Source organism: Schistocerca cancellata, chromosome 3, assembly GCF_023864275.1.
Source record: "Schistocerca cancellata isolate TAMUIC-IGC-003103 chromosome 3, iqSchCanc2.1, whole genome shotgun sequence".
In the NCBI taxonomy this organism is placed as follows: Eukaryota; Metazoa; Arthropoda; class Insecta; order Orthoptera; family Acrididae; genus Schistocerca; species Schistocerca cancellata.
In genome coordinates, this window is record NC_064628.1 from 293,885,172 (window position 1) to 293,953,703 (window position 68,532).

Sequence of the window (68,532 nt, forward strand, 5' to 3'; positions counted from 1 at the left end):
TAATATTACATCTCAAATTTGTGTTTTATGAAAATGGCATTCTAAATATCTCTATAAACATTAATTACTGATTGGTTCACTTCATACTTGCATATTTTATAAGAAATACTGTAAGAAGTTCCGTGAATATGTTAACCACACACAAGGTAAACACTGCCAAATTCGCAGAGATGGGGAAAACATGGCAGACGATTCAGCCTCTTATATATGAGTTCTAGCCGTATTACGAATGACATACACACGTCAGCGTAACCGTTCGCCATTGGCACAAAATTTGTGCTGGTATCTAGCCCCATGCACGTGCTACATGGGCCCGAACCCAGGGCGGCAAAGTAGCACACAAATTTATGTGTGCAGAGAAAGAAACAAAAAAAAGTAGCAGTGGTTGCAGGAATTATTATTAGGTTCATTCCAGTTAGGTCAAAACCCTTTCGACAGCGCCAATCCGTTAGATTGCATCTTTTCAGCAGCTGCCATCGTTTTTGACGGGCCATTTGCTATTCGATTTATGACCTATGGACGGCCGAAACTGTCTCCCACTAGGGACCGATGACCTCAGCAGTTTGGTCCTTTAGGAATTCAAATATTTGAACATTTTGTCTCCCACTGATGAGAGGATTTTCTTTTGATTGTTCCAAAGCGTTTAAAAATGTTCCCAAAGAGATCATCGCACATGCACATAGCATAGTTTTCTGAAGCGAGCAAAGGTGTCAGCTAGCGCTACGAGTGGCCAAACTATGGACACGCAAAAAGCGTTAGAGTTTGCAAAGGAATCGGAACGAGCGCAACAGTTTCGATAGTTTGTGATACCTTAATTCGAATGAACCTGAGGGGGGAATCGTAGGAATACAGGTGGGATCTCGACATTATGCCATTGGCAGCACTGCCTACACACTGTTTTTGTGTGGCAAGGCACGAACGCGTCACATGTAGCGTTGATGTGGCTTGATTTCAGTTTGGTGCTTTTATTATTGTTTATGTGTATTTTGCCCCATTTCATTAATCTGGTGAAGTTTTGACATAATGTAATCGTGAATATGGATGGTAGGAAACGTCTCAGTGGCGCAGGCTACAGAAAATTAGTTGAACAAAGGAGGGAGAGGGAAAAGGGAGTATTAGGTCAAACGCCAAAGATACAAACATTTTTCGTTAACAAAGGACTAGATTCTGTACCTGCAAGTTCTTCCTCTCTTGTGAATTTGACACCTACAAATGATTCGCAGTGCAGCAGCAATTGTGGGAAAGGCTCGACGATAGTGACTCTGAATTGATAACAAACAAACGAAAAATTCCACAGCAAGTGAACCACAGTTGGGGCATGGGCAAGTTTCATCAGACTCTACTGTTGAGCCGTCCGGTGTGGCCGAGCGGTTCTAGGCGCTACAGTCTGGAACCGCGCGACCGCTACGGTCGCAGGTTCGAATCCTGCCTCGGGCATGGATGTGTGTGATGTCCTTGGGTTAGTTAAGTTTAAGTAGTTCTAAGTTCTAGGGGACTGATGACCTCAGATGTTAAGTCCCATAGTGCTCAGTGCCATTTGAATTTTCTGCTGTTGTTTCTTTTGAGAAATCAGTGATAAAACACGAATTAGAACAGAAACCGTGATTTTGTGAAGTCAGAGCGTGCATATTCTGATAAACGAAGATTTATTCCCAATGATTTGTTTGAAAGGAAATTGTTGAATGGAGACATTGTGCAATGTGATTACTTGAATTACTCACTCAGTCAGGGATCACTTTGCTGTGCACCATGTAAACTGTTTGGGGGTTCATCTCAGTTCGCTACAAGTGGCTTTATTGATTGGGAACATGCTAATCAAAGGGTAACTGAACATGAAAATTCCAGTGCACTCCGCGATTGTGTTGTAAGTTTCAGACAAAGGGGAAATACTCAATGAAGAGACGATAAACAATTTATTACTCAGCTACAAGAAGAAGCAAAGTATTGGAGAAATGTACTAAAGAGTGTGGTGGCTGTAGTGAAAAAACTTTGTTCAAGGGGATTGCCATTTCGTGGAGATGAAGAACAGTTTGGTTCCTTATGGAATGGCGATTTTATGACCTGTTTACAGCTGACAGTTAAAGTTGATCCATTCTTAGCAGCTCATATAGCTAAAGATGGAAACCAGGGTAAAGGAAGCACCTCATATTTATCATTTAGCGCTTATGAAGAAATTATCGTATTATGGGGAAGACTGTCACAGAAAAGATCATATAGGAGATATCTGATGCAAAGTATTTCTCCATTATTGTGGATTCTACACCTGTTGTTTCACACTGTGATCAGTTAAGCTTCATTATACGATATATAAATAAAAATGGACAACCACAAGAACGGTTTGTAGAATTTATGAGAAATGCTGGACATATTGGGAAAGAATTGGCAGATGCTGTATTTATGTTCCTCAACTTCCATGGACTAGATATAAGCAATTGTCTTGGCCAAAGGTGTGATAATGCTACACATATACCAGGGATCTACTACGACCTACAAGCCCAAATCAAGTCATTCAATCCCTTGGCATTTTTCATCCCCTGCTCCACTCATTCCCTGGATCTGGTAAGATCAAGGGCAGACACATTCTGTAAAAGGCCTACAACATTTTTTGACCTGCTAAAAACGATTTACATTTTTTTTCGGCATCTACACAATGCTGGTAAATTCTACAGACAGTTTTCGAAGATGGAAACCTGAATTTAAAGTCTCTCTGCATTACAAGATGGTCAGACCGAGAGAGTGCCTGCAAAAGCTTAAAAGCAAGTTGGGATGCAGTCAATAAAGCTCTTAAATGCATTTCTGAAGAGAAAAGCGATAAAGCTGTCATTAGATCAGAAGCAACAGGGATATTGCAAGAGCTTAACTCTAAGAATATTGCATTCATTGCTACAATATGGGGAAGTATTTTCTAACGTTTTGGTGGAGTGAGTACAACACTACAGTCAGAAGAAGGTGACATATCTACAGTAGTGAAGCTTTATATTTTACTCCTGACTTTCATAGATGAGATGCCTAAGTCTTTTGAAGTGTACAAAAAGTTGGCAGAGAGAAAACTGACCATGCAACATCTTCTGTGAGCCAATGAAACTCAAGAAAAACGTCTGAAGAAACGAAAGAAGTTCTTTGATGACTCAGACGCAGAGTTGGAAAATGAAACAGTGAGTTGCAAATCTGTAGGTGACATATTGAAGACCAATTATTTATTTGTACTGAACAGACTATCTGCAGAACTCAATAATCGTCTTAGTGTCTACAGAGAGTCTTCTGAAAAGTTCTCTTTCTTATCCAGTTTGATGGAAATGGACCCTGGTGAAGTCTATAATGAGGGTGGTTTGAAAAGTTCTCGGAATCACCATAAGAGGTCAGCACTAGCACAACGAGTTGTTCACGTGATATTCATTGGACTGTCGACTGTAAACATGTGTCACGCCAGTGCCCTTGGAAGAGAGCTGTGGCAGTGATGTGGCTCTGTTGTTGTTCCCATATAGCGATTTGCGAAGATTGAAAAAAATGAGATTCGAGTAGTGATTAACTACTTTGTAATGAAAGGTATGAAAGCAAAGGACATTAATACCAATTTTCAGAATGCACTGTGTGACTCTGCTCCTTCATATTCAACTGTTGCCAAGTGGACAAGTGAATTTAAATTTGGTTGGAAGAGCTTAGATGATGATCTGCTCAGTGGTCAGCCAAGATGTGTCACTACTCCAGAAATTATTGCTGAAGTGCGCAAAATGGTCATGAAGGATTGCCAGTTGAAATTGCGTAAATTGCTCATGCTTGCTGTATGTCATCTGAAAGGGTATATCACATTTTAACTGAAGAATCAGACATGAAACAATTATGTGCAAGATTGGTGCCGCGACTCTTGATACTGGATCGAAAACGTATGAGAATGGACATATCGGAACAATGTTTTAGAAGAAACTAACGAGATTTTTGCACCAGTTTGTGACCGCAGATGAAACTTGGGTGCACTAGGTATGAATTGCTGCCACACCCGCCTTAGTCACCTGATATGGCTCCGTCAGACTTCCATCGCTTCCCAAAACTGAAAATTTTTCTTGGTGGACGAAGATTCACTTCAAACGAAGAATTGATAGCTGGAATTGACAACTATTTTGCAGGTCTGGAGGAAACTCATTTTCGAGATGGGATCAAGGCACTGGAACATCGTTGAACCAAGTGCATTAATCTACAAGCAGACAATATTGAAAAATTAAAAAAGTTTCAGTGATGTAAGTACTTTTTTCTATTCCATTCTGAGAACTAATCGAAACACCCTCGTACTCAAGGGATACAGAGGATTCTTTTGGAACAGAATATGCCCATCTCAAAAGCTTCCCTTTGAGTTCTGGATATGAGAATGGTCCTTCATATCAATCTTAAAAAAAATGTGAAGAGAGAAGTATCTCTTTGATATTTATCCAAACATCAGAATCGCTCTGTAAATTTATTTTATCTCACCAACAAAGAACTGCTCTGCTGAACAGTCCTTCTCAGTTCTTGGAATGAGTAAGAACTACTTGTGTGCTTCTCAGACTCAAGATCGATTGAGTCACTTCAGCAATAGAAAATGATCTGATGTTGAAAATTGACTTTGAAAAATGTGATAAATGTGTTTGCTGATACAAGACAAGAAGAAGGCCATTTAACTGACAACATTCTTTGTTGATATAATAATCAATTACCATAATTCCATATATATATATATATATATATATATATATATATATATATATATATATATATATATATATATACAAGGTGCATTCAAGTTCTAAGGCCTCCGATTTCTTTTCAAATTAACTACTCACCCAAAATCGATGAAACTGGCGTTACTTCTCGACGTAATCGCCCTGCAGACCTACACATTTTTCACAACGCTGACGCCATGATTCCATGGCAGCGGCAAAGGCTTCTTTAGGAATCTGTTTTGACCACTGGAAAATCGCTGAGGCAATAGCAGCACGGCTAGTGAATGTGCGGCCACGGAGAGTGTCTTTCATTGTTGGAAAAAGCCAAAAGTCACTAGGAGCCAGGTCAGGTGAGTAGGGAGCATGAGGAATCACTTCAAAGTTGTTATCGTGAAGAAACGTTAGCTCGATGTGCGGGTGCGTTGTCTTGGTGAAATAGCCCACGCGCAGCCCTTCCCGGACGTTTTTGTTGCAGTGCAGGAAGGAATTTGTTCTTCAAAACATTTTCGTAGGATGCACCTGTTACTGTAGCGCCCTTTGGAACGCATGGGTAAGGATAACGCCCTCGCTGTCCCAGAACATGGACACCATCACTTTTTCAGTACTGGCGGTTACCCGAAATTTTTTTGGTGGCGGTGAATCTGTGTGCTTCCATTGAGCTGACTGGCGCTTTGTTTCTGGATTGAAAAATGGTATCCATGTCTCATCCATTGTCACAACTGACGAAAAGAAAGTGCCATTCATGCTGTCGTTGCGAGTCAACATTGCTTGGCAACATGCCACAAGGGCAGCCATGTGGTCGTCCGTCAGCATTCGTGGCACCCACCTGGATGACACTTTTCGCATTTTCAGGTCGTCATGCAGGATTGTGTGCACAGAACCCACAGAAATGCCAACTCTGGAGGCGATCTGTTCAACAGTCATTCGGCGATCCCCCAAAACAATTCTCTCCACTTTCTCGATCATGTCGTCAGACCAGCTTGTGCGAGCCCAAGATTGTTTCGGTTTGTTGTCACATGATGTTCTGCCTTCATTAAACTGTTGCACCCACGAACGCACTTTCGACACATCCATAACTCCATCACCACGTCTCCTTCAACTGTCGATGAATTTCAATTGGTTTCACACCACGCAAATTCAGAAAACGAATGATTGCATGCTGTTCAAGTAAGGAAAACGTCGCCATTTTAAGTATTTAAAACAGTTCTCATTCTCGCCGCTGGCGGTAAAATTCCATCTGCCGTATGGTGCTGCCATCTCTGGGACGTATTGACAATGAAAGCGGCCTCATTTTAAAACAATGCGCATGTTTCTATCTCTTTCCAGTCTGGAGGAAAAAAATCGGAGGCCTTAGAACTTGAATGCAACTCGTATATATGCGTGAAAGTGAAAACATGAAGCGGAAAACGTATCAGCAGCAACTACCCATACCAGTAATGCATGTCAGCTTTTTGTCACAGATTGCACCATGGAAATACAGTATCTAGTGGATACATTGTAATTCTATCAGAGACAGCAAAGGACTTGGAAGAACAGTTGAACGGAATGGATGGTGACTTGAAGGGAGGATATAAGATGAACATCAACAAAAGCAAAACGAGGATAATGGAATGTAGTCGAATTAAGTCGGGTGATGTTGAGGGTATTAGATTAGGAAATGAGACACTTAAAGTAGTAAAGGAGTTTTGCTATTTGGGGAGCAAAATAACTGATGATGGTCGAAGTAGAGAGGATATAAAATGTAGACTGGCAATGGCAAGGAAAGCCTTTCTGAAGAAGAGAAATTTGTTAACATCGAGTATAGATTTAAGTGTCAGGAAGTCGTTTCTGAAAGTATTTGTATGGAGTGTAGCCATGTATGGAAGTGAAACATGGACGGTAAATAGTTTGGACAAGAAGAGAATAGAAGCTTTCGAAATGTAGTGCTACAGAAGAATGCTGAAGATTAGATGGGTAGACTACATAACTAATGAGGAAGTATTGAATAGGATTGGGGAGAAGAGAAGTTTGTGGCACAACTTGACCAGAAGGGATCGGTTGGTAGGACATGTTCTGAGGCATCAAGGGATCACCAATTTAGTATTGGAGGGCAGCGTGGAGGGTAAAAATCGTAGGGGGAGACCAAGAGATGAATACACTAAGCAGATTCAGAAGGATGTAGGTTGCAGTAGGTACTGGGAGATGAAGAAGCTTGCACAGGATAGAGTAGCATGGAGAGCTGCATCAAACCAGTCTCAGGACTGAAGACCACAACAACAACAACAGTGGGTACAGGGGCAGTTATGTCCGTGTATCCGGTAACTCGTGTACCACGACGCAGATGCGACAATTCTTCTCTGTTTGCCGCTAACAACCCTAACATTAAAATATGTGGTCAGGTCACACTGTTCCTTTAACCTGGGACTACGCTGTATATTTGAGTGGCGCTTCACAGTAGCGGATACATCGCAGCCTATCATAGGAGCTGAATTTTTTATCCTTTTGTGGTCTTGTACTTGACCTCCAACGCAAGTAGCTGATCGATTCCACTACAATGCTGCATACTCCAGGGAAGGTGTGTTGTATCGCTCCGATGATGGTACAACCGGTTGTAGGAGATACACCGTATTCACAATTACTAAAAGAATTACCGAAATCCTGCAGCACTCGACTACTCTTCCGCCAGTTAAACACACAATGATACATCAAATTTTGACCACGCCATGCCTACCATTTCACGTCAAGCCTAGACGTTACGAGTGGTGAAGCAGGAATTACAAAGCATGCTGTCAATGGACATTTCCAGAGTTTCGAGTAGCAGTTGGGCAGTCCCAGTCCATGTGGTACCAAAGAAGAAGAACAGATGGCGTCCATGTGGCGATTGCTGTAGCTCAATACGAGGACCATCCCGAATCCGTACCCAGTGCCACATGTAGAAGACTTCTGTGCCAACATTCATGGTAAGACTATATTTTCCACTATTGATCTAGTCCAGGTGTATTATCAAATCCCCGTTACAGCAAAAGATATCCCAATACAGCAGTGGCAACACTTTTCTGTCTATTCGAGTTCACTAGGATGTGTTTTGCTCTGCGCAACACAGCACAGACTTTTCAACTTTTCATGGATGAGATCACTAGAGACTTAGACTTCCGTTGTGTTTGCATAGATGATAATTTGATGACGTCTGCAATGGAAGAAGAACATTTACATCACCTGGCTTAGTTACTTAAGCGTTTACACACACAAGGCTGAGTCATTAATCCTTCAAAATGTACTTTTGGAGCAAATTCTGGGTTAGACGGTAGACGCGCGTGGTATTCGACCTCTGCAAGATAAAGTGGAAGCCATAAACAAGTACCTTCGCCCCATTACAATCGGAGAGCTACGCCGGTTTTTAGGGGTCATAAATTTTTACCAAAGATTTGTGTAGAGTTACGCATCGATAACGGCGCCCCTGAATGAATTTCTTAAGGGGACATCAAAGCCAAACAAGTTGCATTGGACAAGCGAAGCAGATGACACTTTCCAAGCCATAAAAGCAACAATTGTAGGGTCTACACAATTAGCACATTGCGTGGCACAGGCTCCACTTGGTTAATGCCTCGTTTACAGCCATTGGCGCTGTACTGCAACAACAGGTCGAGTATTGCTGGCAGCAGGTGACATTCTTCAGTCAGAAGCTGTCAGCTTCACAGCATGTTGGGCAATCATTAATCGCGAATTGTATGCAGCTTACGCCGCAGTCAAGAAATTCAGGTATTTACTAGTGGGCCGACAGTTCACGATTTATACAGAACATAAGCCCCTAATGTACGCCTTAGCTGTAAAACCACAAGAAGCATTGCTGAGGCAACTATGCCATTTAGATTACATTAGCCAATTCACCACATGTATTGTTTCTACAAAAGTGAAGCTGATGCACTATCACGTGTAGAGGTTGTGAACGTGGCAGCAGAGACATGCTCACATGTTGAAGCTGTAAAGTCTGCCATTCATTTTCATGCTCTCGCACAGGCCCAACAACGTGACAATTAGTTACAAGATTTGTTGAAACAGCAGGGACGACTGAAGGTACAACGTGTCGCGATACCTGAAGCATATGTTGTACATTATTAGGCATGAAATGAATACGCACCACAGCCTATCATCCTACATCAAATGGTATAGTTGAACGCCTGCATCGCTAACTGAAAGCAGCTCTCCGATGTCACGTGACGCAGAAATGAATAGAGGCACTACCTATTGTACTCCTCGAACTACGGACGTCATTAAAAAGCGATCCAAAAGTTATGGCAGCAGAGCCTGTGTATGGGCAAACGTTACGTCTGCCAGGAGAATTCTTGCACAGCATGGCAGACGATATAATCGATGCAATAGACTTTGCCGCTAGATTAACGAAAGCATGTACGCCAGCTTAGACCAACGGTGCCCAGGTGTCGGGGTGAGAGACACACGCTTGTCTTCGCAGATCTTGAGAATTGCACACAAGTTTTCTTAAGCAATGATGCAGTACGCAAGCTGTTGCAGCCACCAAACGACGGGCTACATCTGGTGATTAGCAGAGGCGGCCACACATTCCACATTAGAATAAATGGCACGCCTACCCCTTTGGCACTAACCGACTCAAGTCCTTGTTTTTCGAAGCACTGGACACTGCAAAGGCTGCTGGAGGCGAACGAGAAGATACGAATATGGCACCAGAAAATGTCCCCACGCCCAAAAGGCACCACGAGACGTTACGGACGCAAGGAGCCTCGGAGAAGGAAACGACGCCGAAGAATGGTATCTCACGTCCCGCTGGAACCACCAATTCCAGTGGCACAATGCCAGATTTTAAGAAAGCAATGGTAATGCATGCGGATATCGTTAACAATAGGGGGCAGGGTGTTATCAGAGTAATTTACGGGAGGTTTCAGGTTGGAACAATTTATTAATACATTAAGCAAAATATGTGTATTACACACATAAAGCTCAATACAGGGAATAAAAAAAATCTTAGCGTCTGTATTTGCCCATAGCAACACAAAAGATATCCACACAACAGGGATTCCATGCCGCTCTTTACAGTTAACTGTTAAGCCTTCCATGCTTGTGACCTATGCAGTATAGACGTGTTTTATAAGGAAATCAATGTTCAATTTTACCAGGTTCCACAAACTTTTAAGTTTAACTTAATGGTAAAAAACTGCCTTGTAAATTGAACATGTAAAAATGGCTAAATTTAAATTGTGATGTTTTGATGACTTGTAACTTACGATTGTCTGTAAAACTGAATTTTGTCTTTTTCGCTCTTTCTCTCTCTCTCTCTCACTGTCTTCTTCCTTCTCAAATTTGACTTGCCTATACTGAAGATACTATTCAAGTAAGTAATGGGGACCGATGACCGAAGCAGTTTGGCTCCATAGTCCTTACCACAAATTTCTAAAAATTTCTAAGTATGTAATGAATCAAATGGACCAAATAAATGAAACGAAAAAATCTTTTCCTACGACTGTGCTTATTTAATTTTCCTCGGGAGGTTACGGAAATCACTGAATAAAAACCAATCAACAATGGAGATATTAGTAACGCAATATTTGCAATCAGATGATAGATCTGAATAACATGCTGTAATAAATGATACATATTTTCTAGTCAGGTCTTCCGGATTGCAACTACTTTGGATTTGTGGACAGTGTATATAACCTTTGCCTATGTGTAATCGACGGGATCTCTGACCACGAAAAAACAACATTTGGAAGTGAAGTGAAACGTCTTTGAAAAAAAAAGAAGTAAAGGGAAAAATTTTATTATAAGGTGTATAGTAAGCATAGCACTGTGTGCTGATATTAATATTTGCCGAATGCTTTTAGAAACACCCGTGGTTAGTTCTTAAGTTTTGCGAACAATTAAGCCGTAAAATGGCGGACGACCTGCAAGGAAATCTCCAGAATTATAAGTTACAACTGCAGCAGGTGTGTTGATCGCGTTGATGAGTGTATAATCATAGAGAATGTAGTGTAGTTGCTATTGCTTGAGCATAAATTTTGTTTGTAGGTGGAAGCTGCTCTGACTACAGATCCTGATAATGAAGAACTTAAGAAGTTGAAAGTCGATTTAGAGGAAGTTATAGAACTAACTAGAGATCTAATTAAAACTCAGCTGATCGAACTAAAAGCTGCCCAAGAATCAGCCGGTAAGTTCTGTACCGTATTTTGAAACAGAGTGGATTTTTAAAACTATCTTTGTGTATGGACACGATTAGTGTATTGATTGATTGTGGCACGAAAGTGTGCTGCATGACATTTCATGAAGTGGCAATTTACTATTTGCTTCTGTCGTCATTAGTGAGTTGTAGCCTTCCCTAGTATCGTTCCAGTCGTTAATATAGGTGGACTCCGATACACTTTTTTGACACTTTAAGCTGAGCAAATCGTACTAAAGTGATGCGTTTTGGTGAGAGCTGTTATGCCTCGCGTCAGACATCACAGTGGAATACTGCCGATTGCTCTGCCGTGTTGGTGTACGTTCATGATGTATAATATTTTGTCGTATCGGTACATTGGTAAAGAAAACATTGACCCTAGAAATTGCGTAGTTTCACATCCTGCGTACAGAAATGGGAGTTCACATAGTGTATTTTAGGGGTTAATAAGAAATGCGATCCAGCAGCAATCGGCAGAAATTCAAACTTCAGGTAGCAACTAGGGGATGATGTCAGTAACTGCATGAAAACATTAGCAAAAAAGAAGGAAACCAGACCAACTCTCGGCCCCTTCCAAGGACAGAGGGCATTTGGGCAGGTTCATTCTTATTCTAAACATCTTAAAAATGTATGACAGCAGTTGGAAAATAAGGATTTTTCCAAATGAATGTACATGTAACTATGCAATGTGCATTTGCATAAAAAAGGATGGACATGGCAACCTAAGTCGGGGGTATGCTGTAGATGATATGAAATAAAAAAATCAGGTAGTGGATCTATCTTTTCATTTTTCATATCGTAGTTTATGTACATAATGTGTTGAAACACCATTGAGACTCGTGCATTATCTAATACAGGTTATGATTTTGGCTAGCAGTTTTAGATTTTATTATGAAAATTGCATTTAAATAGGGTGCTCTTCGATGCAAGATTATGCTGCAGATCTGTTTCTTACAACATTCATTACATATTCACATCCATTGGCTATTATCAAATCACAACCAAAATGTTGGCTAAAGTGCACTTAACGGTGTATGCAGTTCTTGTGTGGCGTGCTGTTGTTGACAGTTTGTTGATGATATTCGCAGACAATCACGTGATCATTTATGGTGGCTAGTACGGATAATTGAATCTAATCTGGTTTTTTTGTGTGTGTGTGTGTGTGTGTGTGGGGGGGGGGGGGTGGTAAAAACTGTTTGCATTCTGAAGTGTGATAACAAAACTTCATGTGCTGCCAGACTGACCTGAGCAATGCCCAAACCCTACCGGCTCATGTCATTTAAGAACCATAGGAAATTACGAATGGGCTTTCTGATCGGCAGCCAACAGTCATCTCGTCATTCGTTGTAGGCCTATCCCAATCCCATCGTTCATCATACAAGTTGTTACCAACATCACCACAAACTCAATAGTGGTAGACCCCATTAGAGTACTTTCACCAAATTTCAGCATTGAGTCTAATGTAAACGTTGAACTACTTTACAAATGTTTGTAAGTGCAGTGAACTGTGCAGAAGGTCAACAAACAATTACAATCACAATGTAATTGATGAGACTGCTACAACTATCTTGATAAAAAAGTGAGTCAGAAATGCGAAACAACAGTATCTTCAATAAATTCACCATCTCCACTAGACCTTTATTGATATAGTGAACAACATGACCTAAGCTGCTGTGCGCAAGATCTAAATGGTGTGTTATAAACAAAACAAATTATGTCTCTAACTGAAAAGGGCAAACAAAAATAACTAGATTCCATCTGCATAAGATCTGAGGTCCCACTTGTAAGAATATATTGTTGGCTTTACTTTGTTCACAAGACGCACTATGGAGTTGTTGTAAATGCCGTTTTGCAGCTGCATATTAGAATTTATGTGCAGATAAATGTGGCCTCACCGTTTCAGTCCAAGGAAGTGACAAGTCCTGTCGTGGAAGTATTGCAGTTGTCAGGCGGCAGTTAAACTTTGGTCTTGACCATGATTCCTTACTAACTTTCACTAATCTGTACATGTTTAGGCATTATACTATTATCAAATGCTCTAAGAAAGGTGCAGCATACACTGGGAACAATCATATAGAATAAGCAGAACTTATGCATGTAGCCCAAAACACATTGCTGCGAAGTCGCTTGTCAGTCACTTTCATGAAGAGTTATTGCAAACTGCTTGGAATGCACTTATGACGACATAAGGAGAGCAGTTACCCCAGATGGCGCTTTAACGTACATAGCTGTTCTGATACGCAATGAATACTTATTATTGTTACCAAAATAATTTAACAGTTTATGAATCCAAGCACATTAACTTATACATTTAGTGTCCTATTTAAGTTTGTGGTTTTTTAGAAAACTACAGAAGAAATTGCTTGAAGCTAACATTTGTTGTATGATTTTTGTGTACAGTTTGCATAATAGACACCGGCCTTCGCGATGAACATATATTATTTCAATAGTTTTAAAAGTTATAAGAATGCATTCTACAATATTTCATTTAAATGGAAACACAGAACATTTTGTTGTACAAATTGTGTGTGAAATTACATACATAATAATATAAAATGCTTAGAGCATGAAAATATAGTGATTGGACAAAAATCGGAAAAATTGTGCGAAGTGCATGCTTGGAGAAAAACACAGATGCTAGGCAAGCCTGCACGATCCGCTATTGTATTTGATCACAAATGGCTCCTCTGCGATGTCCTCAGTATGTTTAAGGTGTCTGTTGTGGTCAGAACAGTGTTCTATGTAGTTGTGAACACAGTATGTCGCAGCTAAATGCATTTGAATGTGGGAAATTGTCGGTGCTTCCATAACCAAGGTAGAGGGGGTGTTTGGTGTTTCAAGAGGCACCATATCAAAGATTTATTGTGCATACAGGGAAACTGGAAAGGCTTCATCCACTAAGTTACAATGTTGATGAAAGTGTGTGTTGACTGGTCTTGACAGTCATTGAAGAGGATTGTGAGAAACTGAACAGCACACTTAGGAACCATATCAACACCAAAACAACATGAAGGGAACTGCATAAGCTGGGAATTCCAGGGTGAGCTGAAATGACAAGACTACACATTAGTGATGCAAATGCCTGTGTCAGGAAGATGTGACACTGGAGCCTTAAACCTGGGATTGTGGAGCAATGGAAGAAAGTCATTTGGTGAAGGAGTCTTGCTTCATATAGTTTAGGACTTCTGGCCAATTTTACATCCCAAGAGTGAAAAGTTGTGAGGGTTGTGTGATAATTAGGACAGCCATATCAGGGTATTCCATGGGCTCTGTGATTACACTGTGAGGACACATTACTGCCAAGGATTATGTGATGATTTTGGCTGTTGAAGTTCATACCATGGTATGTTTGTTCCCCAGTGGTAATGCTGTTTTTCAAGGCAACCATACAATGCCTGGCGAACCTAATGAGTGTGCAATCAACCTAAAGACAAAAGCATAAAACACACTGTCATGTTGTATTGGTAGATCCTTATTGTAGTGAAAACAGAGGGCTGTCAGTGGGTACAGTACATATAAAACAATAAGAAAAAATGAAGTATTTTGGAGCAACAAACACAACTAAAAACAAGGAGGGAGTAAATTTGCACAAAATGTTAAAGGAGGGTTACAAATATTATGTAAAAACCTCGGTGTGTGTTATATTGTGCAACCTGAATGCACTTAAATTGTGACACCAAGGCAGCCTGAAGCACGTCGAAAGATTAAGACGAACAGAAGGCTTGCTTTAGGTATTTCGGTTTGCAGTATCATAAGATTTTTATCTCCAGTGATTACAGTGAGGATGAGGAGAAGCTTTTAGCATCAGTTGCCAAAAGCCTTTGTAGAGGTAACAAATGCAATATGTAATCGCCAAATAAGTTGACCTTTTTTCATTCCATTATTTGATGTGCAGCAAAGGTCATTACATGAAGACATTTTCCGACATGGCTATTTTAAATAAATTAAAAAAACTAAAAAACTAAAAATAAAACATTACACACAAAAAATAATTAACAAGTTATAAATGAAGACAGTGGTATGAACGAATTGTAGCAGCAACAGAAGGTGAACTTAGGTGGTAAACAAATAGAAGTTTAGTGTGGTATTTTAGGTTACGTAGACATAGGATTTTATATATATATATATTTCGTTTGAAGCATTTAAAAAAAATTGTTTACTGTCTATAGATGGAAAAAAACAAGAGTGAACTTGGGTTAGCTAGGTGCCTTTAAGCTGGTGGCTAAAATAGATAGTGTGGATACAAAGTATAGCATTAATACTCTCAAACTCCCACCCATGAGTTTGACACGCAAAAGACAGCACAAATTGCTGTAAAATTACCAACAAATGTAGCAGCCGTTTTGTCGTCTAGGTGGAATGTCGCAGACTACTGTCTACACATTGTTGGGGATCCAGTCTAAACATGACTGCTGTCCTTGTTGTGGATGTCCAGCATCTGATAATCAACTTCTTTCATGGATATGTGACCACAGAACACTGCAGACAGAATGAGGTAATGGACTATGATAAGGAATGCACAGCATCCATCATGTTTCTGCAACAAACATTAACTAGGTAGGCTCATGTGCAGGAAGAGCATGGTACTGTTGGGAACTCTAGGAAATAAGGGGTAGTCTGGCATTAAGGCAGGCTAGGGAAAGGTATCAAGTTGACAGCTAGCTTATGAATGTCAGAATTCAGCTTACCAGGAAACCTCAGTCAAGTTTTAACACCAGACACCAAAAGAGGTAAAAAGTGATATGTTGGCATTGCAAGTTTTAGGGTGCGAAGACAGTGTTTATTAATTGTATCATCTGTGTCTGAAACTGTAGGTGAAGGGACAACTCAGTAAGTGTTCATGATCCTGTCAGGGTATTCTTCACATAGTTTTCAAATAAAGGGAGTTCCAGTTTCAAGTCCAGTGCCACTTCATAATGAATGGGTCATAGATGCCGTGTAGGCAATCACAGTTCGTTGCTTCCTTGCACAGAACATCGAACTCAGTGTCTGCAGTTCAGCACAGTCCACGTAGTATCCTTTTGGCCAGTTGTTGCCTGTTCCATTCTGTACAAACAAAAAATTATCAGGGCTGGCCCAGTGACCCAGATCATACACAGTCCATTGTGCCTGGCTTCAGGTTAGCAACAATGTCACGATCATATTTTCCGTCTGATGCTTACTTGTAATACACCTTTATACATTCCAACTTCAGGTCTGAGTCACCATGGTATGCGCCAGTAGTGTCTATGCCACGCTCATCTGAGATGGTCTCCCAGAACACATTTTACGTTGCTTTGCTGTTATGCTCTATGTGCATTCAGACAGTGCAATATAACACACACTGAGGTTTTACATAATATTTGAAACTCTTCTTATCATTTTCTGCATGATTTACTTCACCCTTGTTTTTAGCTGTGTTGATGTAAAGTGCTTTAGGTTTTGTTTTATTGTTTTACATGAATTGTACCCAAATGGTTGCAACCAGCACCATGTTTTTCTCATGGAAAAGATCTACTAATGTAATAGGAGATTGATTTATGATTTTGGCTGTCTATATGCTCATTATTTTCATAATGACAGCATTCTAGATTAGAGGCACTTGACAGTTTGCCTCTTTTGTGACATATCGATGTGCAATGTGACACGGTGAAAAATGTCCTTATGGGCCTTCCAATTTTGCTTAAATAGATTAACTTTGGCTTTTTTATATTTTACATTTTCATGCTCAGTTTATTTTTTATTTATGTAATTTGCGCACAATGTGCTGTTTTTGCGTTTAAATGAAGTGTTGTAGAATGTATTCTTATAACTTTTTGAACTGTTGAAATGTAATATATTCATTGTGAGGGCAGGCATCATTGTAGGTCAGCACCATCTATCATATAAATTGCACACAAAAAACATATAACAGGTGGTAGCCTCTGGTAATGTCTTCTGTACTTTAAACATAAAAAATACAAATAAGACATCGAACATATGTTATAGGTTAATGTGCTTGGATTAGTAAAATGTTAAATTATTTTTGTAACATAAGAATATGTATTCTTGCATATTAGAACAGCCGTAGGGATTAGTGGCATCTGGCATAGCTCTTACTTCCAAGATGAGTGCATTCCAACAGAGTTTTGGGTAGGTGTGAGCTCTGCTACGCTCATGTTGCATTCTATTTGGTAGTTCTTGATGTATGCTTGACATACATCATTGAATGCCAGTGCTTCATTTCTCATTTGTGCTACATCTTTTTTAGAGCCTTTGAAAGTGGTGTAATGCCAAAACACTTAAGGATTAGTGAAAGTTAATCAGGGTTACCACAAGTTCTGGAAATCGGGGAATTTCAAACGTGTCAGGGAAATCAGAGAAATTTGAAAAAAAAAGAGAAACAAGGAAAATCGCGTTTTTGTCTCAGTAGATGAAATTGTTTGTTTACTGAGATGTCAGGCATCGTCACTGGTTGGGGCAGTTTAGAACGTGCACTGCTTCTGCTCTTCCTCCCATTCCCCTCAGCTTTCAGTTAGTGCCTAGCAGCTGCCGAAGAGAGGCAGGCTGGCGTGAGGAGAGGTTTGTTTGGATCTTATTCTCAGAGATTGTTAATGCAGCAGCTGGAGGCGGTGGTCATGTGTGGATGAGTTGTGTCTGAGTGATTGTGTGAATCCATGTGTGCTCTCGTTTTCTTACAAAGGTTTACTTGTGAGTGTGTGATTGTCTTTTCTACATGCCTGTCGGCAGGTCAGCGATCATTGTTATGGTGAGCTGCTACTTTTTCTCATTAGTATTGATTCCGTTGTCTATTGCATGGATTGATTGCCGCTGTCTCATTTTATCAGCATGGTGTCTGTGACACATGAATAGCTGGCCACATGAATTGATTTTTGTGATTACCCAAAACCGCATGCCATTTCTAATGAATCGGGCCTGCCGATCTGAAGCCCATTGTTTCCCAGTAATGTGCAGGCCCTGCCTGTCGGATCAAGTCTCACCTATCTGCTTGCTGGCCAGGTCTATTTGTGTGTGGCACAGTGTGATGGATTTTCGTGTTTTATCCATGGACCCAGGACTGAGGAGCTTCTCGGCAGGCTAGAGACCACAGTTTATGGATTTCAGGAATCACAACTGACTCAGTGCAAGTACATCGTCAGGATTGCCACAGGTTCTGGAAATCAGGGAATTTCAAACATGTCATAGAAATCGGAAAGTAAAACACTGGAAAAGTCTTTTTTTTTCTCTCAATAGATTAAATGATTTGTTTACTGAAGTGTCGTGCATTGTCATTGGCTGGATGCAGCTGAGTACATGCACCACTTCCCTATTCCCTCGTTAGTACTGCTTATCCCCTTCCTACCACTCCCCTCATCTTGCAGTCGGTGCTGCCACCACCTCTTACTGCTAACCTCGCGGCTGCCGATGAGAGGCAGGGAGACATGAGGAGTGGATTGCTTGGATCTGATTCTGAGACTGTAGGCCCAATGGCCGGAGATAGCGGTCGTCTGTGCATGAGTTGTGTGTGAGTGATTATGTGAATGTGTGCTCGTTTTCTGACAAATGCTGTGACTGAACATTCAGCTATGAGAGTATGATTGTCTTTTCTTTGTGCCTGTCTCCGGATCAGCAATCATCTTTACGGTGAGTTGCTGCCTATCTGTATTATTATTGATTCTCATTGTGTTTGAACACATGGTCTGTTGCATGGATTGATCACTGTGGTCTCATTTCATCAACATGCTGCCTGTGACTCATGAATACCTGGCCACGTGTGTGAATTTCCATGACGGGCCAAAACCACAGGCCATTTTTGTGGGTATCTGTAATGGATAGGGCCTGCTGATCTAAAGCCATTTGGTTCCCACTAATTGTGCAGGCCCTGCCTGTTCGATCTAGTGTCATCGATCTGCCCGCAGGGGTGGGTCAGTTTGTGTGTGGCGTAATGCAACAGATTTTCATGGTTCATCCGTGGGCCCAGGACTGCGGTGCTTCTCAGCAGGCCAGAGGCCATGGGCAATGGATTTCAGGTATTGCGACTGTCTCACCGCAAGTACATTGTACAATGTGTCATTTTATAGACATTTTATTTGTTCTAGTACATTTTGCCACTTACATGTGTTAGTATGGATGACAAGAAGAAGAAAATTGTCAGTCACTGGTGGTTTGTACACTATATAATCATGTGTTTCTAGAAAGAAAAATCACAAAATACCATAGTGGGTAATAACTGAGAATAATGAACATTGTAGAACCAAATTTTATGGGCGGGCACCTACAATGTTGCTTTACACAATTATTCCTCACCTTATAATCTCCTACTTTTTTCTGAGCTTATTTCTGAAATATCTCAGGAATATTTTTAATCTGTCTTGCGACTCCAAGGAGATGCGTATTTTTGTCACAGAACGTGTTTCATTTTATTGGGATAAAATGACAGCAGTGGTCTCAATGAAACACGTACCATTTGACTTGTTTTCTCCTTCTAAAAGCAGTTCATTACAAAAGATGCTAATGTTAGTACTTAGGATTTTTGCCCTAATCAGGAAGTGCCATCTGCTTGCAAGTTTTTTTAGATATTTCCCCTTTGCACTATTGTTTCTTGTACTGTAGCTGCAAAGACAGATTGTCAATTTATGTCTTAACTTACCCTTGTGATCTCAAAATTTGTCAGGAAAAATGCTGATACTTGTCTGGAAATAAGGGAATTTCACTTAGGGAAACTTGGGGCAACTCTTGACTGTACAGTGCGGCATTTTATAGACATTTTATATATTGTAGTACACTTTGACACTTCGAAAGTAGTTTATATGTTAGAAAATATGGATGATAAGAAGAATATTATGGCAGTCGCTGGCAGTTTGTACGCTGTGTACTAGTATATTTCTATAAATAAATTAGGGTGTATACGACCCAGGACAACCGGGAGATCCGGGAAAAACCCGGGAATTTTTTCATCCAGGAGAAAACTGGGAAAAACCTGGGAATTTTTTAGAATTCCGGGAAATGTTCATTGTTTTTGTTTTCAGTTAAATTGCTGTAATTTTGACTGGCAAGAACCTATACTCTAACAAAGGATATTATTGTATACCGCTATTTCAGAATAATACTGCAACAATAGAACATGAACGAGAGAAAAAACGAAAATAAAACGTAAATTGCAAAGGAAATGCGCCATATACAGCAACAAAACACAGTGCTCATACAAGTGTCTGCCAACAGCAAAATGTGTCAAAGGCTTTAGGAAGACTATGCAATGTTCCATAACACATTGCCTCCAATGAACGTGACGTTACAACTGTTTACGTTAGATTCATTTTGGCAGTTACGAGCGGGATTATGCGCATGCGCAGTTGAGTAGTACCTTCTCCCGCTTCTGGCTACAGAAATGTGGCTGTTGGCTGTGTAATAAGCAGTCACAGCAAGCAGCTAGATGCTACCGGCAAAAATTTTACTGGAGCGCCCAAGCTGCTAGATTGTTGCATGCGAAGCAGGCCCAGTTCTAGGGCAAATTAATACTATTGCGGGAAAAAACTTTGTTTCACAAAGCGACGAGCATCCAGCGCACGTTAGTCTATCGATTATTCATATGACTTTGAAATGCATCCCTGTCAGTTTTTGAACATTTTTGAAAACATAAGTTGATTTCTGAATCAATCGTAAGTTGATTTGTGAATGTGTGCGTAATGTACATGATGTCTCTGTCAGGGGAATCCTCGGCACATGTAGAAACAAAGTTTCCTACAGATAAAAGGGGCTATACGAGGTGAGCGGAGTAAGACCGAACGGATGAATGACTACCGCTGTCTGATTGGGTTTGCGAATGATGAGCGTTGTTATAATTACTAGCTAAATCGATAGATTCAGACTACAGGAGTGGAAATAAACGAATAACAGGTAAGAAGGCTTACATATTACCTTCTCTGTGTATCTAAGAAAATGAAATTTTGACAGAAAATTTTTGGGCAGATCGCTATACTAGTAAGGGCCAGTTGTACAGTCCCCGGCTAGCAGCCGCTTTAAATTCTATTCTGGAAGAAGCGTGGAATATGCGTTGTACGAACATGTAGCAACGCCTAACCGGAGAATAATCGCGGGATAACCAAACCCGTGATTCTGGCAGAGTTAGTGGAGTTAACCTACGAATAAGCTTTGACATTGGCAGGAACAGTTACAGAACTAGTGCTAACAAGACTGTTAGAACGAGGAAGGAGAAGAAACGGGAACATCATATAAATTATGGAACAATATGACTATTCAAAGTTTGTATAAAAATTACTGTGAATTATATTCTGTCGTTACAAAAAAGACCGTTTGTGCCAAAACAGTCTCGTTTATTGGGTGCGTATTACAATTGTTGCAGTATTAGAAAGGCCTATTTCGTTTTCTCTAGCAGAGAGCGACAAAAATAGACGTAATCAGATCGGGAAACCACACCAGTCTTGGATCCTATTTGCATTAACAGCTTTTTCAGTATTAGACGACATTTCGACTTTCCATGTAGCAAAATATTTCAAGAACTTTGAAGAGGTAATAGATTCTTTCGCAGAAAGGAAAGCACGCCATGTAAAGCTGGAGCAAGATTAAAGAGAAAAAATTCTAGGAGCTAAGGATTGAAATAATGTGCATTGTCTTGCTTGTCACATGTCTTTACTGGGTTTATACATCCTATATTTAATTTTATGTCACACAGGGCAGCAAGTTGTTAGGTGATAAGGAATAAAGAGTGCAAATTTTCTGAAGAGGGACAAGATTTCAAACCGGCCAATTGTAAGCAGGAGAGGCGCCACAGGACATTTTAATTTCCACTGTCCTGAATATGGTTTGATGGCATCCATTACAAAATATACAATTCCACAGAGCGAAGCACACTGACGTACGATAGAAGAATGCTGTGTGAGGAGGCGAGGCACTGCCCTTCGGCACACCTACGACCAAATAACATGTCTTACATTTCCTCGAACACATGTTTTATGCATCAGACCCTTCAGAAAGATGTGTGCTACAAAATGAACATATTTTTGAAAATTCGCCTTTTTTTTTAAATTTTTGACATCTTATCTCAAACACTCGAGGAAGTGGTGGGGTATTGCATGGGTTCGGAAGTATCGTAGATCCGGGGCTGATGGGCAGAGCAGTCTGAGTTACAGTGGGGTACCCGTGTTTACATTTAGTGATTTTGCTGTTTCCTCTTCGTTTACTGCTCTCGCGTCAAATGAAAACAAAGCAGTTCTCTGATTTCCACCTTTATGACAGTCAAGCATTAATTGCTTTGCAGAACAATGAAGCTATTTTTGTCGGTTTGCTATAGAAATTTTTTTTTTTTAAATTCCACACACTGGTTGCTGCATTTCAAGTGCACGTTTTCAACTTCTAGCACGTATGGCATTATGCCATAATAAAGAACGAAACATGAGATAACACAGTATTGGTACTCCAAGAAAGCCGGCCGGAGTGGCCGTGCGGTTCTAGGCACTACAGTCTGGAACCGAGCGACCACTACGGTCGCAGGTTCGAATCCTGCCTCGGGCATGGATGTGTGTGAGGTCCTTAGGTTAGTTAGGTTTAATTAGTTCTAAGTTCTAGGCGACTGATGACCTCAGAAATTGAGTCGCATAGTGCTCAGAGCCATTTGAACCATACTCCAAGAAAATTTACATCCCGAAAACCACATTGAAAAGCTTAATATCAGGTCGTGGCCTACTTAACTGGGAATATGCACATACAAATGTGCACCTTAAATGTGGAAATTTTAGTATGGGTCCCGAAATTCTGATGCTCTTGGAGTATCCTCTGATGTTCTGTTTCTTCTATGACATAATGTACGATCTTTTAATGTTTTACACGTATGAACATAGGGGCTCCCTGCAACATCGTAGCTGCGCAAGCGCGGTGACGCCTGTCATCTGGTGCTCTCTGGCAAATGCGGAAACGAACCTATTTCTAACAGATCACGGGAAGATATTCCGAATGGTGATTTGAAAAGCGTTACCATCAAAGTACCATCCTGGCAGTTACAACGGAGCTATGTGCGATAATGTGCGATGAATTTCTTAAATCGCAGAGCGTTTGAATCTCACTTAAAAATCAGATCTTTGATGACAAACCATTTAGATGAATTTCGAGCCCAGAAGATCAGACATTTAAGTCGTTATTAAAAATTTTACGTTCACATTTGTGTGATATATCTTAAATTGTAATACACGCATAAAAGACCAACATTATATGTGAAAGCTTAGCTTCTCTTGCAGCGTATTAATCTTACAGGCCAATATTATATGTGAAAGCTTTGCGTTTCATGTAGCAACACTATGTATATTAATTTAAACCATTAACTTTTTCTGTTTGTGCGTTCGCGCTACTTAAGTGATGTTGCTATTGGCTGACTACATCACGTGTCCTAAGCTCTGAATACCCGCTGTCATCGGCTGGCGAGATCACGTGACATGAGCTATGACTGGCTTACAAAAGCACATCGCAATCTCGATTTCAATGCTTCGGAAAGTTACATGCGGTGTTTGGTGGAATTAGACTTTATACTTTCATAATACGAAAATATGCAGTGTATATTTTGCTTCACATCAAAGATCTTTCCAAAACACGTTTTTTCCTCTGTGTTTAGTTTTATAAAGTGCTGGGAAATTCTACTCCCGTGTATAAAACCATAATCATTCAAAGCATTTATACAGTTCCAAGAGAAAATATACTGTCAGTTAACAGGGAAAAAGTGTGTTTTCACCCGGGAGAAAGAGTATTTTTAACCGGGAAATCCAGGAATTTTTTTCCTTGTCCACATATACACCCTGAAAAATCACACAGTACTTCTAAAATAATAGACACAACACAGTAACGAACATAATAGCAGCAACATTTTATTGGCAGTCATCCATTGTGTTGGTTTTCACAACTCTTTACTGTCTTATACACTTCTTTGAAGAGGCCTACTTCTTTTCTGAAGTTAATTCTGAAATCAGTGAAGGTATTTTAAATCTGTCTTGCGATTCCAAGGAAACACATACTTCTGTCACCAGATGTGTTTAGTTTTTATTGAAATAACATTGGTGTTAATGAAACACACATACTATTTGGCTTGCTTTCTCGAACTAGTTCATTATAAAAGATTTTTGCTCACAGTAGGGAGAAAAAAGAAGTCCTTACATTTTATTTATTTATTTATTTTTTTTTTTTTCACTTATCTTTGAGTTCTCAAAGTTTGTCAGGGAAAATGCTAGAACTTACTTATAAATCAGGGACTTTCACTTCAACAAACTTGTGGCAACCCTGTTAATAAAGAAATTTGGCCAAGGCTAAAGTTTTATTATAGTGCTGAAAATGACCGCCACATTTAAAGCATTTTCTACTAGAATTGTACTTTCTCTAGATTTAGGCAAGTTCCAAGAACCATGGTACTTAGTCTACCCCCTGCTTCAATCTTTCATTGTTTGTGTACAATATGCAAGAGGGTCACAAAAATAGTGAGTTTTTTGAAAAATCATGTACTCGACAGAACATTTCAGAACTTCAAACATCTTCCAAAGTGTGTCCCAACATTTTTTCTGTTGGTGGAAACAGTTTTCAATCTCATCTGAAGTTGCACTGTTTACTGCTTCCATTGAGTTTTCATATTGAAAATTCTTGCCTTTTAGGTTTCTCTTAATTTTTGGGAATAAAATTCAGATGGGGCCAAGTCCAGTAGGTAGGGTGAGTGGGAATCCATTCTCATTTGGTTTTTGACTGTAAACTGCCCGAGGTTCAATGCTTCGTATATAGGGGCATTGTTGTGGTGAAAAAGCCTGTCTCCTGTACAATGTGGGCTGTTCTTATCTCTATGCTTCACTTAATCATTTTAGCACTTCGAAGGTACATGGACCAATCACATTAATGTAACCATCACTTCGAGTTCGATGTCACCGTGAAATAACCACTCACAGACAGCTGTTGGCAGCATTAGCAGTGGAGTATATATAAAACGTGTCAAGCGGGTGCAGTAAACTGTGCATTTGTTGTCATAACATGGAAAAGGAGTGATTTATCTAACGTTTGAAAGGGAATGATCATTCGCTTTTGGGCCAAGAGTGGAAGCATTTGTAGAATGGCTAAGTTTGTAAACTGTTTGCATACTGCCATTGTTAAAGTATTTGGCACGTGGGAAAATGGCACTATCCAAAACAATGCAACTGTGCTGCACCATGGGGCACAGATGGCAGTGGTGAATGACAGCTGTAGAGATGTGTACCAGCGAACATATGTGCAACTCTTGAGAGCAACTAACTATGCAGATGAACCAAAGGTGCTACCAATAGTATCTCCTTAGTGACTGCTAAGCGAATGTTGTTCGGTATAGGCCTCTGCAGCAGGCACTTGATTCATGTACTGTGGCAGTTTCCAGCGACTAGAGAAAGCAGCGTGATACTGGTGTGCAAGACTCCACACATCCCCTTCATCATTGGACTTACTTGGAGGTGCTTTGCTGATCTTATTCTCCGGATAGCTGGCTGCGACAGTCTGCCAACTTCTTCTCCAAAGATATGATACAGTTTGGAGGAATTTGCTCTACTCTTAAAATGATGGCGCACAATCAGGATACTTTTAAACCAACCCTACTATATTTCACTTAGACAAACAGAACCCCACATGAATGAATCTTATTTCGTAAATCCAATGAGTCCCGGTCCATCAGAAACCATTGATTACTTTTACAATAAATATAGTTCAAAAAATCTCTCAAGGTTCTCACAAGTCCACCATCCGCAACTTTAGAGTGCCAGTAAGTAAGTAAGTAAAAGTAAGTGTCTTCTCTTTTCTCTTACACCATTCAACTGTTCACAATAATGACTGATGTAGCACCGTCACAGAGTAAGGTACACTTGCTCCTAGTGCTGGTCTTGTAACTTCTGTGACGAGTGAGACAACCTCTTGCCCACAACGATCAGCCATTCACCTTGTGGGATTCTCTTGACACATGTACACCCTGCGGAGACAGAAAACCAGTGCGTGGTAGACACTCTCTCGTTTCTCACACTCTTACCTAAAACATTTGGTGTTCGAGGTGGTGGAAAGCAGAGGGTCTGTAGAATTTGCGCTGAAATTCTTGAGGCACTACATATCCCTCCCCTTACCTCGAACACTCGATATTTTATACATATTCAATATGTACATTGGCATCATACTTAATAACAATCCACTTCTTTGAGGTATTCAGTTACTTCATAATTCTAGATATATATGTATTTTTGATAAATTCTTGAACTTCACAGGATAAGTTCCCTCTTTCAATTCCACTCGTAAATTCCAGGTGCCGTGGACCCTTAAACATTTTACGCTTTACCTTTAATCCTTCATGTTACTCCTTCCTTTGTTCATACGGACTAGTACTATCCTATACAGCTTTCTGTAGTCTGGAGGAACAAAATTTATCAGCCTGTTCTTTCCAACATCCATAAATCTTAATAAAGCTAGAGGCATTAAGAATTCAAACTTACCAGAATAATTCCTACCAAATATGTGATTTCTATCACTATGCTGCCTTTTTTCCCTTGGGAACAGTACTCATCCCTTACCTATTGGTAACCTTTCTCCTGCTGTTCTGGTAGGTACACCCCTTTCTTCTTCCTATATTCTATGGTGCCCCTGCCCACACAGTATAGGTCAGCCTCTCATTGGTCTGCCTATCTTCCTTTTTTTTCCATTCACTAAAAGCTGGGTGCACCCCCCTTTATCCTTTGTGAATAGGCCCCATGGTTCATCGCCATAGTATATATCTTTATGTATACTATCACTAAATATTATCCAGTAAAATTACAAAATCTACTTCATTCTTCAGTATTGCCCATTAATACTTCATTTCGTTTCCTAGAGTCCTCCTTTACTTTTCAACCTCCCTACCATACCTCTATACTTAGGTTATCAAAGGGTACACCATATTTACTTAGGTCATCAGAGAGCCCCACTATTCAACAAGTTGTCAAGTCATTCTTATTTATATACGTATATATTTTTAGAATTAGTCAATGTAGAACCATCACCTATAATACCATGTGCTCATGCTTTACCATGTGCACGTTCTTCCCCCTACAACACTTGATGGTTCTTACAAGCTCTCAAACTGTACTTTTCCTGTTTGTGTCTTTGTGTTTCTGCATTCTTGGATGACAAGAGACGGTGTGGTGTTAGGTTGCATCTCTTCCAGTTGACTTAAACATTGTGTGTGCAGCCGATCCTCTTCTTTGGTTTATCAGCGATGTTGCTCTTACCATTTAATTCATCTCCGAAGACTGTATAAGGTTAAGGGGAATATTATTAACCAGCTCTATATTCTTGAAATAAATTATGCACTCGTAGGCTCTTGTCAGTTCAACAACAATATATTTTCGACTCTGGTCCCAAAATAACAATTATTCTCAACAAACTCCTGCAAAACAACTGTCCAAGATAAATGTCAGAATCTACTAAACATTCATAAAGTTACATATGTTCTGCCTCAGGCAGAGTCAAGACATAAAGTAAAAGTCTCTACATAACACACGCTTCATCTGTCTCTGTAACAGTCCTCATGACACCACACACACCATGGAACATTATCCAAATACTCTGACTTTTTGGTATAACTTCTAGGGCACTGCTTGTAACCACTTGTCAGGGCCGCTTGTCTGACACAGCTCCTGGCTCCTTGTGACAGCTGTTCTACCTGCGCACACACACACACACACACACACACACCCACACACGCGCACACACACACACACACACACACACACACACACACACACACACACACACAGACGAAAGACTCTCTCACCCTTTTCATTAAAATATCAGGTGTTCGAGATGTTGGAGAGCCAAGTGTTTCTAGAATTCACCCTGAAATTCTTGAAGCACTACATATCCCTTCCCTTAGCTCAGGTCAGCCTCTCTGCCCTTTTCATCCAATAAATGCTGGGTGCACCCTCCTTCTCCTTCCTGAGTAGGCTTCATAGTTCACTGTCCTAGTATACGTCTTTATGTACACTGTTGCTAAATATTACTTGGCGAAAGTCAATTCCACTTCACACTTCTATCTTACTTCTTGTACCTTATTTGATCCCCTAGAGTCCTCCACTACTTTTCAGCTTCTATGCTTTCAGTAGACCTCATATTTATATAGAATTCACTGTATCATACCTTTCCTTATTCTAAACTTGTTCTGCTATCGTACAAGTATTCAACTGATATTCCTACATAATTATCACCATTAGTTCCTTGTGCGATATAGAACTGTCTCTGTTCTTATACCTATGTATAACTATATAAGAAGTGACAAAAGGAACAAAAGGGGGTGATGTAGAACCGTCATGTATCAACCATACAATATGTGCATCTACCCAGATGTACGTAGTCTTTATTCCCCTACATGTCTTGGAGGTTCTGACATCACTTTAAGTTTCTAACCCGTAATTTTCATGTTTGTGTCTAAGTGTAGCTTTGTGTGTATGTAGATGTGTGTTCGTGCAGCCTGATTCTTCAGCCTACTTATTTGAAATAAGTTGAAGGTTATAGGAAACCACGCAGAGTGAGGAGGACTTCAGCGATACAAATGTATGCATATGGAAAGAGGGAAAGATAGGCCAGTACTCAGATGAGGAGTAAGAAAGGAGAAAAATAGAAACAGTTGCTAAGATTGAAGAAGTGAAAGAAGATAGTCCCAAAGACAGGAAACTCTTCCCACCCCCCTTTCCCAGGATCCCTACTTTGCTGGTACTTGAGTGAGAAGCTGGAGGAGATACAATGTTGAATGTCTCCTACAGAACGGACAGTCTCACCTTCACCTTTGAAGTCCCTGAAGAAAGATCTTAGCAACTTCTATGGAATGGCAAATGGTGAAGAATCAGTAACACTTGTCTGCGAGGGTTGTCTGAAAGGGGTGTGTGTGTGTGTGTGTGTGTGTGTGTGTGTGTGTGTGTGTGTGTGTAGTGTTAGTCATGTTTGTACCTAAACTACCCACCCTTTCCAAAAATGATACAAACCCTCCCATTTATTTTAAATCTCACAAAAAGTATAAAATTACTCTATAAAAATAGAAAATTAAACACTATGCTAACATAATTGTTTAGTAATTCAATTTAAACTATTTTTCATACACACATAAAGTACTCCATTCATTTTATGTCTAGATATTACTTCGCTTGAATAGTATCATGATATTACCTTTGTACTAGTCCTATCTTCTATTCATTTCATTTCATTCCATGTTCAGAGATCATGGTTCATTCGTGATCCTCTTAAATTAGTCACTATCTTCCAGTCATATTCGGTCACTTAAATACTAACATGAATGGATAGTTTAAGAGGTTATGAATAGATTATAGAATATTTGAAGGGAATTTGGTATAGGAAAACTAATGTGGAAGTAACACCGAAAACAACTCACGATCCACCGGTCCTCACTCCCCCCCATTAACACAGAATGTTAACATCCCTGGGGAACAGATATGACTCCACCCATATCCCATGGGTCTGATACTAACCTCACTTGAGCAAGTCCATACCAGTACCTCTCGTTACATTTTGTGTGAAAGTCTCCCCACAACAAAACAATCACCACTGTACTAGGTAACACAACATTAGGTAAAGCTATTCTATTTTCTACTTTGTCATGGACAAGTTTGAATTCTTCATCCATAATCTTGTCAGTATCATCAGGTTTGGAAAAAGCAACAGTCACAACGTTTCCGGAGATTATACTCTCGGAAATTTCTCGATCTATAATTAGCTCAAAAGGTTCCGCCAGACTACTTAAATTTATAATGTTAAAGTTGACTATCTTTTCTTTGAAATTTTGTTCTGCATTATTTATTTGCGAACTGACAGCTCATGTAGTAACAGCTCGTATACTAACACCTGGAATTTTAAATTGAATAATCGATATTAACTCCTTAGGTCGATTTGTGCTCTTTCAAGATATTCAGTTCCTGACATACAGAATTAAATTTAATATTAGGCTACATACATTTTCACAACATTCTAATTTTTCATTGAGATTGGGTTCTTTATTATTACATTCAGCATCAAATTTAGTTTCCAAAGCAATCGTGCCTTCGCGCAGATTACTAGAATCTTTGCTCCGAGTGTCTACTTTGACGTACAATGAATCTATGTTTGTTGTTTGGCTTTTTCGAATTTCATTCAGAGCATGTAACTGAGAACTTACAGAGTCTACCTCTTTACTTAGTTGCACATAAAACTTTAGTCTAGGCTTTTATAGCTTCAGTCAGGGTATGTGTTTTAGTAGCTATTGAGTGTATCAAGTCTAGGTTTTTCTTAAAACTATTGTCTAAATCTTTTCTAAAAGCTTCAAAAAATTCCTTCTGGGCTTTGAAATGATCATCTAAATCTTTACTAAAAGCATTAAAAAACTTGTCCTGGGCTTTGAATAACTTTATCAACTCAACCTTTACCAACTCCAGCCCATCAGGCACCCCTTTACGTATTTCCATGGTTGTAGCTGGTTCTTGATTCTCCTCGACCTGTTTTAAGCTATCCATATTTCTATAGACTTCAGCTCTTGTGAGGGTCTAATACTAATTTCAGTTATACCAATTACACAGTAAAAGTTCACCCCACAGTATTTTGTAACACTTCTTACAAGAGTAATAAAGTTTTTTTATTTCACACTTGCCCGGCGTAGAATTTTACGCTGCATTGGTGAGCAGGTGTAGAATCGGTGCCAGTGAATAGCAAGCGCGCCGGCAGTGTCGAACATTGGTTGCGGCATCGGCGAGTGGACGCGAAGTCAGCAATGGTGGCGGGTTACTGCATCGACGTCGGTTACCTACTGCTTCGGCATAGGCATGATGTGCATGGGTGAGAAACACTTCCTCCCCACACTAAAAACTCCTTAGTCAAAAAGTTGAGATCTTCTCTCCGTTCTCTTGACGTTGTTACTTTTTCCCGTCTTATATTGTGTTGCATTCACAACTTTCTTCCTTCGGTTTATTGGACACCACGCAATTACTCGAAACAGTTTCTCAGTCTTGTTACTTCTGGTTGCTATGCAACACAGTATCTTCTTATCTCGATTTCTGTCGTAAAATTCCCCCTTTTTTCTTGTCCTGTCACTTCGGTTGTCACATTCTAATGCTTTCTTGGACGACAAGAGACAATGCTGTGTTGGGTTGTGAGACTCGCACGTCTCTTCCAGTTGACTTACACATTGTGCATGCAGCTGATCTTCTTCTTTGGGTTATCAGCTACGTTGCACTCACTGTTTAATTCATCTCCAAAGACTGTATGAGGTTAAGGGGAATATTATTAACCATCTCTATATTCTTGAAATAAATTATGCACTCGTAGGCTCTTGTCAGTTTAACGACAATATATTTTCGACTCGTCCCAAAGTAACAATTATTCTCAACAAACTCCAGCAAACCAACTGGTTCCAAGATAACTGTCAGAATCTACTAAACATTCATAAAGTTACATATGTTCTGCCTCAGGCAGAGTCAAGACATAAAGTAAAAGTCTCTGTATAACACACGCTTCATCTGTCTCTGTAACAATCTTCATGTCACCACACACACCAATGGACATTATCCAAATACTCTTTGACTTTTTGGTATAACTTCTAGGCCACTGCTTGTAACTATTTGTCGGGGCCCCTCATCTGACACAGCTCCTGGCTCCTCGTGACAGCTGCCCTTCCTTCACACACAGACATGTGGCACAGTAAAAAGGCTCTCTCACCCTTGTCATTAAAATATCGGGTGTTCAAGCTGGTGGAGAGCCAAGTGTTTCTAGAATTTACCACGAAATTCTCGAAGCACTACAGCACCAATGCTTACTGCTTGTGAAATGTCTGAAAACAAAGGGTCCAGGTCGGAGGAGGGAGCGTTATGGTCTGGCAAATGTTTCCGTGGCATTCACTAGGTGAAGTTGCCATTTGGGAAGGCACAGTGGATCAATACAAGCATGCATTTATCCTTGGAGACCGTGTCAATCCCTACATGCAGTTTATAACAACAAAAATAGTCAATTTTTGGCAGTATAATGTAATTAGATAGATACAACAAATCTTCTCACCAAGTGGCGGCAGGGGAACACACACAAAAACGGTTTTACTTGTCCGAGCTTTGGGAGCCAATGTCTCCTTCTGGCAGAAGTGTTGAAAGGGAAGCAAGAGGGGTGAAAGAGGAGGACTGGTGAGGTTTAGGAACAGGAGTACAGTTTGGAAAAATCATGCAGGCCCCAGTGAAGGGAGGCTTAGTGGATGGGATGAGAAGGAATCTTTCTCATCCCATGCAGTCAGTCTCCCTGACCATTTTCCAAAATGTATCCCAGTTACTAAACCTATCCAGTCTTCCTTCACCCCCCCCCCCCCCCCTCTTTCCTTCTCCTTCCACGCTTCTGCCAGGAGCCGCCACTGGCTCCAAAAGCTTGCATAAATAAAAGCTTTCTTTATGTATGTTCTCCTGCTGCCGCTTGGTGAGCAGATCTTCTTTTATCTATCCAGTTACCCTACATGCAGTTGGTTTTCTCTTGGCACAATGGCACCTATCAGCATGGAGTGCAATGTGTCGCGCAGCTTGCAGTATACGAGCATGTTCTGAGGAGCACCAGAATGAGTTTACCGTACTCCCCTGGCCACTGATCTTCTCAGGTTTAAAGCCATCAAGAATCTTGTGGGACCACCTCGATCGAGCTTTTTGTGCCATGGGACCTCAACTGAGAAAATCTAGTGCAGGTGACCATGGCACTAGAGTCAGCATGGCTCCACATCGCTGTCACTACCTTGCAGAATCTCACTGACTCTTCCTGCACATCTCAGAGTGATTGATGCTGCAAAAGGTGGTGGTTATTCAGGCGTTTCAACAGGTGGTCACACTAATCTGACTGGAAAGAGTAATAATGTGGGTTAACCATGGTATCTTGGAGAACAAATTCATCATGGATGATACCCTTGATGCCGAAAAAACAAACAGACATTGTCTTCACAAAGGATTTCTCCTGACTTGCTTCTTATGCTCTTGGTGATGGAGTCTTCTACTGGTTGTTGGTTGGTTTCCGGCATATATCCATAACATGATGACTTTTGCATCAAAATCTAACTCAACCTCCGACTGTTCTGTCAATACACAGCACCTGTACAAATGATTCTCTCTCTGGTTGTCAGGAAAAATATGTGAAACGAATTTTACTACTACGTGTTTCTTGTTCAGTCAGCATTTGTTGGCATGAACTCCAGAATCTTAAAGTTGTTTCCTCCAATTCACTGACTGTTCTACATTGATTAAACATGATAGCAACCCCGATGTTTTCAATGTTTTCATCCGTTCTGGAAGTCCCCCGGTCATAATTCCTCCTCAGTTGACATTTGACCACCTTTAAGAAAAGTAAACCACTCATAAACCCTTATGTGGCTCAAAGCTGCTTCCCCGTAAGATATCTGAAGCACTGAAATAGTTTGTGCTGTTGCTTTCCTAATGGGAAATAGCACCAGATTTTAGCATGTAGGTATTTAATGTCAGACGGTGAAAAATTGCCAGACATGTGAAACAGTGCTTACAAAAACATACTGATTGCAATAAGATTTCCATATCAGTTTCTATGGCAACTGATACTTTTGGTATTTAGCAAAGGCATGCGGAAGTAATATTATACCAACTACCAGAGAAAAATTTTCGTTACTTTTGGGTCCCCCTTGTATGTACGTAATGCCTCAAAATACTCATCCGAAATTTGGCCGTCATATAAGTTTTCCAAATTTATCTCAGAGTTTTAGTTTCTTAATGAAAAACATGTTAAATATGGTAACATGAATTGAAGTGACCCTAACACAGACTAGAGGCTCCATTACACTTCAGTTGTCATCAAAACCTTTGTTTTGAATTCACATTTGTTGGCTGTGCCAACTCGCAACCGAATTATCGCTTTCTAGGCAAAGATACACCTTGGGCTATACTGCAGACCAAGCTGTCACCACAATCCTAAGATTTAAGGGGCAAAGTGGGTGGCACACTTAAGCCACAACCACCCTTAAGACAATTTATGGTAGACATCTCGGAATGCTAGTGAATATTACTGTTGAATGAAATCTGAAATACAGAACACAATTTAATGAAACTTTGTGTCTTTATAAACTGTGTAAGAGGACACGATGAAAACTTTGTATTTTGCAGACAAGTCTAAGGTGCCAGTTGAGTGTTCTAGGTAACTGACACAAAGCTTCAATCTGTTAGTATCTGCGTTACATTTCTAAACTCAGTAGGTAATCATCTGGATACATTGCTATACATGAACAGCTGAAATAAAAGTGGGAAAATTGCTGCTTTGCTGTCCAAAGTTTGTTTCAAATAAAAAAACTGTGACTCTGCAACGAAGAGTATGATCTGATGTCTCAGTGTGCCACACAGATGTAATATGTCAAGAAGTTTCATGACCATGTACATTCCACAAAGGAATTAAAATTTTAATGCTTTCTTCCATTTTCATATATTAATATGTCTTCAGAAAAAATCCTGTGCCTATTTTATTATTGAGTTTTACATGAAAAATAACATTTTTTTTACAGCAAGTTCAAGTATAGAGGAAGCTGAACTTACAGCAAAGCTCCTGGCTGCTGAAGAACCAAATGTTAGCAGAATTGTACCTGTTCGAAAGGACTGGAAAGTTGGAGATAGGTGTCTTGCAATTTGGAGTGGAGATGGGCAGTAAGTTTAAACTTAATATTCTGTTGTTGTAAAGTCTTTAAAATTAGGGAATATTGTGGTTCTATTTACTTATTGTGTTAAGTCTTACAGTAACAGGAATGGAATTGGAGTGGGACCTAGATTAATTGTTGTTATAAACTAATTTGGTCCACTGAATTTATGATGACAGCATTTTTATAGTATTGTAGTCAAATCTACAGCTCTTATGCCAAATTGTGTGTGTTTTTTAAGTAGTGGAAATGTTATCAATAGACAAACTGTTGGCTTTATGTAAGTGCGAAAAAAATTAGTAATGTATAATCAGTCATATTTCAATTATAGGTTTAGTTGTGTAAAATATTGTCTTGTTATTTAAATGTGGGTAAAAACCTGAAATAGGGGAGTCTGCTGGTGAAGATGATTGAAAAAGATGCTATCAGCCAGTTCCAGTATTGCCTGCTAAAATGAGACTGTTTAATGAACATTTGAAATGGTATGCATTCCGACCAAATGTCAGTATCTGATGTACAGTCAGTATATTTATTTTTCCATGCACTTGTTATGAATTAATTTATACTTTTGCAGGAGGTCATTTTGTCAGCTTGATTTGCATTTCGGCCATATAATGTGCCAGACCTAAGTGACATCCTAATATTGAAGGTGAGATCAGAAACTGGTACTAATGAAACAAGAAATATTCAGGTCCTTTCCACAACTTCCCATTTTTCCTTTCTGCGTAGAAATCATTGTTGAAAAATGTGATTCTCGACCTGTTCCACAGGTGACAAACATTTTATAAATGTATCAGGCAGTTTTTTCTATATATTTTGTCATCGCAAATTTAGTTGCAGGCATTTATCTTCATTTAAAATTAATCCCCATTTAATTTGATTGCTTTTAAAAATTTGCCATGAAAATGTCTTGTTTTTGTAAGTGTGCTATTGGTAGGACTCATCACTATATTGTACAGTACACGAACGACTTTTAATTGGTGTCAGCTTGTATTTGTACCTAACAAACATTCAGATTTTGTGTGATCTGTTCACAGATATTACGAGGCAACAATTGAAGACATAACAGAAGATGGAGATGAAGTCTCCGTTGTGTTCGACAATTACAAAAATTCAGAAGTTACGTCAGTGGCGCTGTTGAAAGAATTGAAGGCTGGCGCAAAGAGACCAGCAGAAGATGGAGCTGATAGTAAAGCTAAGTATGTGAGCTTAAGGAATGATTTATACCATTAAATGGCTAGAATGGGGTATGTGTCATCCCCTGATATGTTGGTTGTGGTGACAGAGTGATCTGTAGTGTTTTCAAGGTCTAATGCTAGGTTGTAAAGTCGTAATTTGATTGTGAGTTGGCAAATTTGATTACGGAATATACATTGTGGCAACAGATTGGTCTATGGTGTAGCCTAATGTTTACATTTGTGCCATATTTAATACACTTTTCATGATAAAAACTAAACCTGCACGGTAAATTCAGAAAACGTAGTAGACAAATGGTAAGTCTTTGACAAATGATTTGATTCATATATGTACGTAGTGTTGCAAGGTGAGCGTTCTTCGTAACTTGTTGTTGAAAGGAGAGTGTTCTTCATAACTTTTACCAATAAAATAACACTTTCAGTACAGTTGTTTGTTACTCTGAAATAGCGAGTGGGCCAATTGTATTCTGAACATTTTATCTGTATATCTTTATTCATCCAAGGATCATCTCGCAGTGATATAGGATTTGTGAATATAATGTAATGGCAACTAGTAGGCCAAAATACAACACACAGCATCCATAACACGCTTTTAGAGGGTGGGACAGATGGTCAATTCGAGGCCTTTATTAAGGAACCATCGTGGCATTTGCCTAGTGATCTAGGAGAATCATGACAAACTCAAATCAGGTTGGCTGGACACAGCTCCATCCCCGTGAATATGAGGTCAGTGCCCTAACAGCTGCAGTGCCTTACCAACGCACACATTGTTTCAGGTAACTTGTAATGTGAGACAGTTTCCTTCTTCACTACTCACACACTAAGGACAATCATGCTGAGACACACACTGATGATTCTTGGTCTGAGAAGGTGATGCTGTGCATCTAGCCTCAATTTGAGACTCCATATTCAACTATGTGCTACTGTCCACCTGAAAAATTAAGCCCTCTTGCATTACTGTCGTGTATTACACACGATCCTTCTGAAAGCAGTAACCCATAATCATGTATTGAAATGTGACAAGGTGCTGTAGTTATCCCCTTTCATTACTATCCACTACTTTGGGTCCACCAAGTAATCTTTGTGTCATATGCATTACTTGTGAACAACTTTTTAGCTGCTTTTTAAACTAGTGTCTTTCAATAATCTTTTTCACGTCCTTTGGCAATTTTTGTACAATTTTGTCCCCTGATATAAAATTCTGTTTCTTTTTCTATTTTTTTTTTTTTTTTTTTTTTTTATTTATATAACTTTCTCTTAGTTCCATGATTTTGTGTAGAACTGTTAATGTGGTATTTCATAATATTTTCCAAGATTTGCGCTACGTATTGGTATATGTACTCACTTGGTACAGTAAGGATGCCAATTTTTTTTTTTAACTGCACTTCGTAATGAGCTCAGCCACTACTTGCAGTTATTAATTTATTATTTTTATGGCCCTTTTCTGCAGTTTAAAAACTGTGTCCATGTTTTGTGCCTTCAATCCCCAGAAAAGAATCTCCATAACTAAGAACAGAATGTGGCAGGCATAGTACATAAACCACAAAACTTGGGCGCGCCATTCTGCAGTTGACCATTTCATCAATTTGTTAACCCATATCTGAAAGGTTTTCTGAGAAAATGCCAGACTATGACCATGTTTTTTGATTTGCAGAAAGCCTAGGACACTTGCTGGAGGACTGGTATCCTCCGTATTCTTTATACTTTGGGCTTCTGAGGCTGCCTGCCCCATTTTCTTCAAGAATTTTTGAAAGACATAGTTTTCAAGGTACGTGTGAGTTCTGCCTAGTCAGACAACTTTATCTAGGAAAGCAGGATGTTTCAGGGTTCCGTCCTGAGTGTTGGTCTCTGCTATCGTCATTAACCCTATTATGGCCTTTCTCCTGCCGGGCATCTCCGGCTCCCTTTCTGCTGATTATTTTGTGATCTGTTGCAGTTTTCCTCGGACTTGTCTCCTTGAGTGGTGTCGTGAGCAATGTCTCGATCATCGTTACTTGTGGAGAATCGACTGTGGCTTTCACTTTTCCACTCACAAAACTGTTTGCATGAATTTATGGCAGCACAGTCAGTTTCTTCTGCCATCTTTACACTGTGGACATGTTGCTCTTCCGTTCGCTGTAACTATGTAACTACAAATTCCTGGGGCTCATGCTTGATAAAAAATTTTCTTGGTCCTCCCATGTGTCTCACCTGGCTGCCCACTGAACCTGATCCCTCAGTGTCCTAAGTGTCCTTAGTGGTACTTCCTGGGAATGGATTAGACCACCCTCCTCCATTTGTATTGATCCCTTGTCCATTCGAAACTACACTATGGGTGTTTCATTTACGCATCTGCATGTCTGTCCATCTTATGCCATTTAAATACAATCCACCATTGTGGCATGTTTGATCACTGGCATCTTTTACACTAGCCCAGTTGAAAGTTTCTATGCAGGAGCTGCCGAACTACTGCTGTCATACCGATGTGACATCCTACTCAGCTGATACGCATATCGTTTCTCTTCCTTGCCTTGCCACCCATCCTATGCCTTCTTCTTTGGTGACTACTTCGACTGACAGTCCCTCTTCTGTTACCTCCTCAAGTTCATTTCCGCTATTGCTGTGGCAGCTTAACTCCACCCTACCTTCCATGTTCCCAATGGATGTGAATCCTTCACTACTCTATCTTCATTGGATTTTCTTTAACTTCCTGAGGACATGACTCCAGATTTGATCTACCACTGTAAGTTTCTCAATCTTTGCACCGAACTTGGCTCTCAAACTGACCATGGTGTCAGGTGTGCATTCATCTATGGCACCAACCATTCTAAGCTAAGCCTTGGCTTCTGGAACACTGCTCAGTAATTATAGCAAAGCTCTGTGCCTTGTAATTTTTTTTTATTATTTATTTTTAATCTAATTTTGTACATTTTCGTGCCGGCTATATCTTCATCAAGTGTATCATCTGCTCAGATTCTCTCTCTCTGTCAGAGCCTCTGTGTACTGTACAAAGTCCATCCCTTAGTGCAACGAGTCCAAGAAAGCTTCCACTTGCTCACTCTTGAGGGAGCCTCTGCGATGTTTATGTGGGTCCCTGGTCATGTCTGTCTGATGGGAAAAGAGGCTGCTGTTGAAGCTGCCAAGCCTACAGTCATCATACCTCAGCCTACTAGTTTCTCCATTTCTTCTGATCTCCGTGTTGCTGTCTGTCAACAGGTGGTGTCACTTTGGCATCACCATTGATCTTCCTTCATCGGAACAACTCCAGGGAATTAAACCTCTCCCCAGTACTTGGCCGACTTCCTCTCAGCCCTCGCCATGAGGAGATCATTTTAGCTAAGTTGTGTATCGGGCACTGTGGGTTTTTTTTTTAAGCAATCACCATTTGTTAAGTGATGAACCCCCTCCAGTTTGTGCTCATTATCATTAACCTTTGACTGTTCACCATTTCCTGACTGAATGCCGTTTTTTTAACCACTTACATTGTATTGTATGTTTGGTGCCTGAGTTATCGACCATTTTAGTGAATGACGTCCAGGCTGTTGACCAAGTTTTACTTCAGCAATGTGGCGAAGGACATTTAATCTTTAGGTCGGGACCTCCTTTGTCTGTATGGCATATTTTGTGGACATTTCTCCAAGAGGAAGTATTTGTTTTCAGCTCTCTTTCCTTCCATCAGTTGGGCTAAATGTGTAGTCACTTTTAACTCCTTTTTTATCTTCTGGTTCTGACATGGGTGCATATGACTGTTGTTTTTGCGCCCTAAAACAAAACCAAATACTCCAGTGTGATACAGTCTTTCTCACATAAACCGTGCAGAGATGACTAAGCTGCTTGAGATCGTTTTAAAATAGGGGAGCTCCTTGTCATGGTTTATAAACAAAAAGGCATAGTTCTCCTACCCCTGACAACAGATATTTGACAGTGGGTGACCTGACACCCACTCCCTACATTTTCACCAATGAACTCCACCAGCCACCCTTTCCCAAAACTATTGAAGTGCAGATCATGCTTAGTGTAGCCCCATCCCACTTCAGCTCTTGTTGTTTCATTAAGTTTGATGGGTGGCTGCTATATACATAGCCTTCAGGATGGCATCTGCATCAGAGGTGTGTTCAAGTAGAGCTGTCATAATGCTGACACAAGTGTCCAACAGTTGGAGTATTTGAATGTGTGCACTCACCGAGCTCCCAGTTGTGCAGCAAGGTGTTGGATTGTTTCCATTGATCACCTCAAATGACAGTGACTGCACATTTCCACATTGCAGCTGTGTCAGCCAGCCAGCATGTGAGATATCAGACAGGTTTGCGATACCTTGCGATAATGACAGACACCTCGCCCAAAGACTCGTAGTGCTTTCTTTCGCTGCTTATGTATATCTTTGGCGCTCTGATTCCCACTGAAAGAAACTCTATGACAGCTTTACTTGAAACACACTTCCATTACACTTGAAGGCTACATATAGTGCCACCACCTGTCTAACTTAAACTATAAGGCCTGAAGTGGGAATGTTCCACAATGTCCCAAAACAAATTATATGTTTTCAACTGAAAATAGCCGAGGAAAAAAATTTGTTAAATTACTTATTGAACACCCCTAATACTTCTCTGTTGAGCAAATAAACTATCATCGCAGATTGTGTTAGCTGCTAGTGAGAATAAGGTATTAGGAATGGTACTGGTTAGCAGTGCCAACGGCCTTGCTGCAGTTGTAACACTGGGTCCCATCAGATCACCGAAGTAAAGCACTGTCGGTCTGGGCTAGCACGTGGATGTGTGGCCATCCGGTCTGCTAAGTGCTGTTGGCAAGTGGGGTGCACTCAGCTCTTGTGAGGCAAACTAAGGATCTGATTGATTGAGAAGTAGCGGCTCCGGTCTCCAAAACTGACATATGGCCAGGAGAGCAGTGTCTGACCACATGCCCATCCATATCCATATCCATATCCACATCCAGTGATGCCTGTGGGCTGAGGATGACACGGTGGCCGCTCAGTACCATTGGGTCCGCCAGGGCCTGTGGATGGGGGTTTACATTTTACGTTACTGGTTAGTAACAGAGAGCCACTAGACCATCAGCAATTTCCCTACTTAGTCCTCCTCTTTATGAGGAATATACTTTAACAGAGGAACATGTACATCCCCCTCCAGAGACGTATTTTAAAAGAAAGTACTATAGACAGTATGAATGTAGCAAATAAATGTCGTATTAGTCTACTGTAATTAAAGACACAAGAATCTCATTACTGCAAAGGAACTGTTTTCTTTCACAACTCTCAAGCAGTGATAAATTATAAAACTGACAATTTTTAATTTCAACTACTGTTCACTGTGATACCACATTTCACTAACAAACTATGTAAAATTGAATTGATTCTGTCCGTAAGTATGTAGTTATCAATACCATGCAGTGGGGAAGACTCTGAGGAAATCACGTAGGTCCTTTCGTGGAACTCTAAAAGAAGTAGCAGCAGCAGTAGGTCAATAGAGAAGCAGGAAGGCTAGATTTGTGCACTTCTAGCATGGTTGCATCAAGTTAGGAGAGAGCTGTTGAGGGTAAGGGAAGTTGATAGTGAGGGTGCCAAGTTTCTTTCAGCAGGAAACCAGAGCACCATACACATTCGTGGTGATCGACAATTAACACACACCTCACTGCACAACTGGACATTATGGTAGTACTGATGCACACATCAAGCTGTTGGAGATTTAAAGGTGTGTGCTCGCTGGGTTCCTTTCGCCTAACAGAAGACCATAAAGAACAATGAAGGACAGTCTGTGCAGAATTGCTTGTGGGTTATGAAGCTGCTCGTGAAAATTTTTTGATCATCATCATACAAGTCTGCACACTCTACAGGAACTCACCGAACTTCATTGGACTGCTCTTCCTTGTCCATCTTACAGCCCTGATTGTGCACCATCTCATATTTCCATCCGTTTGGCCCAATGAAGGACACACTGCATGGGAAGGGGTATATGGATGATGGAGATGTTATTGATGCAGTTGAGTGATACCATGAGGTATACATGCCCTTCAAGTAATGATGTAAGACTGCCGTATTGAATGGAAATTATGTTGGAAAATAGTGTTCCATGGAGGGAAATGAACCAATCCAATCTGCTTTCAGAAAAAAAAGTATTGTTTTACTTACTGAATGTCCGTTTAATATGTTTCTTACATGTGTTCTTTGTATACCTTACTATCCTGTTTCAAATTTTGCAGCACATCTAGTCTGCAAATTTCTCTTTGGAAGAGAGTGTAATGAATATTTTCCCTCGAGATTCTAAAGTCGCACAAAGTTGTATTGTGGAGAGCTTTCCTGCCTTTAATTTTTCATTACTCACTTGGAGGTAGTACTCAGGAGGAAGTGGATAATGATCTGCCATCCAGGAATTCCAAATTAGGATTTGCCTTTTAGATAGATCAGTAACTGAAAGCAAGCTGTCAAACAAATGTTATCCAGTTAGCTAGCTGTTTGAATATCAAAGTAGTGTGAAGGAGGAGTGGGCAGATCACGTATGCTGTAGAATTTATTCAAATCTATATATAATGTATGAAGACAATTTGTTCCCTTGTGACAAGAGAAAATGCTGATTTGTAATCAGGGCAGAAGTGTAGGAGTGCTGATGTTAACGTATGGACCACCTGCAGAGAACATCATAGCCTTGTGGTTATGCAATGCCGTCCTATTATCCAGGATAGATGGAAGAGATTTTTGACACTGTCCTTGAATTATCAGTTGTTTTGTGAAATTGGTACTTGAATGGAATGACAGGGGGAGGTAGGAGGTTCCAAGTTGTTAAGTTTTTTGTTGCAAGATTGACACATTTGAAGTCAGAGTACAATAAGTTGCAGTCATGGGATGAATTTCAGATAACAAGCAGTTTCATTTTTGAAAGTGTGACGTCAGTTGTACTGGAGCTTTTAGGATAGAGTTTTAAAGTATCGATTTTTTTACCCTAGTGATCAGAAAAATACTTGCAATATTACTTTTGTGTTACCTTTGATTGTCCAATACTTTTAGTAAAAAAGGAGACTTTAAATAGTTGTATGGGATACTCACCAAACTCTTCTCTTAATGTTTTAACAAAAGCACTAAAAACCAAGGTTTGGAAAAATCTGGGTTTTAAAAAAGACCCAGTGGTTTAAATGGGGTTGTATTGGATTTTTGGGATTTTAATTTATTGAAACACTAACTCGTTCTTACAACTGGCTTGATTCTAAATATGTAGAAATTGTAACAGAGCACTCTGAAAAAGTCCCTGCTAACATTAGCAAAATCTTGGAGATGGTGTTACAATTTGTGAAGATGCCACTCATCTTCTCTGACAATTGTCAGAGGTTTGCAGAGTTCTGGACCTGCTTGAAGCAGACAGCACAAACATAGAAAAAGTCATTGAACTATGGATTAGTCTTTCAAAAAGCCCTGATATGGAACCCTATAAGAACATAATAAAAAAGAAAGGAAGAAACACTAGAACCCATTCAGTATAGTGCTAGTAAGCTACAGCCCAAGATTCAGAGGGAAAGGTAAACTGCTGATCAAGAAGAAAGTGCAGAAAACTAGCTCATAGAGATGCATCCAGAGTGGATTGCAAGTGTTTTCCTGCCAATATTTTTCCTGATGCAGTTCCAACACAGTTCCATCAAAACAGTTGGTGGAAGACTGAAAATGGGAGAGAAAGGGAAGCTTACCAATAGAATTTATTACTTTTGTGAAAAGCCTCATTTCTTGCTCTGTCAGCACTGCAACCAAACATTGAGAGAACCTTCTCCCATTGCGGGCTTGTTTGGTCAATATTAAGAAATAATTTAGGAGAGAAAAGAGCTGAGAAGTTAGTTCAGATCAATAAATTTCTGCAGATTTCTGAAAAGGACTAAATTGTGGTTCAGTCATTACACTTCTACATTAAGTTAAAGCTTTTTTGTGGAAGTTTAGTATTGTTAACTGTGTTTCTAATATTGCAAAAAAGCTAAGGCGATAAAATAAATTCTTATGCCAGTATGTATTTGCCTTCAATAAATATGATCTCTTTTTAATTTATCTAAGACCAACTAGGTAACATTTTATATGTTGATTAAATTTTCATACTTACATATAATAGGGTTTTATTAGGTTTTTTGGCAGTTTAACCTTGTTATAAAGACTATGGACACCTTTCAGAATTAAGTAATTTCTTTTTAGAGATGCTAGGTAACATTGATACAAATAGCTAGTTGCATATCTTAAATAAATGTAATCTCTTGAACTTCAAATAAAGTGACACTTTTTATCATTTCAGGAAACTGGCATTATCAAAACAGAGAGAATATCAGAAGAAGAAAAAGCAAAAGAAGTTGCAGAGGTACAAGCAATTGGAAGAGGAACGTGAGGGTGAGAAGAATAAGTGGCTTGCATTCAATTCAAAGGTAACTGCCCTGAGTTCACACCTTTATTGCACAGCAAATGCTGATGCTGTGCGTACGTTAATCTTCGTCCAATTTTCAAATGGAAATTTAACAATATTATTGATTTTGAGAGTTGCTCTAATTGTAATTAAAATTACCAACATTGCATAATTCAAAGCAAGAGTTCATAGCTGCTTTATCATGTGACATTGTTGCAAGCCAGTTACCCTATATGACACATATTGGGTTTCAGGAACTGCCTGTGAGGGCATGAATTTTAATTTTTAGTATGAGTTTTTATTGAGTTAGTGTACACCAAACTCAGGAAACAATTAGGTACTCCATTAGGTTTATTTTGTGCTGACTAGGAATAGGGATGCTGACTAGAAAGTTAATGTTTGAAGGAATCAACAGATAATTAAATACTTTTGGACCGAAGGTAACAACTCGCAATATAGTAGCCGCATTGGTTCATTGACGGGAATGTAAACAATGCTGGAAACTTCACTAGTGTTGTATGGCTTTATTGTTCCGGTTGAATACTCTAAAAAGGATTCCAAAGTTAGCAAAGTTTCCTGTGTTTGTTTATGAACTTTACAACTCAGCACCTTTACTATATGTTCACTGATTTGTCACCTTCACTCCTATATTATTTCTGTTCTGCCAGAACTTTCTGTACTAAGAGATAATAAAAGTTTATTGTGAGTTCTCTGTGGAATGGAATTTGAATGACCATAGAGACAATGAAAGACACTATGAAGTTACCATGTATTACTCCAGTAATGATGTAGTCTTCATAGTCCACTGAAAGTTTATAGATCTCATATTCAGCCAGTTGCATATCTTCTTTATTGCATCTTGGTAGGTTATTTAGTTTTGCTTTGTAAGATGAGTCTGTTGCTGGCAAGCTGCCAGACCAAGTGATAGAATTGGTCCCTTTGGAATTCACATACATTTGAACATTTGAACCAAGTGACAGAAAAATGAATGAAAACATTTCCCCTACCCTGTGTTTTGCATGACATTTTCTTCAGTAAGTACTAAATCCGTTTACAGTTTTTGCAGAAACTAGATGGTAGTTCTAAGTCAAGGGGCATGAAGGGGAAGCAATGGTTGGGAAGGGAGTGAGACAGGGTTGTAGCCTATCCCCAATATTGTGCAATCTGTATATTGAGCAAGCTGTAAAGGAAACAAAAGAAAAATTCGGAGTAGCTAGAGAGAAGAAATATAAACTTTGAGGTTTGTCGATGACATTGTAATTCTGTCACACAGCAAAGCACCTGGAAGAGCAGTTGAACGGAATGGACAGTGTCTTGAAAGGAGGATAAAAGATGAACATCAACAAAAACAAAATGGGGATAATGGAATTCAGTCGAATAAAATCAGATGATGCAGTGGGAATTAGATTAGGAAATGAGACACTTAAAGTAGCAGATGAGTTTTGCTATTTGGGGAGCAAAATAACTTATGATGGTCGAAGTAGAGGGGATGTAAAATGTAGACTGGAAATGACAAGGAAAGCATTTCTGAAGAAGAAAATTGCCAGGAAGTCGTTTCTGAAAGTATTTTGTCTGGGGTGTAGCACTGTATGGAAGTGACACATGGATGATAGATTAGACAAAAAGAGAATAGAAGCTTTCGAAATGTGGTGCTAGAAAAGAATGCTGAAGATTAGATGGGTAGTTCAGGTAACTAATGAGGAGGTACTGAATAGAATTAGGGAGAAGAGGAATTGGTGGCACAAGTTGAGTAGAAGATGGGATCGGTTGGTAGGACATGTTCTGCGGCATAAAAGGATCACCAATTTAATACTGGAGGGCAGCATGGAGTGTAAAAATCGTAGAGGGAGACCAAGAGACGAATACACCAAGCAGATTCAGAAGGATGTAGGTTGTAGTAGGTACTTGGAGACGAAAAAGCTTGCACAGGATAAAATAGCATGGAGAGCTGCATCGAACCAGTCTTTGCACAGAAGAAGAAGAAGAAGAAGAAGAAGAAGAAGACTACAAAAACAACAAAAACAACTACTAGTACTAAAAAGACTGTACAAAATTATTTTGGAAGCCTGAGATACTGCTGTTCAGTTACTGAATTATCAGAGTGTGTGATATATTGCATTAATTTGATGTGCTTTTACTCTTTGTCAGTCATGCTTTTTATATCTCCAGCACTGGCAACTTTCCTTCTCATAATATTGTTACATCATTCCATCCTTGATTTTCCATTTATTAATAATAAACAGACTTACACATAGATGTATTTTGTGTTTTCAAATGTTTTCTTCTAATTTTACGACTTTGTTTCAGACCTCCAAAAAGGGCATGACAAGAAAAAGTATTTTTGCATCACCAGATAATGTAAATGGACGTGTTGGCATTGGGACATGTGGTATGAGTGGAAGACCTATGACTGAATTTACTACAGCTGAAAAATGGAGAAAGGGCATGTGACAATTTTAGGAATTGTTGTGTTTGTGAAATTCTGGTACTGACTTCCTTTCTCCATAGAGCTGTTCTTGGAGTAGTCATGTGCGTCATCTAGTGCGTGTTCGTGTGATGAGCTGTTTGTGAAGATGAAACAAATGGTGGTATTAAATTCCACAATGGACTAAATTGCCGTTTCATAATGAATGGAATGTCTTTTTTTGAAACCACAGCATTTTGACTGGTTTTCTATTGTGATACAGAAGTGTTGGTGATTAAACACAGTGTAAAATGCATTTCGTGTATAATTTATGCCGTGTAGATGATGGACCATTTACTCAAAATGTAAAATTTTTTGTTGCTATTTATGCACTCATCAGAAGTATTTTACATTTCATAAAACTATATAAGAAATGTTGTACAGTGATTTTAATTGTGTTGTAATTTATTGTGTAAATTTGTCACCTAAAGTACAGTATATGTGCTCCTTCCAAGGTTGTCACAAAAGTATTTCTGGTAGTCACTCGATTTGCTCACAGTCCTTTATAAGAGACGAGACTTTCAATTCAGAAAAAAGTGTGGTAGTTCATATACTGCAGTCACACCAAAAGTTGTTAATTAAATTTCTTTTTTAAATTGCCAACATCTTTAGTGGGTTTTTTTACAGTGCCTTCAAGATATGTAGTGTACTGTCTCTTCCTGCATACAAAATATTATCAATATTATCTATTATTTGTTACAACAAATAATAAGGCTGAGAAGCAACCATTTACCAGTAGCTGCTCAATGTGTGGCACATGATGTGTGTAACAGCAGTGACTTAGCTAGCTTTTGAGTTATTTGTCTATATAACTTGGGCCTGTAGCCACTCGAATGCGCCCACTTACGGTTGCAGCGTCATTTGTAAACTGTAAATGCCAGTGTGAGGTATGAGTCTGTGCAACTGATAAAAGCATGTGCAGTCTTCCGGAAGAAACTATTATTTGTAAAATTGTACAGAAAGTTCTTTGTGCAAAAATGGTTAAAATTCTCTACCAAACTGAGAGCCTATAATAAAGCTTGCAGATTGTCTTGTCTTGTAAGCATAATACACGATATTCAAAATTTCAAATCACATCTGAATTAATGTTTGTTTCAGAATACAAACAAAATGCAATTTATACAAGAAAAAACCTAAGCAATGGAAAGGGGGGAAAAGGGCTTCAAAAACAATTATCAGATACGTACATACAGACAGGAATGAATATTATATATACTAAATAACAGCCATTTTTCTATCAATTTAAAGTATTCACATTATAACATACAATTTTTAGTAATGAGGTATAATGTACACTAGTTCAAAGTGAATGTGGGATTTTTCTGCTCTCATAAATTGTCCACATGTTTTTGTCCTTTCACACTTTTTAGCTCTTTCTTGTTGTTAGTATTTTTGCATCTTGTGCTTCTCAGTGTTGTACTGTTGTTTCTTCACAAGCTGTCTTTCACATAGTTCTTGGACTCCTCTATGCTGGCAACAGTCTATTTTCTGTGTAGCATATTCTCTGAGCCATTGTTATGAAGATAATGCAAATAGAAAATAATCATATTAAATGGGATGAAATAAACTTTTCGGTGGGGGGGATTGCAGATTGTTGTATCCTGGGGTCGGCAGGAAAAAGAACTAACAGTCAATTTGAACATACTTTATTATAATAAAAGAAAAAAATGCCTTCTTGGTACACACTGAGTTGTAAACGCAAAAACAGCAAAAAAAAAAAAAAAAAAACGCAATTCTTGTGGTTACAAACCAAATAAGAAAACAAGACAATGGAAGAAAAATACTGACCATAATCTACTCAAGATAGTACCTAATATGATGTGCTACTACAGTGCTACAGTGACTGAATACAATGCTAGGGCCAGCGTAAGTACTGGCCGGAGCTGCTCCTAGTGGTTGGTAAACAATGACGATCTAGGCATGGTTATAAAGCCAGGCCAGTGGAGTGCTACATCAGTCATGAGTTCTGATTGGTGGAACACTGTCACATGTTGTCTGGCAAAGTAGTTTTGTGTTTATTTGGAAAGTCTGTTATTGTTTCTGTCAGCTGATGTGTCTGCAATTCTGAAAGGGGGTCAGCAACCCATCTTGTGTGTCGGTTCTGCGGGCCCTGTAACAATAACGGGCCGTTACGACATAGATAGTTCTTCTTATGATCCTACTTGTCAGTCAGCCATGTATACTTATTTTTTTACAGTGGTTTTGAAATGGTTTGCTTGCAAGCATTGTATTGACAAATGCTGAGAAATATTTCATCTCTTCAGTCGTGTGTTAATGTGTCTTACAAATATTACTGAATAGAATTTCATTTTGTTAGTGAATTTTTCTTCAAACAAATTACATTGATAATGTGATCTTTCTCCATTGTGTTGTCGGGTTACAAGTCAGTCCATGAAAGGGAAGCAGTATTTGGGAAGACAGTGAGTGAAGGTTGTAGCCTGTCCTCCATCATCTTCAGTCTGTGCATTGAGCTAGCAATAATTGAAACCAAGAGAAATTTCATAGTGGAGGGTGAAGAAATAAGAACTTGGGGAGGTTTGCCGATGACAGCAAATATCAGAGACTGCAAATATCAGAGGAGACTGCAAATATCAGAGACTGCAAATATCAGAGACTGCAAATATCAGAGACTGCAAATGACTTGGAACATAAGTTGATGTATTGTTCAGGGAGAATAATAACCAGTGATGGCAGAAGTAGAGAGGATAGAAAATACGGGCAGACGGTAGTAAGAACAGCATTTCTGGAATAAAAGGGGATAAATATTTTAACATCGTGTGTGTGTATGGAAGTGCAGCTTCAGTGGTGAACAGTTCAGATGAGAAGAAAATACAAACTTTTGAAATGTGTTGCTACAGAAGAATGCTGGAGATAAAACAGGTGGATTGGAATAGTTATGCAGAAATGAAGTGGCTTGCAGAGGATAGACTTGCATTGGGAGCTGAATCAAACCAGTCTTCGAACTGAAGACGACATTGTTAACCTTCCTAGAATATTCAGTGCACTGTTTATTGCTGACAGTGCTGATTGTTGATCTTCATAACTTATCGCTGATATCATTGGAATTTGCAAACTCATTATAAATATTTGTAAATTCAATTTCCACAGTATTACTCTTATGCTAGGTATTTGCAGGTTCAGAATACTAACTATAAACACTCTTTTGGTACTATCAGCAACTCACCACAGCCAAAAAATATTGTTCTTTCCACTTTCCTCACCATAGATGGTAGAAATAATGTACATCACTAAGTAAAAAGGGGGAGGAGAGAGAGGCAGAAAAATGTCATTTGTGTTTTCATCAGTTGCATGTATAAATATGTGCACATAAGGGTAAAACTAAATTGAATAATACAGTGGCTAATGGTGATGCTTCTGTCCCAAGAAACATGGTACGAAGTTAGTGCAAAAGGCACTGTCATGGGTAGTGAATGAACAATTTTGCAAATACTCCAAAGATTGGAAAAAGTGAATAGGGAAGTGTGCCAGTGCTCAGGATTACTTTGAGAGATGAAGTTGTAACACTACCGCCCTGTCGGACGTGCGTTAGCTCTATAAAGCCTGTACTGTAATAAGTTCACGGGCTTCACCTTGTAAACAAGGATTTAGTACGTAAATTGACCGCGTGTACCTAATGGAAGCAAGATCGAACCTATATTCAGTTAGTAACTACAGTGATGCGTCAAGCTAATGTAAAGTACAATTACGCGTTTGCATGGACAAGAAGTACACACAGTAGATATTACCAATGATTAATAATTCGGTCGCCAGCCTAATTAGGCATTCAGTGAGTTTTTTCTTGTACAAGTGAGTACACGTACAAACATAACAACGCGTAGTAATGTTGCGTTATATGACAGTTTGGAACCAGAAAGAATCTACTGAACTAAAGTTTTCTTCCTTTGTACTAATTTGGACAAGCTAAAATTACACAACACCACACAGCAATGATTACTACGAACTGCATTTTGTATATTGATCTGACTGAAATCGGGCATAGATTACCCTAGATTTAGCAATTTTGAAAACACACATACAATGTCACTATTAAAATTGGTAAAAACACTAATACACTTAGGTTTAATATAGAAATTAACTTTACTGTTCAAATCTGATCAGTACACTTCAAGATGTGCAAGAATGAGCAAGAAAAGGGGGGGGGGGCCCTGAAACTGTTATGGTTGTTATACTGAAACTAGTAAGTCCTGGAGGTAAATTAACACTCAAAATTATCAATCTGTGGATAACTACTCTTTTTTTTCTTATTCTTGAATTAATTAGTTATCATTATTTCAGTCACACATTAATTAAATAACATCGCTAGCTCAATTCAAAATTTCTTTCAATTTAATCACTCTGTTGTTCTTTACTAACATTTGCTTTAACACACCTAACTTTAAACGTCTTTATAGTATAGATTGGTCTGCAGATAATTTAATGCTGACTGTAAACTTTCAATTCGGGATACTCAGGTTGCACAATATGTGGTAAGGGCCCTGTCTAGGTCAATGATAAGGATAAGTGATGGCTAAGGCAATTCTGGTAAAAGTCACGTTATTATTGAACAGTTAAAACAGTTTCGACACTGGTCCACACAGATACACTTCTAAAGATGAAATAAATGTTTGACCTGTGCACGTCGGTGCGGCGGATGGCGGGCAGCGAGATAGCGGGCAGCACAGCACACATACAAGCACGGCTAAGGCTCTCACTGCATCGGCACTTTCCTTCTTCTTAGCGTCGTAATCTTTCCAATTTTGTGCCTAAGGATATAGCCATGCCAAGTAGTCGTCGGAATCGGCCCATCCGAGGCTCAATGGAATCCACTTTTCCTAGATAGCCTCCTCGGTACAGTACATGTTCCTCTGACCGATGCTCAACTCCGACTGTTATACTGAGCCCGTTGTGCCGAACCGCGCCAGTGTGCGTTTTCCCGCGCTCGCCTGCATCCACCTTTTCCCGCGCTCGCCTGCATCCACCTTTTCCCGCTCCTCTACAGGTAGGGTATTCACCACAGGTTTTCTACTACACATATTCTAATGCATTACCTACGTATGGACCAAGTGTATAAATTACAATTTTCACATCATACAATAGCTTTAACATTAAATACATTTCCTTTTGGTTATCAAATTGCTTGAAATCTAACATAAATAATAACATTCATTTCAAAAGTTGTTTACAGTTTCTTTAACATGACACGAAAAGAAAAAGAAATGCACAACATTACTTACATTATTTTACATAAATTCAGAAAGAAAAATTTATCTAAATTCATAAAGAAAAAAATCATTATAGGTTATTATTGTTACAAAGTGTGTAAATGTTTTATTTCAGTGAAGCGTTTGACACCTGTCTGAATTTTGTCAGAGTGATTTGCACATAGTGCCAGAGATTATGCTAATGACTACAGTCAAGGGACGTTTGTACTATCACCATTTATATTGAAAAGTAAAAAACTTGATATACTTTTCTGTAACTCATTGGCAGTGATATTGTACAAGCTTCCATCTTACATTAAAAAAAAGGGGTATCAACCTGTTCAAAAGAAAACAAAAACACTTGCCTCTTGAGCCACATTTCCAACAACTTATTTGAGAATTTAGATTCAAGGAGTGAAAAGTTCTATTAGGTAGACAGCAAATAGGAATGTTTATGATAAAGTTGCATGACAAGCAGTAATATGTTGCCAACAAGACTTTAAATATAAAGATTTAGTTAAACTATTTCTTAGAATAATACCAATGTGATCAAGTAAATATTAAGTTATCAACCATACACAGATAAACAGCAGCTATTTTCCATCACTGAGAGGGCTGCAGCATTTTTGAAAATTACAGCTTTCTAATGTCCTTGATTAAATTTAGTTGGCATAAGCATGAATAACCATAGAAATAATGGATTGTTAATACAATATATGTATTAAGTTTCTACTCTTTCCGTTCCTGTCATTATTCTTTGACTCATTCCACTTTCCTTAAAGGTTCTGCTTGTTGGAGGTGCACAGAACAATATGAATGAGGACAGAGGGAGAGGGCGGTGTTACCTGTTGTTTGTTTTCCATGCAAGATTTCCCCAATACAATATTGGTAATGAAAAATGCACATTTGTATGAATAGCTCAGTTTTAATTTCTTCATGTGATTATATCTGTCTGTAGCTTTTTAAGGAAATTTTATTTAGACTTGTCAGTGGTCGAAAAGCATTTGAATGTAAGTGTCCCTTACTTTATGTGAGATCAGAACGAGGTATGGGTGATTCAGGGTTTTCTGTCCTTGATTGCTTATCAAGTCCTAGTTGTGATCTCAGCAGTTTCCAAGATTGTAAGTGAAAGTTGTCGACTATTAGCCTGTTTCACTTCAACATTAAACGGCATATGTGTGCTGATATAGCTACAGATTGTTATGCAACAGTGATAAATATTAGAGAAACTCAGAAGAATGAAGAAAAGAAACGAGAGTGAACTATTAACACATTATGAAAGAATTATATGAAATTGTATTCTCCATCCATTATGACCACTCATGCTACACTACAGAGGCTTTATAACCAGACAAATTAGTTTTGCAGTGTCTCATAAAAAAATCGGCATGTGCCATTTGCTTTTTTATCTACAACAGACCTTAGGTTATTGTTCCATGACGTGTCCCCACAAATTGTTACTGCCAGATATATGCAAGATTTCACTCCAATTGTCACACATTAATTAAACATTCAAAGTTTACATAGCATGAAGTGCAGGAGTATACATTTCTTTTCATACTGACCTAGTTCCCAGTTTTTGGATGCAGTTGGTATTGTGGCTGGGTCTGACTGGATTTTACTTTTTTGTCTTTATAACAGTTTCTCACGCACAATTGAAGGGGGGGAAAAAAACAGGAGATTGTAGCTACTACTATTATGTCGCAACAGTAATGTCAAACTTCTGTATACCAGTGATATGCCTACTCTCCTCCTGACAATCCCCAACATTCTGTACCATTGCTGATCTCCATTGTAGCAACAATTTAGAAATAAGTGTCAAGCAACAAAGCCATTCGGTATTCGTATGCAACAGGACTTGGTGGTTGTTAATGCAGACCATATTTCTGTGCTTAGTTAAGATTGGAGTAGTTTCCCATCCTGGTTAATGAAGACACCCAGAATTGTTTTAGAGTTAGCAGTGAACAAAAATAATTTTTCTCCAGGCTATGTTTTTAAATCAATGTTTTACAAAATTTTATTCAAGCACTGTGACTGTATTGTCATTTACACTGATGGGTCTAAGTAGGGTTTTCCATTGGCTGCGCTGTTTTATTTCTAGAATGTGTTCTCAGGATTTGTATTCATAGGGTTTGGCAGTTAATTACGTGTGATTTTGAGTGCTCTGGAGCAGACAGGTCCCAAGTGCCCTCCAAGCTGTCCATCAAGTCTATACAGCAGAAAAGTATCTGCAGTTGATCCATGAAGTCCTTTTTGCCTTGTAGAGGCAGGACAAGGTGGTGTCATCACAGGATCATGTCCTTCGGATGAGGAGAGGTTAGGGTGTCGAACAACAAACTGCATTCGATGGTGAAACCAATGACCAGACGATCCTCATTCCAACCACTGGGATGGAAGGAGTTTCGCTTAACTCAACTATAAATGGAGTACTATCCATTGATGTGTGGATTCCTACTGGAGCAGGGGAATCCAACAGTATGCAGTGCTTAGGGTGCACAGGAATCCATACACCATATTTTGCCCAAGCCTTGTGGGCTGCCACCAACTCACCAGCTAAGCTGCCCTCTATTTTAGGATACGAAGAATCAAATGTGGTCCTTGTTTTAAGATTGTCTGATGTGTGATCGTCTTGGTACTATTTTAGGTAGAATATTTTAATGCGATTCCAGGGTGGTTGTTTCATCTATTAGTTTCCCATTGATCAACCAACCACAGTTCCTTGTTCCATAATTTTGGATGATGTGTGATTATGGTCTGTTTTGTGTGCCCTATATAAAAACAAAGATGATGTAACTTACCAAACGAAAGTGTTGGCATCTTGATAGACACGCAAACAAACACAAACACACACAAAAATTCAAGCTTTCGCAACCAACGGTTGCTTCGTCAGGAAAGAGGGAAGGAGAGGGAAAGACGAAAGGATGTGGGTTTTAAGGGAGAGGGTAAGGAGTCATTCCAATCCCGGGAGCGGAAAGACTTACCTTAGGGGGGAAAAAAGGACAGGTATACTCGCGCCCACACACACACACACACACACACACACATCCATCTGCACATAAAGAAACAAGCAGACATTTGTAAAGGCAAAGAGTTTGGGCAGAGATGTCAGTCGAGGCAGAAGTACAGAGGCAAATACAGGGTGTTTCAAAAATGACCGGTATATTTGAAACGGCAATAAAAACTAAACGAGCAGCGATAGAAATACACTGTTTGTTGCAATATGCTTGGGACAACAGTACATTTTCAGGCGGACAAACTTTCGAAATTACAGTAGTTACAATTTTCAACAACAGATGGCGCTGCAAGTGATGTGAAAGATATAGAAGACAACGCAGTCTGTGGGTGCGCCATTCTGTACGTCGTCTTTCTGCTGTAAGCGTGTGCTGTTCACAACGTGCAAGTGTGCTGTAGACAACATGGTTTATTCCTTAGAACAGAGGATTTTTCTGGTGTTGGAATTCCACCGCCTAGAACACAGTGTTGTTGCAACAAGACGAAGTTTTCAACGGAGGTTTAATGTAACCAAAGGACCGAAAAGCGATACAATAAAGGATCTGTTTGAAAAATTTCAACGGACTGGGAACGTGACGGATGAACGTGCTGGAAAGGTAGGGCGACCGCGTACGGCAACCACAGAAGGCAACGCGAAGCTAGTGCAGCAGGTGATCCAACAGCGGCCTCGGGTTTCCGTTCGCCGTGTTGCAGCTGCGGTCCAAATGACGCCAACGTCCACGTATCGTCTCATGCGCCAGAGTTTACACCTCTATCCATACAAAATTCAAACGCGGCAACCCCTCAGCGCTGCTACCATTGCCGCACGAGAGACATTCGCTAACGATATAGTGCACAGGATTGATGACGGCGATATGCATGTGGGCAGCTTTTGGTTTACTGACGAAGCTTATTTTTACCTGGACGGCTTCGTCAGTAAACAGAACTGACGCATAAGGGGAACCGAAAAGCCCCATGTTGCAGTCCCATCATCCCTGCATCCTCAAAAAGTACTGGTCTGGGCCGCCATTTCTTCCAAAGGAATCATTGGCCCATTTTTCAGATCCGAAACGATTACTGCATCACGCTATCTGGACATTCTTCGTGAATTTGTGGCGGTACAAACTGCCTTAGACGACACTGCGAACACCTCCTGGTTTATGCAAGATGGTGCCCGGTCACATCGCACGGCCGACGTCTTTAATTTCCTGAATGAATATTTCGATGATCGTGTGATTGCTTTGGGCTATCCGAAACATACAGGAGGCGGCGTGGATTGGCCTCCCTATTCGCCAGACATGAACCCCTGTGACTTCTTTCTGTGGGGACACTTGAAAGACCAGGTGTACCGCCAGAATCCAGAAACAATTGAACAGCTGAAGCAGTACATCTCATCTGCATGTGAAGCCATTCCGCCAGACACGTTGTCAAAGGTTTCGGGTAATATCATTCAGAGACTACACCATATTATTGCTACGCATGGTGGATATGTGGAAAATATTGTACTATAGAGTATCCCAGACCGCAGCGCCGTCTGTTGTTGAAAATGGTAACTACTGTAATTTCGAAAGTTTGTCTGCCTGAAAATGTACTGTTGTCCCAAGCATATTGCAACAAACGGTGTATTTCTATCGCTGCTCGTTTAGTTTTTATTGCCGTTTCAAATATACCGGTCATTTTTTAAACACCCTGTATGTTGTTGAAAGACAGGTAAGGTATGAGTGGCGGCAACTTGAAATTAGCGGAGGTTATATCTAAAACAAAGATTTTGAGACTTACCAAACAAAAGCGCTGGCAGGTCGATAGACACACAAACATACACACAAAATTCAAGCTTTCGCAATAAACAGTCGCTTCATCAGGAAAGAGGGAAAGACGAAAGGATGTGGATTTTAAGGGAGAGGGTAAGGAGTCATTCCAATCCCGGGAGCGGAAAGACTTACCTCAGGGGGAAAAAGAGGACAGGTATACACTCGCGCGCGCACACACACACACATATCCATCCGCACATACACAGACACAAGCAGACATTTGTAAAGGCAAAGAGTTTGGGCAGAGAGGTCAGTCGAGGTGGAAGTAAAGAGGCAAAGATGTTGTTGAAAGACAGGTGAGGTACAAGTGGCGGCAACTTGAAATTAGCGGAGGTTGAGGCATGGCGGATAACGAGAAGAGAGGATATACTGAAGAGCAAGTTCCCATCTCCGGAGTTCTGACAGGTTGGTGTTAGTGGGAAGTATCCAGATAACACAGACGGTGTAACACTGTGCCAAGATGTGCTGGCCGTGCACCAAGGCATGTTTAGTCACAAGGTGATCCTCATTACCAACAAACATTGTCTGCCTGTGTCCATTCATGCGAATGGACAGTTTGTTGCTGGTCATTCCCACATAGAAAGCTTCACAGTGTAGGCAGGTCAGTTGGTAAATCACGTGGGTGCTTTCACACTCCCACCACCACCTACTCCAGTCCTGTAACCCGGAAGGTGTACACGATCTAAGGCAGAGCCACATGTGAAAGCACCCACGTGATTTACCAACAGACCTGCCTACACTGTGAAGCTTTCTATGTGGGAATGACCAGCAACAAACTGTCCATTCGCATGAATGGACACAGGCAGAACTCCGGAGATGGGAACTTGCCCTTCAGTATATCCTCTCTTCTCGTTATCCGCCAGGCCTCAACCTCCACAATTTCAAGTTGCCGCCACTCATACCTCACCTGTCTTTCAACAACATCTTTGCCTCTTTACTTCCACCTCGACTGACCTCTCTGCCTAAACTCTTTGCCTTTACAAATGTCTGCTTGTGTCTGTGTATGTGTGTGTGTGTGTGTGTGTGTGTGTGTGTGTGTGTGTGTACCTGTCCTTTTTTCCCCCTGAGGTAAGTCTTTCTGCTCCCGGGATTGGAATGACTCCTTACCCTCTCCCTTAAAACCCACATCCTTTTGTCTTTCCCTTTCCTTCCCTCTTTCCTGATGAAGCAACTGTTTGTTGCGAAAGCTTGCATTTTGTGTGTATGTTTGTGTGTCTATTGACCTGCCAGCGCTTTTGTTTGGTAAGTCTCAAAATCATATATAAGTGCCCCACTTGTGACAGGATACTTTCCGGGACTGGATCAGATTCTGAATGTGGCTCTCCAGCAGGGATACGACTTCCTCAAATCCTGCCCTGAAATGAGATCCATCCTTCATGAAATCCTCCCCACTCCACCTAGAGTGTCTTTCCGCCGTCCACCTAACCTTCGTAACCTCTTAGTTCATCCCCATGAAATCCCAAAACCACCTTCCCTACCCTCTGGCTCCTACCCTTGTAACCGCCCCCGGTGTAAAACCTGTCCCATGCACCCACCCACCACCACCTACTCCAGTCCTGTAACCCGGAAGGTGTACACAATGAAAGGCAGAGCCACATGTGAAAGCACCCACGTGATTTACCAACTGACCTGCCTACACTGTGAAGCCTTCTATGTGGGAATGACCAGCAACAAACTGTCCATTCGCATGAATGGACACAGGCAGACAGTGTTTGTTGGTAATGAGGATCACCCTGTGGCTAAACATGCCTTGGTGCATGGCCAGCACATCTTGGCACAGTGTTACAACGTCCGGGTTATCTGGATACTTCCCACTAACACCAACCTGTCAGAACTCCAGAAGTGGGAATTTGCCCTTCAGCATATCCTCTCTTCTCGCTATCCACCAGGCCTCAATCTCCACTAATTTCTAATTTCAATTTGCCGCCGCTCATACCTCACCTGTCTTTCAACATCATCTTTGCCTCTGTACTTCCGCCTCGACTGACATCTCTGCCCAAACTCTTTATCTTTACAAATGTCTGCTTGTGTCTGTGGATATGCAGATGGATATGTGTATGTGTGCGAGTGCATACCTGTCCTTTTTTCCCCCTAAGGTAAGTCTTTCCGCTCCCGGGACTGGAATGACTCCTTACCCTCTCCCTTAAAACCCACATCCTTTTGTCTTTCCCTCTCCTTCCCTCTTTCCTGACGAAGCAACTGTTTGTTGTGAAAGCTTGAATTTTGTGTGTGTGTTTGTGTTTGTTTGTGTGTCTATCGACCTGCCAGCACTTTTGTTTGGTAAGTCTCATCATCTTTGTTTTTAGATATATTTTTCCCACGTGGAATGTTTCCCGCCACCAGTGACATACAAGATGATATTTCTGTCTCTGTGGATGACTGTTCATAATAAAGTCCTGCAATCTGCCTGTTTAAAAGTTTTCAGGAAAGTTACAAACCAAACCTTTAAAAGGTTGAAGGTGACTGAAATCCAGATAATAGATATAAACTATAGAGCTGTAGGGAAAAAAGTTACTGCAGTCAGCAAAATTGTAGTTGCAGCAAATAGTGAAACAAGAAGTTAATGTAAAGAAGGCTGTATGGCAGAGTTAAAGGTTATTGCTATTGTCATAACACTAATCTGTCTAGAAGATGAAGAACATTTGTCTTGGCAATGTAGAGGTAGAGCTCCTCATAACGTGCAAGGTTATTTCACTTAATTATGATTAATTTGCAGACTGTTTTATGCAATTGTGTATGTTTCATTTAGCGAACACTTTATTGCTTACATTGAGTCATGCAATGTATGTATCCATTTGCTTAGGTTCTGTTGTTAAGTTTTCTTGTATGTGGTACCTGCACCCTAATATGAGGCAGCCCGTATGAGTTCTCAGCAGCTTATTGACATCTCATAGCTGATTTAAGTTTTCCGTGATTTCCCTAAATCGCTCCAGGCAAATGCCGGGATGGTTCCTTTCAAAGGGCACGGCCGACTTCCTTCCCCGTCCTTCCCTAATCTGATGAGACTGATGACCTCGCTGTCTGGTCTCCTTCCCCAAAACAACCCAACCCCCCCCCCCCTCATAGCTGCTCGCTGTAATTAATTGTGATTAGCAATTTGGTTGGAGAAGATGGTGCTCCTCACTTCTTGCAGAGTATAGACGTTGATCAAGGTACTGGAAATTCAGCAGCTGCCAGTACAGTTTCAGCCGTAAATAGTAACACATTTCCTCAATTTAAATACATTGCAAGTGCTTTAGATACTTGCTTATCAGCAGCAATTTCTACAGTTTCAAGTAAATGTAGACATCTGTCATCTAGCTGCATAGCCACTCCACTATGGATAAAAATGGTCACACATTTGCTTAGGAAGTGTAATGAGAACATGATTTCTATACCCTACTACTAATTAATCAAATATGCCAACATCATACTTAGTGGAAATAGTTTCTTAGGTATGGCAGCAGACACTTGGATTGACAGTAAGCAATTCTCACACACAGCATGATATATTCTGTATGTAAAATGAAGATCGTTCTTTAAAATCTACATGTTCATCAGCATGAAGCCTTCCTTCAAGACTGTACACCACAGTAGCAACTTCAGAGAGGGCCTTCCACTTCAATTAACTCTGAAATGACTAATGTAGACAATGACAAGTGCCAGTGTGATTTATTTGGAGACCATTTGATAAATAGTGTACCAGACATAATAGTTACCATTTGGGATGTTTGAGCAATGTCCTCCAACCTGACAGGTGTGTTAGATTTGTCGTCTCCAGACTGAAGACTGGTTTGATGCAGTTTTCCATGGTAGCCTATCCTGTAAAAGCCTCTTCATCCCTGCATAACTACAGCTACTTATATCCTTTTTAACCTTCTTACTGTATTCCAGCCTTGATCTTTGCTGTACAGTTTTTATCTCCCGCTCTTCCCTTCAGTGCCAAGTCGACAATTCTTTCATGCTTTCCTATCAACTGTAATACCCCTGCTCACATGATGCAAATTATATCATTTCGCATATTGCATTGTGCTTTAAATATGAAATGGTTATTAGCAAGTGATGATAAAATAGTTTTTCGACCATAAAATGATATACTATTGTGTTAATACTGATCTTGACATACTAAAGGTTTCTATGATTGTGGATCAAACTATTATATAATTCTCATTCCCTGCAAAAGCCCAAGGCTTGCTCTTGTGGTGCTCTGGATTCTTATGTAAATTTTATGTTTTTATTCTTTGGTAAAAAAGCCCAAACACACAACTTATTAATTTTCTTTAGTCATAATACTGTGTTGAAATAACTACTACTGTACAAACACGTGACAACTCTCACCACAACAACAAAAACTACTCCCTTGATTGGTGTAATATCAGCCCTTACACAGCTTAATGAGACTGCGTGTTTTTTACAATATTTTTTTAATAATAACTCTAGTGAGTTATAATGAATAGAAACTTGTAAAAGTAAATTTATACATGACTGTGGGGCCAACAGCAAACAGAGACAAACTTAAAAAAAAAAAAATAAATAAATAAAATGTTGCTCAAAATGCAGAGTTTTCCAATGCTAAATTTTTAGCAATTAATATTACAATAAGTAAGTTTTAAATTAAGCTTTTGATATCTCTGCCAGATTCATGCATGTCAGATGAGTTGTTTTCAGTCACAAGTCAGTATGATCCTTGGCTCCACCGTAAGATGCATGAATATCGCGTACATTGGGCAGTGCTTCTAGAGTCATAACTTCCCTTGTTTGGACTCCAGTGTCAGTCACAGGCTAACTCTAACTGGATTCTTGTTTACTTGGGCTATGCTCGCTTACTTTTAATGTTGTTAATTCTTCACACTATTGCGCTCTCTTTGTTCTGCATTTGCCCCTGATCTCACTTTTGTACTCTTTGCTCACCAGTTAAGCTGACACTCAGTGTTTATACAGGCATGCCACTCATCCTGGTACAGTGTATTCATTCTGAGTATTTACATGAACATTATCATCTTGCTATGCGAGATATAACAGTTGGTGGCAAAACCTTGCTCTCCCGCTCTCACTTGTACATTCATTTTTTTGTTAGTTGTTGTATATTGTGCCCACCATGGACACAACATTTTTGGAGTGTTGGAGGCAACAGGCAACCCAAGCATCACTGGCACTAAATTTCTGTGAAGGGGGAGGCACTCAGTTGATAGGATGTAGATCACAAAGGGTTCAAGATCCCCTTGAAAACATTGGGACCTAAAATCACTTTTTGGAGAATTCTGAATGTCTTGGACAATGTATTTCAGCAGCACTGAAAACTGCTAAAGCACTTCAATGTAAGTAAGCATGCATTAAAATAAATTTTGCAATTGCAGAGTGCAAAAAGTTATATAATATTAACTTTTTCATTTATTGACTGTGTGTATATAACTATTATGTATTATGTCCTAAACAGCCATGGAATCCATTTCAAATTGAAAAGTTTCTCAATCTAAATTCTGCTTGACTTTTAGTGCAAACAGAAATAAATAGCCTCTTACCTATTCAGTTTTATTTAGTTTATTTTTCAGACATTAAATAGACACATAAAAACACAAACCAAAGACTAGGAGTAAAAATGTAAGCATGATAATGACAGAAGCTGAAGTAGTTAAAAAATCAGAAATGACAGTTAAATACAATGTCAAAAACGTAAGGTAAAATAATTTTATTAAGTTTATCCTAGTGATCCAAATACGAAGAGTGTTCAAAAAGTAAGGTGACTTTATATTTTTATGAAAAATAATTATTTATTCATCAATATTCATATTGTCCACTTTAAAGTATTCCCACTCAGATACAATACACTTGTGCCAACGCTTCTTCCAATCCTTGAAGCACTTCTCATAAGCACTTCTTGGTGCAGCCTTGAGTACATCCAGCGATGCAGTTTTAATTTCCTCAGTCATTGAAAGTCTTTGTCCTTTCATAGGTCTCTTCAGGTTTGGGAACAGGAGAAAGTTGCAGGGGGCCAAATTTGGTGAATAAGATGGGTAAGCAAGATTGTTTTGTCGTTTTTGACCAAAAAATCTCTCATAAGCAACAATGAATGAGCAGGTGCATTGTCAGGATGCAAAAGCCATGAATTGTTTTTCCACAATTCTGGACTTTTTTGCGTATTGCTTCTCGCAAACTGCACTTAATGTCAAGGTAATACTCCTGATTGACTGTACTACCTTGAGGCAAAAATTCATGATGCACTTTGCCACAGTAATTGAAAAAAAAAAAAATACTTGAGCAATACTTTGAAATTTGATTGAACTTGGCATGCTTTCTTAGATCTTGGCTCCCCAGGATAGGATGCTTCCATTGGGATGACTGGGCTTTGGTTTTGACATTGTAACCATAAACCCATGTTTTGTCACCAGTTATGACCATTTTGAGCAAATTGGTGTCATCATTGGTATCACTCAAGGGCTCCTGAGTGATGCTCATATGATGTTTCTTCTGATCAAAACTGAGAAATTGTGGAACAAACTTTGCTGACACACGTCTCATGCCCAAAGCATCTGAAAAAATTGCATGACACAAGCCGACCAATATGCCAACATCCTCAGCAACTTCTCGTATGGTAATTCGACAATTTTCCAAAACAATTTTCTTCTCAGCTGGGGTGTAGAGAGCAAGGTCCGTCATTGGCATCTTCTCGGTCATCTTGGAATAGCTTGTACCATTTGTAAACATTTTTTTTAAAATTAGGGCAGACTCACTGTATGCCACTGTCAACAATCCAAATGTTTTACAGCACTTGATTCCATTTTTCACACAAAATTTGATGCAAATTCTCTGCTCCACTTTTTATTATAATCTAAAATCGCTGAGCACACTAAAACAAATCTAACCCTTCTATCTGTCAGAAACAAACGAAATATGCTGTACACTTGAAACTGTGTACATATGTTCAGGACATGTGTACAAACATAACAAAAAAAAGATTGATAATCGAATGTATATTGCCCATGCAATTTGAAAAGTCACCTACTTTTTGAACAGCACTCGTACATGTCTCCTATTGTCAGAATTGGATATAGATGCCAGGTGGTTGTAATCAGAGTGCAGATACTTACAGAGGTCCAGTACAACAGCAAAACTTGATAGATATTGTAATGTGTTAATGTGGAACTGATTTATGCTGGGAAAAAATAGTTCCAATTTTGGCCATCGGGTGCAAATATCATACTGAGAAAGATATATAGAAATGTTTCCCTACATAATAGATTAAGAATGGGTAGAATATGTCAAACAAATGAGAAAAGCATAATGTTGATTGTATTATTAACAGTTTGTTCAATATGAGCCCCAGAGGTGACGACGAGATGCTGTACAGTGCCAGATTTGCACCTATTGGCCAAAATTGCAACTAATTTCTTTTCTAGCATAATTTGGTCCTACATTCATGCATTAGTATATCTATCTATCCAATTTTGCTGTCATATGATAATTGCAGCCCACACAGGACCTCCATGAGTAGCTGCACTTTAATTGTAGCCACTCTATATTCTAGCAATGTTTCTTAAGTCTATTTGATCCAACAGCATCTTGTGCATGCTGCAAACTGCTAAGTGATTGAGCCTTGTCTGTGTAATTGCTGAATACATATTTCTTCAATCATCATATGCTTTGCAGCTCAATGCTGGACAAACAAGCATAAGTCTTACCAGTGCTTCAAAATTAGTGAATAATTCTCAAACTTCTTTTTTCCAAGATATCAAAACAACACTTATGTCTTTCAGACATTTTACATTGTGTTGTAGATGGAAGAGTTCAAGTTTTGCTTTCAAAGATTGAACATCGATTTCCAAGTATGATGCTTCCAAACCATGTCCTTTTTTCCCCACTAACACTTGGAAAGAAACCTGTTTATTCATATCAGGTTGGTCAAGTAGTCAATATGTATGTCCTTGGACAGCCGTATCATAGATGTGAGAATATTCCTGCTTTTAAAGTTCATCAAGCAAGAGATATTCGCGTGGATATGTGCCTTCAGACAACCACTGATGAATTACTTTTTTTCTTGGAAGTTGCAGCTTTTCTAAGCCATACTTGGATATCTTAACATTATATTCCTCGTATAAGTAAGAAACGTTTTCATTCATGTCCTGAGACTTCTCTTATTCTTCTTGGAAACTCTTGTTCAAGATTTCTAGAAGCTCAATCACTTCTTTACCCATCATGAAACTAAGAAATGTTTTGCCAGCCTCTGTTAGTTCATTCAGTGATTTTAGAACTAAAGGATATTTTTTCAAAATTTCATTGATTTGTAACTGTCAGTATATACATTTGTGACGTAAGGGCTTGATCATGTCTACAGGTCCTCCAGCTGCATCTTCAATGATACACAAAAACCTGTAATTTGCTTTTGTGTTTGATAGCAGTATTCATGCTTGATGAGCTGACTGTATGGAGTTTTTAAACAATTTCTGAAATTTCACAGCTTGTTTTCATAACGAATTACAGCTGTCAGCACCACAGTGTATGAAATCTGCCAAAGGCTGCTTGTCAGTTATAAATGAATGAGTCCCACTCATGTTTCCTGCTCCATCATATGTCTGCCAACAAAGCTTGCTTACAGGCGGCTGCAGTCTAAGAGGAACATTACAAATGAGTGCAGCTACATCTGCTCCACATTGAGGAGTTTTTCTTGTTATGGGTTGACTACGCGATTGTGCAGTGTAATAACAGCTACCCTCTTTTCCGAATTTCCCGATTGATTGGTTGATTTCTTTATTAATCCATGTAACAATTTACATTGTGTGGATTTCATCAGTGAAATCATATACAATACAATACACCTACAATTTATACACATAAAATTAGTATTTACACACATTTTTGTGGTATCTTACATTAGTTTTACATCCTTATGTAATTTTCTTATAGTACTGTACAATTCTGGATTTCATATTATAATTATTTCCTCATGTATTACAATGCAGGCTACTTTAATTACACTACATGTTTTAATTCAGATAGTCTGTTACTGCGTAATAACTTTTATTTAATAAAAATTTTTTTAGTTTTGTTTTGAACTGTCCAATTGTGTCAATATCTTTTATATTTTGGGGTAATTTATTATATAATTTAATGGCATTGTACAACAAGCTCTGTTGAGTTTTAACTTTATTTTTCCTCTCTAGATGCAGATTGTACTGGTTTCTAGTTTCATAGCTGTGTACTAAAGAATTTTTCATATAGCAGTCAATATTTTTTTTTTTACATACATAATACTTTGAAAAATGTATTCACAGGGGACAGTTAGGATTTCCAGCTTTTGGAAATGTTCAAGGCAATGAGCCCTACTGCTACTCTTGGTTATTATACGAATTGCTCTTTTCTGTAATTTGAAAACTATTTGAATATTTTTACTGTTGACTCCCCAAAATTTTATTCCATAGCTAATAACAGAGTGGATATAAGAAAAATATACAAATCTGACACATGTAGTGTCACACACTGCAGTCAGAATTCTAAGAGCATAGCATGCTGTAGCGATTCTGTTACTAAGTATTTTAATATGACTGTCAACATGCATACCAAGAAATTTTTGTAGTCTACACATTCTATAGTTTCATCATTTAACTTAAAGTTGTTATAGTGTGTTTTTTTTGCAGACATAGAAGTTAACAGAATTTGTTTTTTTAAGATTTAGTGTTAGTTTATAAATGGATGCCCACTCACGTACAATGTTTAGTGTTTGTTCGGCTTTTTCTTTCAGTGCGTCTGGTGATTTGTCACTGATTAGAACATTTGAGTCATCTGCAAACAATATTGTTTGTCCATGCTTGATGCTCTGTGGGAAGTCATTTATGTAAATGAGGAATAGTATTGGGCCAAGGACACTACCCTGTGGGACACCTATAATTACATAATTTGGGTCTGAAGTATACTTTACAATATAGTTTGAGCAACTTGAAATATGTGATATTTCAGTTATCTGTCTTCTATTTTTTAGATATGACTGGAACCACTTTTTCACAAGCCCCCTTATTCCCAGTTCATCTAACTTATTTAAGAATATGTTGTGGTCTACTGTATCAAACACTTTAGTTAGATCAAGAAATATACCTGTTGTGTAGTTCCCTTTATCTAATGCTTGTAGAATGTGTTTTGTGAGGTGTGCTGTTGCTGATTCTGTGCTTTTCCCTGATTGAAATCGAAACTGGTCAACAGACAGTAAGTTGTATTTATTTAAATAATTCATTAGCCTATCTTTCATAATAGTTTCTAATATTTTTGCAAAGCATGAGAGTAGAGAAATTGGCCTATAATTTTCAGTTTTTCCTGCATCACCTTTTTTGAAGAGAGGTAGTAATTTAACATATTTTAAATAGTCTGGAAAGTAGCCCTGCTTGATAGATTGATTTATAATATCAACTAAAGGTGGAAGTAGGCTCTTGATACAGTCCTTAATTATAAAAAAAGGGGACTTCATCCAGACCAGCTGAGTTTTTGTTTTTCAGTTTGCTGACTGCTTTATAGACTTCTTCCTGTGTTGTAGGGAATAACACCATTGAGTGTGATACACCATTATTTGGCATTTTGACCTTAGGGGCTGTTAGAAAATTTTTCTGTAATTTTATTCCTATGTTACTAAAATAATCATTTATATAGTTTGCCAAATATATTGGGTCTTTTATTAGAGTCCCTTCCTCTTTGATTTTCAAGTTTGACAGATTCATTTTCCTGGTACCAGTTTCCTGCTTCACAATCTTCCATACTGCCTTATTTTTGTTTTCAGCAGAGAGCACCAGTTTGGAGTTATGAGCTCTCTTTGCTGCAAGCAATATTTTCCTATATGTTTTCCTATATCTTTTATAAAAGAGTGAGAAAGCAGGATTAGTTTGGCTGTGTTTAATGGAGCTCAGGTACTTTAGTGTTTCAGACGATTTTTTGATGCCTTTTGTTTCCCACTTGTTTTTTCCTGCTGTTGATAATGGACGTAATACTTTAGGAAATGTTTCTTCAAAATTTAATTTGAACAATGTCATGAAATTTTTGAATTTTTCATTTGCATCTACTTCTGAGTATACTGAGTCCCATGTTTGTCCTGTTATCTGTTTGGCAAACCCATATCTATTTTGTTTAGAAAAAAATCGTCTGTAAATATGTATTTTCTTTGTTTCTTCTGGAGCCACTTTTATATTAATGATTTGACCTGAGTGATCAGATAATCCTAGCTCTGCTACCACCACCTCACAGTTTTCTTTGCCTAAATCTGTTAATATCTGATCAACAGCTGTCTTTGAGTATTTTGTTATTCTGGTTGCACTGTTAACAATTGGAACTAGATTGAAACTTTGGGCAAGACTTTGTAATGAGTCCCATGTAGAATCAGGATTCAGTTTATCTACATTTAGGTCTCCACATATGAGAATGTGATTCTTTGGATTGAATATCTTGTCAAGAACATGATTAAGTTTAGAGAAAAAGATGTTAAAGTCTCCACTAGGAGATCTGTATATACATAAGATTGCTGTCTTGGTTTCTCTAGATGTTGTTGTCCTGCTATACAGTGCCACATGTTTAACCATTGACTTAGTTTCTGAATGCAAAAGGGCGAGGGCTATAAAAGAGCTTCTACATTTAAATAGCTCACTACAAAATCACAAAACACTGTTTCCATAATTATTCTATGTTCAAATAAATTACCAACTCACAAAATTGATAATTTATAAAGCTTTTCAGACAACATGTTCATACACAGTGCTAATGCTTCACCCTTTCCATAAGTTTGTACTTAACTCCAGATAGCATGCCATAGAGTCTACACAACAACGTCCAGTTTTCTTTGATGCTTGACCATTGTCGTCAGGCCCCTTCTTCCCTGGAGTCCACAACACTCCAAAAGCACAACTGCAAAGTGCACATGACCTCTCTCTGGCCAGTCCAAATTACACATCCATCATCACTGTCTGGCCTGTGCCTACATTGTTCTGTCTCTTATCACATAAATTCCAACAAACCTGGGCACAATGGATGCTCTTCATGCTACTACTAATTAAAGTCATTTTTTCACAGGC

At 39.3% G+C, this 68,532-nt stretch overlaps 1 protein-coding gene across 2 annotated transcripts; it reads left to right on the forward strand.

Moving 5' to 3' along the window:
* The first annotated feature begins 10,357 nt into the window (after positions 1-10,357).
* Positions 10,358-47,116, forward strand: LOC126174992 (survival of motor neuron-related-splicing factor 30). 2 transcript variants are annotated; one of them, XM_049921475.1, is made up of 7 exons: positions 10,358-10,447; positions 10,529-10,630; positions 10,713-10,851; positions 34,361-34,499; positions 35,527-35,688; positions 43,941-44,067; positions 46,353-47,116. In XM_049921475.1, exons 2-7 carry the CDS (start codon positions 10,577-10,579, stop codon positions 46,494-46,496), a joined length of 765 nt encoding a protein of 254 aa, XP_049777432.1. In that variant the 5' UTR covers positions 10,358-10,447; positions 10,529-10,576; the 3' UTR covers positions 46,497-47,116. The 2 variants fall into 2 exon arrangements, with proteins under 2 accessions (XP_049777432.1, XP_049777431.1); XM_049921474.1 differs by having other exon boundaries at positions 10,366-10,630.
* The last annotated feature ends 21,416 nt before the right edge of the window (positions 47,117-68,532 follow it).

Excerpts from the sequence above, each read along its gene's own strand:
- LOC126174992 (XM_049921475.1), top strand. The coding sequence starts at position 10,577 with ATGGCGGACGACCTGCAAGGAAATCTCCAGAATTATAAGTTACAACTG. Across the intron at positions 10,631-10,712 it reads ATAAGTTACAACTGCAGCAG|GTGGAAGCTGCTCTGACTAC; the intron begins GTGTGTTGATCG and ends TTTTGTTTGTAG. Across the intron at positions 35,689-43,940 it reads GGAGCTGATAGTAAAGCTAA|GAAACTGGCATTATCAAAAC; the intron begins GTATGTGAGCTT and ends TTATCATTTCAG.